The sequence below is a fragment of the Dryas octopetala genome, chromosome 6 (assembly GCF_963921425.1).
Source record: "Dryas octopetala chromosome 6, drDryOcto1.1, whole genome shotgun sequence".
Classification (NCBI taxonomy): Eukaryota; Viridiplantae; Streptophyta; class Magnoliopsida; order Rosales; family Rosaceae; genus Dryas; species Dryas octopetala.
In genome coordinates this window covers 12,953,882-13,025,248 of record NC_141371.1, presented here as the reverse complement: position 1 = coordinate 13,025,248, position 71,367 = coordinate 12,953,882, and the positions used below count along the sequence as shown (strand labels likewise).

The following is a 71,367-nucleotide window of genomic DNA, read 5'->3' as shown; positions in this document are numbered from 1 at the left end:
ACCTCTATGATGGTAGCAGTTTGCATAACTTGTTCATTATTCTAAGATATGGCTTTGACAACAACAAAAAACTATTGGATACAATCAATGTATTATGCATGTAACCATCTCTCGCATACCCCTAACGTAGCAGATCGACTAGCAGTCATGTGACTAGTTTTACGTAGGGACTAAGGATAAGGTTGGCTAGCCTATACTCCGGGCTGGGCCAACCATTTTTTTGTTTGGTATGTAAATTCGACAACCCAACAAGTTTTCACCCACTCTAGCTCCATTTTTTTTTTTTTTTTTGTTTGTGGGAAAACCCACACCAACCCAAACAAGCAATCACGGTTCGGCACGTGGCTGGTCAACACCTACCTCGGAGTTGACTCTCAGTGGTCAAACTTTGACCTCCACATCAGCACTCCCTTTGCCAGCTCGGACCGGTCTCCGTGCCGGGCCCTCCATGTTCGGTCCGAGCCGAACCGATGATCTTCCAAGGAATCGAGTGTCCATCTTCCCACGATCATTCCGGTTCGGCTCGGCTCGGCACAGGAGATGGTCTCCTTTCGAGTTCTGGCGTCGACCAGTTAGGGCTCTGAAAGACCCCCAATCTATGGGACCGGCTCGGCCTGGAATCCCATGTCCGATCCGACCACACATGGACTTCGTATCTCCGCATAAGAACATGTGTTCGTATCGGCTCGGCTCGGCTCTCCGCCGCCATTCCCGGGAAGGTTACACCAGGATGAACCGCCACACTTAAATGCACCTGACACATTCTTCTGACAGATAGAATATCAGGCCTGCATTCATGAATGTTGGAGCAGTTTGCCTGAACCTCCCAACCTTGCATTTAATGAAGCATTCAATGCAACATTAAATGCTGGGGAAGTAAGCAGCTGAGCATGCAACTAGGTCTGGCCAGGTGCGTGGATCTCTGGCAACCATTCATCCACATGCAGGTAACTTATTCATTAAGTCTTCCTTTCCCTATATAAGACACCACATATGCACAAAATGAGGCATCTAGCAATCTACCTACATACACGCAAAACACTTGCATTCCCTTCTAAAAAAGAGCCTACCCAACTTGCTGAGAATAACCCAGAACATTTGCCTTGTTCTTCCCATTCTCCCAAGTTCTTCCTTTGTTCTTCCTCACCCACCATCAAACACCACCACTGATTTCATCATTGGAGTGTGTTTGGCTGGTACCACACCGGTCCATCTCCTTTGATCTTGTTTTTGTCTACAGGAAGATCCCAACCAGCATCCACTTCATCATCCAGCAAAGCACCTGATCATCCAGATCAGCTTATCTAAGTTGTTGCATCCACCTTACGAGAATTTGCATCAACAGATTGGCGCCGTCTGTGGGAAGATCGACTTCAGCCGTTGTGCTCATCACTGCAAGCGCTAAGCTCTTCCTTCAAACAAGTCATCATGGCTACCGTCTATCGGGACAGCAGCTCTTCCTCAGGAGCATCTCAGAATAATGAACAACATCAGCCTGAGACGCCTGAGAAGACGAGGGGAGCACAACTCCCCAGGACATCAAAGTCCAAAGGTCCCTCAAAAATCCGAGCTGCTCACAAACTCCTTAAGGAGAGTCAGCGACACCTGGCCGCTGAAAATGCACTCCTGAAGCAGAATAATGAGCTGCTCGCAAAACAAGCCGAGCTGGCCGGGGAACTTGCACGCCATCGTGCTCAGCTCGAGAACAGTGGGGGATCGGGTTTCCGATCGCGCCGGACCCGAACCGAGCAGGAGGTCCTTTCACCGTCTCCTTCTCGGCAAAGCATTCCTGCCGAGCCGAACGACCAGACCGATCGGCAGGACTCTGATTACGTCTTCCTGGGCTTCGAGGACATGCCCCCGGCCGAACAAGCCGAATGCCTAAACGCCCACCGTCTCCTTCGGCAAAAGCAGGCGGCTTTCGGAAAACGTCTCCCCGGGAATTCGGGGGGAGACCGGGTCGATCCGAATGCAAACCAGCGACCGCCGGTCCGAACCAGATTGGGGGCCAACAGTCCAACCGGCTCGGCCGAAACCAGGGGCCCGATTCAGAATAGACTCGGCCCTGTCACCAGCCAGGATCCTTCCCTATCAGGAGCGCACTCGGGGAGACGATCAGTGGGCGACCGACTGGGATCTACCATGATCATGTCGGATCGACAACCGGCGAGCGAGAGGCTCACTCGTCAGCCGGTGAGTGAGAGACTCGGCAACCAGGCCGAGTGCTCAGGGGAAAACGTGGCCGAGCCGACCCCGCCCAATGTGGAAAATCTTGTTCGGACTTTGGTCATGGACCAAATCCGAAGCGTCCACGACCGGCTCGGCCATGTCGAAATCTCCAGGGGATACACTGGTAGGGCCGACCACGGAGAGGAACTCCCCCTCCCGTACACCAGCAGAATCATGGATGCTGAGGTCTCCCGCGACACCAAGCCCCCCAAGATGGATCAGTATGACGGGACCAAGGACCCCTACGACCATCTTGACAGCTTCAGATACGCCATGGAGGCCCGCCAGGCATCTGAAGCCACGAAGTGCAGAATCTTCCCTTCGACCTTGAAGGGCTCGGCTCGGGGTTGGTTCCGAACCCTCCAACCGAACTCCATCGACTCCTTCTCCGACCTCCGGAGGGCCTTCCTGGCGAGATATCGGGTTGTATCCGAACGACTCTACAACTTGAACGATATGTCGCTCATTAAGCAGCAGGAAGGGGAGAGCCTCAAGGCCTATCTGATCCGCTTCAACATCGAATATACGAAGTGCGACGATTGCGACGATAGGTCGGCTAAGAATGCCCTCATGCAAGGTCTGCACGCCGGGGGACTCCGCTCCCACCTAATGAGGAATCCTCCCTCCACTTACGATGAGCTTTCTGCCGAAGCCACTAAGTGGGCACGAGCTGAGGAGTGGGATGCTCAGGTGGAGGCCCTGAATCCCAGGCCGACCTCGACCAAGAGAAAGGAGGGAGAGGTTGCACCTCCCAAACCCCAGGTCCAATCCAAGAAGACCAGGACCGAGGAGCCGCGCCAACTTCTGGGCAAGGGACCCAAATTTGTCCAGTACACGGAGTACACTCCCCTCAACGCCGGTCTGGAGGCAATCTACTCCAAGGTCAAAGACCAACTCCCAGTTGCAAGGGAGATCAAGGGACCACCCCCAGACAAAATCAGGGAGGGCGTCTTCTGCAAATACCACTCCAATCACGGCCACGTCACGGGCGATTGCTACGCTCTCCGCGACGGGATTGAAACTCTTGCCCGGGCGGGTAAGATCAATCAATTCCTGGCCGGTGGGCCTAGGGTACCCAAGGCCGCGCCGAAGAAGCCCACCAATACCATCGACGTCCAAGATGCTGCCATCGGATCGATCGGGGGGGGACCAACCTTCGTGGGGAGCTCGAACCGATCCCAGAAGGAGTATGTTCGACAGGCGGCTCAAGCTCACGAGTCCCTGTCGATCCAGGCAGGTCAGCCCAGCACTTCCAAAAGACAGCGGAAGGACTGGGCACCGGTCACCTTTGAGCCGAACGAGGCAAACGAGATCATCTTCCCCCACTATGATCCGGTCGTCATAGTGGCTGAGGTGGCCGGGACAACCATCGCGCGCTCCTTCGTCGATGGAGGGAGCTCAGTCAATATCCTCTACCACTCTGCGTTCGCGCAGATGGGCATCGGCGAGGATAAGCTGGAGACCGATACACCTGCCTTGGTCGGGTTCGGGGGAGAAGTGGTTCAGCCCCTCGGACACATCTACCTTCCCCTCTCGCTCGGGAAGGGACCGATCAAGAAGACCTGCATGACGTACTTCATTGTCGTCAAGCGGCCGTCGGCCTACAACATCATTCTGGGCAGACCGGCTCTGGTCGACCTTGACTGCATCGTCCATTACGCCAACCTCCTCATCAAATGTCCGGTGGGCGACGACTGCATCGTCATTCAGGGAGACCAGTGCTCGGCTCGGTCTTGCTACGCCGCTTCGATCAAGCAGAAGGGTCAGCTGCCGAACTCACAGGAACTCGACTCCATCGCTGATTCGGGCAGGTGGCCGAGGGCGGAGACATTCGACTTCGCTTCCGAGCCGAGCTCAGATTCTCGACCCCTTCCCGCCGAGGCGTGGGAGGAAGTGCCGATCTCTGACGAGACACCGGATCGGCTCGTCCGAGTGGGGACTCAGATCAGCCCCGAACAACGTTCTGCCATCATTGACTTCCTCCGTGCCAATGCGGAAGTGTTCGCCTGGTCTTACGATGACATGCCAGGCATATCGTCTGACGTGATCACCCACAGGCTGAACACCGACCCGGGATGCAAACCGGTCCGTCAGAAGAGGAGGTCATACGATCCGGTCCGATACGCCGCCATGGCTGAAGAGGTAACCAAGTTGCAAAACAACGGGTTCATCCGGGAGGTCAATTATCCCGACTGGCTTGCCAACGTGGTCATGGTGAAGAAGAGCAACGGGAAGTGGAGGATGTGCGTGGACTTCACCGATCTGAACAGGGCCTGTCCCAAGGATAGCTTTCCCTTGCCCAGAATAGATCAGCTCGTCGATGCAACAGCAGGACATCAGCTCCTCAGCTTCATGGACGCATACTCTGGATACAACCAGATCCTGATGCACAAGTCCGACCAGGAAGGCACATCTTTCATAACGGATCGCGGCATGTACTGTTACAAGGTCATGCCCTTCGGCCTCAAGAATGCCGGAGCCACCTACCAAAGGTTGGTCAACCACATGTTCAGATCTTCCATAGGCAAATCCGTAGAGGTTTACGTGGATGACATGCTGGTCAAAAGCATCAAGGCGGATGATCACGTCAGGGACCTCTCAGACATGTTCGGAGTCCTAAAAGAATATCAGATGCGGCTGAACCCAGCCAAATGTGTCTTTGGGGTTCGGTCCGGCAAGTTCCTTGGCTACCTGGTCAGCCAACGGGGGATTGAGGCCAACCCAGAGAAAATCCAAGCCTTGATCAACATGAAGTTCCCAAGGACACGCAAGGAAATCCAGAGTCTGACTGGAAGAGTCGCCGCCCTGAACCGGTTCATCTCAAAATCCACCGACCGGTGCCTCCCTTTCTTCAAAGCCTTAAGGGGAGCAGGGAAGAGCATAGAATGGACCCCCCAATGCGAGCAGGCCTTTCAAGATCTGAAAAGGCACATGGGGGAACCTCCCATCTTATCCAAACCAGAGGAAGGTGAAGAACTTTTCCTCTACCTCTCTGTCTCTGACTCGGCTCTTAGCTCAGTTCTAGTGAGAGAGATCGGCGGTGTACAACACCCCGTCTTCTGTACGAGCCGAGCCCTCGCCGATGCCGAGACCAGGTATCCAAAATTCGAGAAGATCGCTCTCGCCCTGGTTAGCTCGGCTCGGAAATTGAGGCCCTACTTCCAGGCTCATTCCATCGTTGTCTTGACGGACCAGCCGCTCAGACAAATCCTGGCAAAACCAGAGACTTCGGGTCGGCTCATCAAGTGGTCAATCGAGCTCGGCGAGTTTGACATCATCTACCGTCCCAGGACGGCCATCAAAGGTCAGGCCATGTCGGACTTCATCTGTGAGTCGACCACCTCGACGGAAGATCCACCGCGCACCGACGCTATGCCAACGGCAGCCGATCCGAACACAATCGGCGAACGCGGCCAGGTTGACCTCCTCACCTGGACCCTCTATGTGGACGGATCTTCCAACGCCATGGGAAGCGGAGCCGGGCTTGTTCTGATCTCCCCAGAACAAGTTGTGATGGAGTATGCTCTTCGCTTCAGATTTCAAGCATCCAACAATGAAGCAGAGTATGAGGCACTCATCGCCGGGCTCAGATTGGCAAAAGAGCTCGGCGCGACCAAACTAAACATCTTCAGCGACTCCCAGCTAATCGTCAATCAGATCTTGGGAGAGTACGAGACTCGAGAGCCTAGCATGACTGCTTACCTCGAGAAGACTCGTCTGCTACTTGGGAACTTCCACGAATACAGAATATCCCAAATCCCGAGGGCAGAGAACTGCAGAGCCGATGCCTTGGCACGTCTGGCTTCGGCCACGGACACCGAATCCGCTAGGCACGTTCCAATTGAAATCCTGGACAGACCTAGCACCACCGAAAACGAGGTCACTGTCATACAGACCGAGGCCGAGCCGAACTGGATGACGCCGATCATCACCTACTTGGTCTCCGGAATCCTCCCCCCAGAGAGGGACAAGGCACGCCTCATCAAAACAAGGTCGGCTCGGTTCAGCATGATCGGTGGTCAGCTCTACAAGAGGAGTTTCTCCCTGCCTTACTTGCGGTGTGTCACTCCCCAGGAAGGTCAGGATGTGCTGAAAGAAATCCACGAGGGGATATGCGGAAACCACTCTGGAGGAAGAGCCCTCGCCTACAAGACGATCCGGCAGGGCTACTTCTGGCCGACGCTGAACAAAGACGCGGATCATCTCTCTCGCGCTTGTATCAAATGCCAGCAATTTGCCGCAGTCCCCCATCAACCTCCCCAGTTGCTGACCTCCATATCCAGTCCCTGGCCGTTCGCGCAGTGGGGACTCGATCTGATCGGCCCAATGCCGAAGGCGAAAGGGCAAGTCACCATGGCTGTGGTAGCAGTCGACTACTTCACCAAGTGGGCCGAGGCCGAGCCCCTGGCCACTACCACAGCCGAACGGATGGAGACCTTCGTCTGGAAGAACATCATTTGCCGGTTCGGCATGCCGCACACCATCATTGCGGACAATGGCAAACAGTTCGACTGCAAGAAGTTCAGGAGTTTTTGTTCACGTCTGAACATCAACTTGCGCTTCACCGCGCCTTACCATCCGCAGTCGAACGGACAGGTCGAGGCCATCAACAAGATCATCAAGAAGACCCTCAAGACTAAACTGGATAATGCTAAGGGGAATTGGCCTGAACTCTTGCCAGAGGTGCTTTGGTCTTACCGAACTTCCTATCGCAACTCGACGAAGGAAACACCCTATGCATTGGCATTCGGAACTGACGCCGTCGTCCCGGTCGAAATGGGGACTCCTTCATTCCGGACCGGCACGTACAAACCCGAGACCAATGACACCGGTCTTCGGCTCGGCCTGGACATAATCGAGGAGAGGCGAACCAACGCCAATCTCTGCCGAGCCGCTTACCAAAAGAGGGTAGCCAAATACTACAACCAGAGGGTCAGACCCAGGAGCTTCGGATTGGGCAGCCTCGTCATGAAAAAGAATCCCCTCGCTGTCAAGGAGAGCTCATTCGATCCGAACTGGACCGGACCATACAGAATCACAGGCATAGTCAAGCCTGGCACTTACAACTTGGCCACTCTGGCTGGTAAGCCTCTCAAGCATAGCTGGAACGCTGAACACTTGAAGACTTATTACCAGTAAAAATGTAGTTAGGATCGGGGACTGTCCGACCTAACACCCATTCCAATCAATGAAAAGATGAACACATTTCTACTCATTTTTCTTCTTATTTTTCGAAGCAAACACTGGGGACTCTACTCCTATACACTTCCAACAAAGAGGAAAGATCTAAGTGTTTCCTTCGAAAAAATAGTAAACCCATGTGCCGAGCCGAAGTGCCATTCTCGGCCCGACGCTCGGTGCATTACAGACTCATCAGGTCTATAAACTCATGTGTCGAGCTGGCGCGCCATTTCCGGCCCGATGCTCGGCATATTACAGACTCATCAGGTCTATAAACTCATGTGTCGAGCTGGCGCGCCATTTCCGGCCCGATGCTCGGCATATTACAGACTCATCAGGTCTATAAACTCATGTGTCGAGCTGGCGCGCCATTTCTGGCCCGATGCTCGACATATTACAGACTTATCAGGTCTATAAAAATCCCTGTCCGAGCCGAAGTGACTTCCTACAGTCCTAACGTTCAACAGGATATTTCTAAAAGAAAAATATACACTCCAACCAAAACTTTCATCGTGCATGCCGAGCCGATCTGAAAGTAGGTTTGAATATTTTTCTCAAAAAACCGCATTCCTAAATATCTCAATGGGTATGCCGAACCCATTCGGGATCACTAGGGTTGTTAAATTTTTACTTATCTTGGTTATGCTTATCAAGCTGATCCGAAGACAAGTTCTAATTTACCATTACCATTCATTTTCATTACGATCGGCATGCCGAGACGATCTCAAAATGCCTTGGTTTTTATTATGTCTTTCACTTTTATCATTTTCTTGTCCATGTGTTATTAGTTTTGTCTTTTAGCTTAATTTCCGAGCCGAACTGACAGCAACTTGTATCATATAAAGAAAATACTGATAAATAAATAATATAAAACCAAATACAAATTGTTCAAAAAACAATTAAACCCGAGCCACACTTCGGCTCGGGAACAAAAAAAACAAAAACAAGACAACATAAGAGTTAAACAAAATCAGCTATCATGCAGATCGCTCGGCAGGGCCCTCTTGGATCGGCTCGGTAGACTCCTCAGGCGTCTCCTCGCCGAGCTGCACCTCTTCAACCCCGCCGATCTGCATCTCATCATTAGGATCGGATTCGGGGACTGTGGGAATCGGGTTCGGCTCGTGTGCAGGCAGTGGAGGATCTTCCGGAGTCGGCTCGACTTCGGCGCAGACTTGGCGATCGGAAGGAGGAAGCTCATCCTGTTGACTTCCCTGGGTGTCTTCATCGTCATCGGACTCGCCAAGGAATGAGACATCCCAGTCCGGCCTCTTCGATTTGATCGCCTCCAAGAGCTCCTGATACCCATCAAAATGGGCATCAGCCAGTGCCTGGGCGCTCGGCACTTCAGCTCGACGTCGGAGTTCGGCATTTTCGACCCTCCGTTCGGCAGCCTCGACGTCTCGCTGGAGATCGCCGACATAGTGCCTCAAGTCAGCCACATTTTGCTCCGAGGATGCAAGCTCTTTGCCGAGCCGAGCGACCTCCTCCTCCTTCCTGGCCAGCCTGGACTGCAGACCCTTTGACCGTTCGCGCTCGGCATTGACCGTCCGCTCGGCCTCGGCCAGCTTCTCTTTTAGCTCCAGGATTCGTGCCCGAAACCTCTCCAGTTTCGCCTCGGCATCGACGGCGGCCTTAGCAGCTTCGAACTGCCTCATGGCGAGCTGCAAGAGAAACATATCTGTTACTAATCCGAACCGAGCGAATAGACGAAATCCGAAGTAAAAGAGACTTACCAACATGGCCTGGCGGGATGCGATCAGTGCCTGGTGGCTGAAGCCCGGCTCGCCATGATCGGCCCACAGCCCCTCCTGCACCCTCGCGGTCATCACGCGCTTAAAGCCCGTGACGAACGGCTCGAGGCCGGGGTCTACCTCCACCGCCTTCAGGGGCGCCGAACCAGATGCTCCGGCACCAGAACCGCCGGGTTCGGCCCGAGCCCTCTTCTCCACCGGGGCCTCGGTCTGGGGAGCTTTCCTCTTCTCTGCTTGCCGAACCGGTCTCGGCGCAGGAGATCTAGGCTGGGCTGCCGCTGGGGCAGGAGCCTGGACCGGCTCGGCAGGGGGCCGCCCCGCTGCTTTCTTCTGGACGCTCCGAGCCGCCCTCCTCCTAAGGCGAGTCTCCAGTTCGGTGGGCGCCATTCCCCTTTCGGCCCTAGGATTCCACCTGGGCACAAACCAGGAGATCCCGCTCGATCGGATCTGAGTCTCCCCGAGCAGAAACTTGGTTGACAAGTACTCTGCCGGTGAGTCCCTGATCGCGGCGATCTGGTCCTTGAGCTCGCCTCGGAGCTTGTACTTGCCCCAGCTGACTGCAAAGGCGAAACCAAAAAGGGTTAGACAGAGGAAAAATGCAATTGTTACAAGACATAAGCAAATTGTCCTCGGATCGGCCCCAAACTCCCAATGCCCACCTGGGATCCTAAAGGCTCTGGGAACCCGAGCCGAAGTCATTCTGTTCGGATCGACGAATTCCCAATCCCCAGAGACAAAGAAGTATCTTTTCTTCCATGTCTTCTGGGAAGAGGGATTCCCACCGAAGAGTGGCCCCGAGTACGCCTGGAGGTTGTAGAATCCGAGCTCGCTCTGCTTCGACCTCAGCGCGTAATTGCAAAACAGGATATCCTTGTGTGGCACACACTTGTGCACTTTGTGCCACAAGATATGCATGGACAGGATGATCCTGTATACATTCGGGTTCAGCTGGTGTGGCGCCGCGCCGATCGTCGCGAGCCAGTCCTGCAAGAAGGTATGCAGGGGAAGCCGAACCCCATTCTCAAACATCTCCGGGTACATGGTCACCCATCCTATCGGGGGTCGGCTCGGCTTCTCCCCCTCGGTCGGCAACCTCATCAGCACGGAGTCAGGGACTGAGTACCTATTCCTCAAGTCCCTGAGATGGTATTCGGTCATCTCGTTGGGGATCTGATCGGCCTTCCACGCCAGTTCCTCATAGAAGTCCGGGTCGACCGGACTCCCCGTCACTCCCTGAGCCGAGGTCGACGCCTCGTGACCCCTATCCCTTTCATCCGAGCCTGAAGTGAGTCTGCTCGGGATAATGGCGATCGGCTCGACGTCGAGAGGTTCTTCGTCGCCTCCTTCGGCCGTCCCTTGTTCCCAATCGGAACTCAATATCTCGGGGTTTTCTTGGTCCCCTCGGGCTCGGCGCTCTCCACCTGGATTGCGATTCAGTGCCGAGCCGGCCTCGTCCAATTCTTCGGACAAGCCGTCCCAACTCGCCTCACCCGCAGGTGGGCTTCGGCTCGGCTCGGCCTCTTCCGCAGGTGGGCTTCGGCTCATCTCGGCCTCACTGTCTCCTTCAAACGCCTCCCCAGAGCCGAGCCGATCACTCGAGTCGGATCCAGACATCACTAACAGTTTCTCTTTTTCTCTCTCTTGCTTTTTGGATCAAAAGATGTCCTTTTTCAAGAACACCAAGAACACACACCCAGAAAACCCGAAATGCAAAAAACTCAGAAAGGAGGAGAATCACTTACTGGTTTTCCTCCGCCCAAAGTTTCCGCCCCAAACACCCTCGGAACCACCTCGCCTACCGCCGTACGTGGTCGGATTCGAGATCGGACAACTTCGAAGACGATGGTGAGAGAAAGAGATTTGCGGTGAGAGAGAGAGAGTTTTCGCAGAAGAGAGAGAAGGTCTGAAGGTGAAAGTGAGGGAAGAGAGAGAAACCACCACTTTTATACCCCCATGCAAACCAATCTCAACCCTTCATTTCTGGCGCTTCACATGCCAGATCTTAACACCTGTCAAGCATTCAAAAATACCCATAACGAGGTGACCCTTACGTTCCCCCATGCAGAAAATCAAACGTCCCTTCACATGTCCCTGAGATATTTTGGCCAATCACAAGTCGTCATGTGTTCGGGTCTTCGGGAACATGGGCCTGTGGGGATCGGCTCGGATCAAGTAACGTGCTATCTTTGGAATTGTCCTTACACTTCAACTTCCAATCCACCACTGTCTGCTCGGATCGGAAGCTGGGGGACTCCTGTTTGTGGGAAAACCCACACCAACCCAAACAAGCAATCACGGTTCGGCACGTGGCTGGTCAACACCTACCTCGGAGTTGACTCTCAGTGGTCAAACTTTGACCTCCACATCAGCACTCCCTTTGCCAGCTCGGACCGGTCTCCGTGCCGGGCCCTCCATGTTCGGTCCGAGCCGAACCGATGATCTTCCAAGGAATCGAGTGTCCATCTTCCCACGATCATTCCGGTTCGGTTCGGCTCGGCTCGGCACAGGAGATGGTCTCCTTTCGAGTTCTGGCGTCGACCAGTTAGGGCTCTGAAAGACCCCCAATCTATGGGACCGGCTCGGCCTGGAATCCCATGTCCGATCCGACCACACATGGACTTCGTATCTCCGCATAAGAACATGTGTTCGTATCGGCTCGGCTCGGCTCTCCGCCGCCATTCCCGGGAAGGTTACACCAGGATGAACCGCCACACTTAAATGCACCTGACACATTCTTCTGACAGATAGAATATCAGGCCTGCATTCATGAATGTTGGAGCAGTTTGCCTGAACCTCCCAACCTTGCATTTAATGAAGCATTCAATGCAACATTAAATGCTGGGGAAGTAAGCAGCTGAGCATGCAACTAGGTCTGGCCAGGTGCGTGGATCTTTGGCAACCATTCATCCACATGCAGGTAACTTATTCATTAAGTCTTCCTTTCCCTATATAAGACACCACATATGCACAAAATGAGGCATCTAGCAATCTACCTACATACACGCAAAACACTTGCATTCCCTTCTAAAAAAGAGCCTACCCAACTTGCTGAGAATAACCCAGAACATTTGCCTTGTTCTTCCCATTCTCCCAAGTTCTTCCTTTGTTCTTCCTCACCCACCATCAAACACCACCACTGATTTCATCATCGGAGTGTGTTTGGCTGGTACCACACCGGTCCATCTCCTTTGATCTTGTTTTTGTCTACAGGAAGATCCCAACCAGCATCCACTTCATCATCCAGCAAAGCACCTGATCATCCAGATCAGCTTATCTAAGTTGTTGCATCCACCTTACGAGAATTTGCATCAACATTTTTCATAACTCATTCCAATCCGTCCACTTAGAAGTGTTTCGTAAGACATTGTTTCTTTTGTTCACGAATCTCACCGAAGGAAAATGAATCATTTAATAAATTATTTCATTTACTAAAACTCCTTATGAATTTTTGAAATGTAATAATTTGTATCCAACCCACCTAATTAAAACATTTAACCCATTCCACTAAGGCCCAACTCTCAACCCTCCATGTCCATTCTCATTTAGGCCCAATATTCCAGCTTAGCCTAATTTTTTTGGGCTCACTCCTGGTTTTACGAGAAGAGGAAGGTTGTATACGATTGTATGTATTTTGCACATGCAAGTATATCGATCAACAGTCTGTTTGTTGCTGCAAAACGAATTAAACTTTGGTTTTTCTCATATATCTTAAAGTAGACTTGTAGCAAACATAATGTCTGGTATTTAGTACCACATAAGACTACCAATCAAGTTCATACGATCACATTAAAACTGGACCACGTGGTTTATTTTTAAGTGGGTAGGGCCAATTTGGTCTCTTAGCGTTGTAATTTCTGTTTTTCTTTGTCCTGATTTGGTATTGGCCCTATTTATTAAACCATAGCCTTCATTATGGCCAAAAAAAAAAACCATAGCCTTCATTGGGTGGCAAAATACAGTTGATTTTTCTTTTTTTAGTGAAAATATTATAGTTTAGTTTCAAATCTTGAAAATAATCGAAATTTTATAAAGCTTGGGGTCGGGAAATTCAAAGAATAATATGTAAATAAAGTCGATCTCAAGTTTAACATGAAGATGGTCACTCACATGTCTTGCATGACATTTAATTATTTGAGTGAATGTCCATGATTTTATAACTTAAATAAGCTTAATTTTATATGAAACATGAATTTGTAAGTGACACTTTTGTTACAGAGAGACATTTTCAAATATGCTTATAGTTGATTGTAATCATAATAATTCAATGAGAAAATGCTATAAATATCTAGTAATGAAGATATTGGAGTAAACTAACAACATTGTGAAATTTTAATTACAAGATAATGTTAGGAAATGCAAATTTAAACTAACAAAATTAATAGGGCTGTTGATGTGGTCTCTAGGCTGCCAAATAAAAGATGTGTAATTTGGCGTTGGTCTCTGCACCCCATGGTCTATCCTGGTGTTTTGGTGAATGATGGGCTGCCTAGTGACTACATTTTTAATCTTATTGTGGTGGTTTACTATAGTGGTGTCTATTTGGTCCAAAACAACTGATTAAATTGCTTGAACCAAATCAAGTGACAGTCATCAACTGGGTGTTTTAATACATACTTGGGCCAAAACATCTAATTGATAGCTGTCATTTCATTTGGTCCAAGCAATTTAATCAGTTGTTTTGGGTCAAATTGCATTACTTTTTGTTTATAATTTTCTTTTGGTTTTGTTGTCGGCTGACAATGTTTTGTTTTAGTTGTTTGTAGTTGGTCTTTTTTTGGATTGGTGTTTTGTTCTTTAATAGAATCTTTAATTGGCCAAAAACAAAAAAAACTAACAAAATTAAACCAATTTACCTCAATAATTAAGGTAGTCCATGGCATTTGACCGGTCTCTTTGAGCCAATTGATCGACCTAAATAACCGATCACTATTTCTATGTGTTTTTTAGTGCCCCTTTCATATACCAACTTAATTATACTTTCAAAAGTACCTACAATCTAATTATCACTTTCTGTTGCTCTATGCACTAGGTTTGTCATATTGAAATGTTGCACTACATTTAACATTGATATTAACCCAAAACATTCTCCCTCCCCCGTTCCCTCTCTCTATGTGTTATTATTTTCTTTTTTTATTTATTAGATTGACATCTCGTATTATTTATGTAATGAGTTTAATTAATGTATTGTTAACTAAGGAACCCAATGATATTCACTGCTAGAACACCCAAGTCTGCCACGTGTTGCCACCACCTTTTATGCAAGTTTGGGGCAGATGGCGATCGAGCTTCAAGAAACACACACTGTCAGAAGATAATTTTACTCTCCCTCTCTCTCCTCCCTCCCCATTAGAGTTTGTTAACTAGCAATTCCTCAGTCACATGTGCGTATCAATAACATTTCCGAGCTGCCAGTCGAACCCAAGCATTGTTAACAAGCTACAAATGGACCGGTGTATGGACCATGTTTTTAGTCTAGCTGCCTAGCTAGCTATATGGTTGGTGTTAATTAGTTTAATGAGTAACATCATTGACACGCACTTTTAATTGCTGTTAATCTGATCTCCTCCATCCAAGATCATCAAATCAATATATAGTTTACGAAAAATGTGCATATTTCTTTTCGTTATTGTTCTCAATTCGTTTGAATGTGCATGATTAATGTATGCTATTAAATTCCACGAATTTTGTTAGCATATCTGAAAATTACTTGAGAAACTGTTATAATTAAAATTCCAGTCTTACCAAAATCATCACGCCTAAGAGTTCCATTTTACTTTATCGACTCAATGGCTCTACATTTTTTATTCTTTCATAAAAAAGAAAAAAAAATTCTATGAAGGTGGGGTGAGACAGTTTATCTGTGAAAGGAGGTCCAGTTGCGGTTGAGAGCCGGTTGCCTTTTGGTGGTGGTGGTGGTCTTGGCCTTTTTACCGGCCTTTTGGGTCTTCAATTTTCAGCTGGTATTATGAAATAGACCAATATTCCAATACAGCATGGCAGGATATCATTCAGGCCGTCTATTTCTTTCATTAGATATTAGATGGTGTTTTCAACAGCATAGATAACACTAATATAATAAAATATTAATTCATGAATAAGAAAATGAGACAGTTGAAGTTTAAAATTGATCGAAAATCATTTAATTTCACGCGCATGATAAGAATTCGACTCTTATTTTATTTATTCTCTAATTCTTATTTTGATCTTTAGAGAAAAATAACAAGAAAGTAAAAAGACACAATTGAAATTACTAACACTGCCTCTTGTAACTTTCTGTGTTGGAACTAGAAGTGAAACAATGCGTATATACATGCCGGAATGAATGGGTCTGAAAGAATCGGTTGGGTTTAGGTAGAATAAACATATATGCATGAGACTGAGAGCATACACCATGGGAGCTGTACGTACTGGTTCACTGTGCAGTTGGTAATTAATTGGTGTACCAACATATATATTCGATAGTACCTTAATTAGGAGCCATGGTGTACTGCCTGTACAAATCGGCCTTGTAAACGCTTACATGCCCTAACTATAGCTTTCCGAGATGGATATCGAATTTTTTTCTCAAGCCTGAAAATTAAAATGTATTTATGTGTTAGGCAATCCTTGAACCTCAAAATTAAACATGAGATGTTAGAAAATGTATCAAACTCGATCATTTAAACTCATAGATAGAACTTATCCTTACAAAACCAGCTAGCTCATAAGAAAACTGTTTTCATGTGCTTAAATAATATACATTTTTGGGGACTACGGATATATATTATATATTAACACTCTCCTTCAATGTCAAGATTGAAGTCATGCACTGAGCACTCCCTCTCCATTTATCCCTGTCATACACCTGCTTTGATATGCATGTCAGACAAGACCCAAAAGCTCAAGCAGCTAGGGATATATTGTGTCCATAATGTATATTAAACTTAGAGTGCTATTGCTATGAGAGAAACTTCCTTGCAACACATGGATATGGCTGATTTGATATACCAATTCAATAACATAATGTCACATATGCTTTTCTAATTTTGAGATGTCAAGTCAACTCCTATTTCAGTTATAGGTAAGTTTTGCTCGATCTATTGCTATATATATACATAAATTAATTTCTTTCTATTTGAGAGAGGAAGATGAAGACCTAGGGTGAATAGAGAGAGACTAATATCATCCCTATAATATGTACTTACAGTCGGGATTGCTTCTTCGCTTTGTCCCTCATCATGGCATTCACTCTGGCCCTTATACGACATGGAGAATATTCCAAGCTCTCTACAAGGTTTTGCACTTTTTTAGAGGCAGTACACGCACTGTCTTTGGCCCCTACTGAAGCATCCATGGAATTGGAGGAGGAGGAGGAGCATGGGTATGATCGCACGTGTTTATGATCATCGTCATCAAGCTGCCGCAGCGCTAAGATAGCTGCGGCAGCTTGATCATGATGATCGCCTCCAAAATCAGGGATTTTGAAATCATCATCGAATACAGATTCTTCACAAACCCCAAGGTCTTGTATATGTTGACCAGACCACAGCTGCAAATTAAAGAAGATTTTAGACATCATGGAATATCTAACATAATTTAGACTTTGATTTACAATACTACTATAAAAATATATACACATAACATAAGACTGCATTGTATAAAGACGTACATATATAGCATGAAAAATTGAAAACTCAGCGAAAGCAAAAAAGCTAAGTATAGGATGACCAAAGAATTTATTAAAATCCATTAATATGGAAGGGCATATGTACTGGTGTACGTTGTTGACTTTGAGAACTAATACAGAAAGTTCAAACTTGCATTGATATATATAATTCAAACTTAATTTTTCTTTCTCGTGGGGCTTAATTATTCTAAGTAGACAATGTTAAACAAAAATTAGAAAATAACAAGTGATTAATTTTGAACTACTGAGTTGAGTCCAGATGATGAATGACTTACATAGATAAGATCGATGATCATACCTGATTCTGAAATCTAGTACCAAGACTCGGTGAACATTGTTGTAAACGATGATGATGAAGATTATGTTGGACACTCCTTGAAGTGTGACGTAGGGAAGAAGATATGCGACTAATTTGTTGATCTTGGCCGCCACATAGCAGATTGAGCTGAAGCTTGTTCAAGTCAATTATCTGGTCCAGAATAAGACAATAAGAACTGCTGTTTTTCTGGTGATCTAGATCACCAAATTCATGAGATATCTGCAGGATAAAAGTCATTAATTAATAGTTAGATATATAATTATCAAAATTAATTATGAAAGGTGGATATATACTCTTAATTAAGTGATGGACCACGTACTAATTTGTGTCTAGCTAGCTAGGTACCTTATGATGAGTTAGAGTGCTTGATCCCAAGAGTGTCATTGGAAGGCCTTCTATCCCAGTATGCACCTCCATGATGTCCACCCCATCAGAACCACAACGACTACGATTAGTACTACTGGAGATGCGACTAGTAGTACTGGACATGTGATCCAATTTGAAACCCCAAAATGCCGCGAACTCCTCCGCAGAGGGGCAACCTGTGTAGCTGCATGAATCACATAATAAGATGGTACGCCGGATGTGCCGGTGAACGAGTGTATTGGCATTGTGGACCTTGGCATCACAGCAAAGGCAAAGATGTGCTGCATCAGCTTCACAGTGTACAACTGCCCTTACTGCCCGGCACAACTCACAAATTCTCTCATCCATTTTGAATTTTGCTCGATCTATATACTTCTTCGATCACAATGATTACTGGCAACTAGCTCCTCAGTAGATGCACCCTCGATTCATGTTTCCATTGTGTTATATATTTAACAATTTCAATATGCATCATGTAGTAGTCACTTTCAATATTTATTCATATTTGGTCCATCTGTACGTAATTGAATACACAATATCACATTTCTTTGATTTGATTTCAATTTCATCATTAATTTGATTTAATAGCTAGAGAATAAAGAAAAATTATCTAATGGGATTGAAACACAAATTAAGGCATATATTAGAGATGAATTAACGTACCTAGAGATCGAGATGTCAAAGAAAAATTCAGAACTGATTCCACTCAAAGCACTTGTAGATCGACCACCAGATCTGGAGATGCCAGATGTTGATTGAGGAGGGTACAGGTAGGCCATCCTAGAGCAAAATCTCCATTAGATGGGATATTTTACATCAAGGATTGGGGGGTTCCAAAACCCAAAACTGATTTACATAATTACATCAAGGAACGGATGCACACAAAACATGAAAGAATAGATAAAGACTTTTATTCATTATGTTTTTTTGGCATAGATCGAATAGAGAAGATCGACTATTGAATCATATTAACAAAATAGGGAAGAATTTTCGATTCTCCATTGATCATGCATAAATGGTGGTAGTGGAGATGCAACAGGAACACTGCATGAGTGGTGATAGTGTTAAGCCATAGAAAGTACACACACTTAAAAGTCATAAACCCGTACAATTAGTGTGTTTAGTTTTGATTCACACTCTTTTTTAATTGTTTATTTTTAAGCCACAAGTCAAATTCCGAAATAAGTGGGAATTGACTCTTTCTGATCTGAGTTTCTAAGAGTATCCTTAATTTATCTTTATTTGGTCTGACGTACTACGATTCTTTCGTCTTAGATTTTTTTTTTTGTACGATTCCTTCATCTTAATTAGATTTTTTTTTTTTTTTAGTTATAAAAATTAGCTTTGAATAAAATTTTCCAGTAATAGGGATTAGTGATGTAACATCACTAATAAAGATGATAAGTTTGGACTTAGGACCCACCAATTAGAATCAGTAAAGATAGGCCGATTATAAGACTTACCAATTACATAGCCACAATTAGAATTACTAAACATAGTCCAGACTTCCTTTGCTTCATCAAGTACAAGATCAATTTCTGACCTCTTAAGCCGCAACACCACAGTTTGTGCATCAGACTCAAGAGAAATAAAACTAAACCCAGGGAAATAATCGAAGAAATAAAACTAAACCCAGCACCGCAATACCACAGTTTGCCACGTGGCATTTTATGAGAAGGGTAACAACACTAAAAACCCAAAAGGTTGGGCATGTTAATGTCCATTAGGTTTAGCCGTTTAGGTTGAATTATTTTTTTGAACTGAGGGTTTTCGGCCGAATAATGCTATACTTACCACATTTCTTATACCACATTCTTATACCATCACACGTGTCATTACTTTATTGGACATAGTTTTTCTTTTTCTTTTTGGGTTTTTATTTTTATTTTTTAGTATCCAATGTATGAATGCCATGTAAGTTGCCACATAAGGTGGTATGAAATTATGGTATAAAAATGTGGTATATCTAGCACTACTGTTTTCGGCCTTTTGGGCCATTAATTTGCACACCCCCAGGCCCTACTCACTGGCATTTCAATAGAGACTCTTTAAGGTTGCCAAAAAAACAGTTGTCTATATATTATATTCAATAATGGCATGAGTGAATGACTTTAGCCGCACGCACAGTTGTTGAAGAATATTCAATAAAATCCTAATAAGACTAGGAAGAGTCAATGCCAAATTAATCTCTGACTTATGCCCCAAGTCCTTTACTACATATAAATATACACTAATAAACGAACTTTAAAGCACAAGTTTGGACATCAACCAAAACACACAGAGAGCTTAATTGTGACTGCATTTTAGACCTCCATGTCTGGCCTGCAATTCTACTTCTTCCCCACTGATTTCTTCTACCCCCGACCACCTCCACAACCTGTCAACCGCGACAGCAAGTCAGTTGCTCTACCAGCTGTTCATCAAAGGACTCAGAGAAAGAGTGGAGATGATCAAGATGTTCATGATCAACAGAGTAAAAGAGTTATGATTCATTATCATAATTACATAGGCAAGGACAAGGTTTTGAAAGCTTCTTCTTCATCAACTTTCAACAGTACTACTGTTACTACCTTCTCCATGCGCAATCAAGACCCAGATGCCTACGTAGCCAAATTAAGGTTGAACATATAAATTAATGATCATGCTCCAATTGGACGACACTTTTCTTTTTATAAAAAACATTCTGTAATTGTTTTTATTTCTTTTTGTACTACGCTCGGTTATTATTTTTTAATGGATTGTATTGCATGTAAATGCACATGGAGATGGGTACTACTTAATTACCAGAATATGGATCGTTGTATTTCTATAGAATTTTTCTTTACTTTTCAAGTTCGAGTTTTTTATAAAGAAACAAACACAAAAAGGTGAAGAGTCCAATTATGATTTGAAATCTTTCTTCTTGTGATTGAGAATATAAGAGCTTATCGCCTTCAAAACAACAATTTCAATTTCTTAAAATTTATGGTCTCATCATGAAATGTAAAATTAAGCCTAATGTTGAAGTCGGTGTCCTTTTTCTCCTAATGTTGAAGCGTGTTTGTAATTCTGGACTCCCCACAGATATAGCCCAATTTTCAATGCCTGCTAAGAAGATATATATAATCTCTTAGATATGTAGCTGGGTCTAGGAGTCGGAATTGTTTGTGTTGTAGAATCATTTATAATCATTAACAAAATTTGACATCTATAATCATTTATAGAAATGGTCAGGGCCACCCTTGTTGGGTTTAGGCCCCTTTACTAAAATAAATAAATAAAATTTAATATTCTTAACGACAAAAAAATTTCTCAAATTATTCAAAAAGAATGGTGAAAATGTTTGAGGACTATTAATATTGTTCCAATTAAGCCTTTATTGTTACATTGTTGGTAGCCAAATGAAGTTGAGACAAATTAAGACAATTATGGAGGATATGATGGATCACTCCTCATAAAGCATGACCTTGATGATGGCGATTACATTTTCGCATAACTGGCGTAAGAATTGGTTCTTGGGTGCCATGATGGTTTTATCTTCGTTGCTAACTAGTGAATGATCACAGGAGTTGGTATAAGCAATTGTCTCATTCATCCATTTGTTCACATTTTTGTATTCGAAGTATTCATTGGACACTATTGCAGCAGTCGAGGTTTCAATCTTCCTAATCGCGTCAATGCAATTATGCTAACATTTGGAAACCCCCCCTTTTGCTGGCGAGCCTGGACTATACATGTAGTTGGCATTCAATTCCCGTAGGGTTAAGTGGTTGTCCGATGCATTTTGTTTTGCAAGGCTAATTGCTACGTAGGCCAACCCCATAAGCTTGGTTTTTGGGTTATTGTTGAGGCTAGAGATGCACAAATCCTGAATTGTGAGGCAAATATTGGCATGCTCCTTCTAGCTTCGCAGAGGTGGCAACCTGGTTCCATCTATCAACTTGAGGATCTGCAACTACTTGTTGCTGTTGTTGTAGCACACACAAGGTTGACACAAGGAAGAAAAATATGGCAGCTACGTACAACGGCCTTCATTCTCTTTCTTTGATATATCTAGCTAGCTAGCTTGTTATTCTTTCAATTCTATTTCTAATGTCGGAATGGAATGGAAGCTAGATAGTCAATTCATGGACTGCATTGGCTAATCACAGACTATGAGGTATAAATAATATTAGGTTCATCAAACCATGGTTGAGTGACCCTTCCAAATTAAACCCGATTTGTTAAAGTACGTAGTACAATAAAAACGAATCCACCATCCATTAAGGATTTGAATTCTTCGAAGAAGATATTTTCAACCAACCCCTACGTGGCACCCTGTGTTCTTGCTTATATAGAAGATGTGCCCTGTTACATGCCTTCCATAAAATCATATTCATTAAAACAAAATCTAGTGGTTTCTTTCTTTCTTTCTTGTGAAAAGAGAAAAAAATATAGTGGTTAAAACATTATTTTGATCCTTTGTTAAAAGGTATGCCGTTATAAATGAGGCATGAGTGCATCAGCATATGAGATATGTGCATGTATGTATGTAGAATTACAGATTCAGAATCTCTGCTAATACTAATCTCATACTAATTAATTAAAACTACATTATTTTATAGTGTAGATTTATGATCAAAACCGTTCATTTTTTAGATCACTCTTTAAAGATCATCTCTGTAAAATATCAACCAATCATAAATTATGTAATTGTGTAACTGTTATCAACATCAAGATTTTCTACATTGTCCTCAAAATAAATTGTGAAAATGGTACACCTAGCATTTTCCTTAAGAAAGTGTAAAGACAACGAAATTATCAAAGAAAGCACACAGTAACTAAACTATCTTACAAAGGCCCACAGAAACTAAATAATCTGAAACAAAGGCCCACAAACAAGGCCCACAGTGTGATTTAAACTACTCCATTACCTTGCCCTTGTTTTCCCCAACAAACACCTTGAAAGTTGAAACTGCAGAGCAACTGCCACTATAAAACCCAAAGTATTAGGTGCACAACAAAGCATGTGATAAAATAGTCTTTGATCTCCAAAGTCCAAACCAACAAACACAAGTTTACATTTTACAGAGCTGGCTAAAGCTTCCTACTCTTCTTCCATGGCGGGCCTTCAATACAACTTCTTCCCCACTGATTTCTTCTACCCTCGCAAAGCAGAGGCCACTAACAAAGCAGCAGCAGCTGCTGTTCTTCCCCTCCAAACCACCAAAAGGTCAGAAGTAGCCGCAGATCTTCAGCAGCTCAAGGCTTTGGGTCATCAAAACCGTGGAGTTCAAGTCATCAAGATTTCCAAATCTCCTCCTATGCATGGTTGAAAAGGTAAGATTTGGGGAGAGAGGAGACCAAAGGGTCTTCTTGAATGCTATCATTCAATCTTGAGAGTTTTTGAAGGTTTATGAGGATCAACATCATGATTCATCAACTTTAGGGTATATTACTTAAAATGGTTATTTGAGAATTTAGAGGGGCTTTTTTCTCTTTATAGTTACTTTGCTTCTTCCTTAATCTCACCATGCAACAACAAGGTGGGTGTTGTTCTATGATATTAGCATCATCCAGAACACACACACATATATATATATATATATATATATATGTTTCTTGTTCAGATGATTATTTGAAATTAATGTAAGAATATATTGGTTTATATTCATGTATCTTCTCTTTCCCTAGCTTGTTGCCCAGCAATATAGTAACTAACAATTGATCCAAAATCCACTTTAGTATATAAGGCCCTGTTCCTAATATCATTATACTTCTGAATCAAGAAATCTGAGGGAGTAGGATTTGAAAGCCATATGATATGCACAGTTTATGTATTGGGTATGGCTGATTTCTTTTACTGTGAGAGGGATGTCAGAAAAATTACACTTAAAATAGACTACATTATAAAGGGTTTTACTTCTTAATTCACCCATTTTTTTACCACTATATATAAAATTAGTAGAAAAGTTACACCACTATACAATTTAATTTGTTGTGATATGGGGTTTTTCCGTTCAACTCCTTCAAACATTTTGTTAAAATTTGATTCACAATGCTCAATTTTGATATAAATGAATGTTGGACTTACAACAAAATCATAATTTAGAGAGTAATTAATGTGAGTCAATTTTTTCTTTAAAGACAAAGTGAGAGACCATCCAAATGCAGTTGGGGAGGGGTGGGCATGAGTGTATTTTCCCCAAATTAATTAAAATACAAAAATTGTTGCTCTCATTCGAACAAGCTAACCTCACCTAGCCACAACCATGTTGGTCCTGGAGCACAAAAATTAATTGCTGCCAAAAATTTGATTGTCTTTTTGGGTAATTCCTTAAATGCTTACAACGTACATTTTTTGTGATAAAAAATTGAGTCCATTATTTATAAGGTACTAACAAAGTAAAATATTAATCAAAACTACTCAATCTATTTTTATTAACTTGCGGACACTATCCACCAGCCCAAAATATAACATGCGGATACCTTCTAAAAGAAACGCATCACAACCAAACCAACTACACAAACAGCCCAAAACTGATCTTCTTCTTTTCTTTGCCAAATCGATCTCTTTCTTCAACTTTACTAAATCGACAATTGTTCATCTTCACTCACAAGCATCGTTCTGCAACTGCAAGCCTGCAACTCCAAAAAAACTGCAGTTTCAGTTCACAAATTGCAATTTCAGTTCACTTTGCAGTTTTAGAAACTGCAGTTTTACTTGCAGTTAGTAACTGCAACTGCAAGCCTGCAGCTCCAATAAACTGCAGTTTCAGAAACTGAAGTTTCACTTACACTACAACTGCAAGCTTGCAACGCAAATAAACTGCAGTTTCAGTTCATTTGCAGTTTCTGAAACTGCAGTTGCAACTCAAATAAACTACAGTTTCTGAAACTACAGTTGCAACTCAAATAAACTGCAGTTTCAGTTCATTTGCAGTTTCTGAAACTGCAGTTGCAACTCCAGTTGCAACTCAAATAAACTGCAGTTTTAGTTCATTTGCAATTTCTGAAACTGCAGTTAGTAACTGTAACTCCAATAAACTGCAGTTTCAGTTCACTTGCAATGTTCCAGAAATTGCAGTTTCATAAATTAAGCTTAATCAAAAACCTTTTACTGATAAGAAATCAAAGTAAGAGTCTACGTACCACAAGCTGTGATCATCCTCAATCAAGGAGAAGTCGGAGTGGTCAGAGCAGATCTAGAAGGCTTTGAGATCTAGAAGGCTTTGATCAAGCTCGGAGCAGATCCATTAGAATGCTTCGATCAGGCTTCGATCAAGCACATAAAGAGAGATCTGGAGCTTGTGAGATTTGGAAATATAGAGACTCTAAAAACAGAGCCAAATAACGTACAAACTATACTGGAAAAGAAAAAGATAAATATTAAATGTGGGTTAGTAAAGGACAGCTGGCCCCAAAATACGAAAAGTAGCTATTGTTAAGTTTAAACAATATGTATAGTTGAGGGTAAATATAAAAGTTGTCATGTAGTAGGAGATAATTAATTCTAAAAAATTTCATAAGAAAGTGTAAAACAAAGTGTATATGAATATGACACCTGAGGCAGAAATATAAACTAATGACTAGATTCTCAGAATCGCTCCAATTTTTGGACGATATATTTGAGAAAGACATCAAACAAAATTCATGTGGACATCAAAGAGCAGCCCAAAACTGGAGGACCATCACTGGACACAGCACACACATGCATCAAGAAAATATGGAAATAATTTAAAACATGGTGACTGATGGAAACTCATAGAATATTGGTTTATGGTGCTTTCATTTGCATAGCATGCATTTCTGTTTAAGTAATTAATTTTCAAAATTAATTTATGAGTTTCAAACTTTCAACTTTGACTTATATAGTTAGACAAGAGAATAGAATTGAGCATATGCCAATTTGCCATGGCGTGCAGGCCACGGTGGCTGCTTGCCATTGTGTGCGTAGCTGAATATGCTTGGAATATGCCTTGGAAGGGAACTTGAAAATTCTACGTACACAAGTCACAAGCATATGTAAACACTTTGGTACCAACTACCAACTACCAACTACCGAGTACTCGTGCTCATGCATGCCTTGAAATATAAAAGGAGTGCTCTAAAATTAACCAGTTAGCAAGTTAATACGAAGCTAATCATGTTTTTGGGGCCACCACATCACTAATCTCATAATCCGAACCATTAATTATTTAGCCCCTACTTCAAAGATCATCATTGCAAAAAATCAACTAAATCGAAAATCATGTAGTCATCTAATTGAGATCAAATAAATAGACGATCAGTATTTTCGATAAAAGTATAGAAATAGTTGTTATTATAATCAAATGACTAAATGACTTCCGATTTTGAAGATTTTTTACAGGAATGATTTTTGAAGTAGGGCCTAAAAAATAAACGGTTCAAATTTTTAAATTACATTGTACAATGGGCCCAACATAGTGGTTAGTTTTGTATTAACTTACTAACTAGTTAGTTTTAGAGCATTCTTGTATGTATATATATATTATTACTAAATAGAGTTGAAAATATATTGATTTATTTATGAATCCCATCACAAGATATTCCCACTTAGATGCTAGAACCTTTGCATATGTAAATTAGTTTGAAAGAAGTGTATAGGCTGTTGAATAAATGAACATGTGTCAATATACATGTCAAAATCTTAATTGTTACAAATATATAAAATTCAGAATAGACCAATTAAATTAATTTGAAAAACTGAAAAACCATTACATTATTTAAATAACTAAATAAATTCAGATTTAATTGACTTTTTATATAACGAAGAAGGATTGACTCGCATTGAGAGTTGGTTCCACACTAGATCCTTTTTTGTTCTTATAAAGTTATAAAAAGGATTTCGCCTAATAAGTTTTCTCTATATAGCTATCTTAAAGTAAGAACATCTAAGTCCTAACTTAAAAATTTTTGCGAGGGTGATCTTTGTATAATGTTTTAAAATATGAACATTTTGATCAATAAATTGTAGGTCCAAAGAAGAAGTTCTTATTTTTCTTAAAGTAAAGACATCGTTATTTGAAAAATTTCCCTATATATGTATGTATATATATGGAGAACTTATATTGAGAGATCCCTGAAATAACTTTATATAAGGAATACATTGTGGAGCATATTTTGTAGTACATAATTTAATAATCGGAACCGTTTATTTTTAAAGTCTCTATTTGATAATGATTCTAGCAAAAAATTAGATAAATAAAAAATGTTTAACCATTTGATTAAATGAAAATCATTTTAGTGCTTACGTGAAGTAATGTATTTGTCTATTTAGATATCTGCATAATTTTTTATTCATCTAATTTTTATAATAATTATATTCAAATCAAGCTATTTTATTTAAAACTAATGATTATTTGGTCTAATAAATAACCACTACTACAAAAAGGTGCATTCTTGGCGGACAATGCTGGCGGATTAGAGGTGTCCGCCACAAATGCTTAAGCATTCCTGGCGGACGATATTATCCGCCAGGATTAATCAATTATGGCGGTTTATTCCGCCAGTATTGATCAATACTGGCGGACTAATCCGCCAGGAGCAAGTCAAAAAAAATACTCCCGCGCCTCACTCATTCCTGGCGGATTGGACCGCCAGGATTGATTAATCCTGGCGGTCCAAACCGCCAGGAATGAGTGAGGCGCGGGGGTATTTTTTTTGACTTGCTTCTGGCGGATTGGTCCGCCAGGATTGATTAATCCTGGCGGTTTGGACCGCCAGGATTGAGTGCTTAACCTAATCCCTCTTTCTTCTTCTCTTTTCTTTTCTCTTCTTCCTCGCGCCGCATTTCCTCCTTCTTCCTCTTTTTCTCTTTCCCTTCTCTTCTTCCTAGCTCGCGCCGATTCCTTCATCTCCTCCATCTCCTCCATCTTTCTTCTTCCTTCATCTGCCACCACCGCGCTCAGCTGCAGCTCCACGTCCACGCTCCCCACCAAGCTTCGGTAATCTCTCTCTCTCTTTCTCTCTTATTTCTGATTTTATTTTCAGATTTTGTTAATTAAGTTTGTTTTATAATTTGTTAGGTTTATCCAAATCTTCTCAAATTTCTTGTCTCAGAGGCCAAGATCCACTTCATTCTTGAATTCTTTGGGGGTATGCCGAATTTGATAAGTGGTGATATATGTGATTTTTGTATATTTAATTTGATATGCCGAATTTGATAAGTGGTTATATTTAATTTAGGGTTTTGTATATCCATTTTCATTATTGTTATATATGTGATTTTTTGTGTTTTTTTTTTGCAGGCCAGATAAGTGGTGATTTTGGTACAGCAAGATTTAAGTGTTGATTTGGATTTTGCAACAAGGTTTTTCTATGACTAGCTTGGATGTTTTTTTTTTTATATGTTGATGTGTTGAAATATGTTAATATATGTTAGATATGTTAAAAATTATAGATGCTTGATTTAATTGATATATATATATATATATGTATATGTTAGATTTGTGTTCATTTTTTGCATTGTATGTTAGTGTCAATATATTATTAGGGTAGGGAGTATAATATTAATTATTTAGCTAACATACAATTATTAGGATAGTATATATAAAAAATGTTAGTATTATGTTAGTGTTCATGTATCAATGTTAAAAATAAAAATAATAGGAGAAATAAAAAAATTCAAATTTTTGGTTAAATAGATAAATAAAAATATAACATATTAGTGAACTTAATTTATTCATTTGTTCTATTTCAAATTAAAAATAAAATTGACTGAAAATTTGTAAAATTTGGGTTAATTAGATAAATAAGTATAGAACAACTTATTTGTAGATATAATTTATTTGTTACAGTTCAAATAAAAAAAAAGGTTAAGTAGATTAACAAACATACAACTTATTTGTGAATATTTTGTGAATTTAATTTATTTGTTTGACATATATAAATAATCATAAATTATTATTGAATATTTTTTGAATTTAATCTAATAGGTATGAATAGGTACGCCTACATGATAGGGATTGAAAGATTGTAGGCGTCAGGGTCTAGAGTTTTCATCTAAGAGGTAAAGCATGGATAGGACTTGGTTGACGATTCCGCGACAGTTAGAGGCATACGTAGATGGAATTAATTTGTTTTTGGATCAAGCAGCTGCGAATGGTGTTGGGCCAGATAAATTCAAATGTCCGTGTAAAAAATGTTGCAATAGATATATTTTTGGAAGACAAACTATTGTGGATCATCTTGTTTGGCATGATATGGATAAAGATTACAAAAAAGCTTGGTGGCGGCATCATGGGGAGCCTAATATTGGAGAGCCAAATTTAAGGGAGATAGAAGATGACGTAGGAGGAGAGATGGATGGTATGCATGATTTTCTTAATGACATATTTGTTCAACCAGTAACGGAAGAAGAGGTTGGGTTATCGACACAACCTACTATCGTGGATGGGCGTCCAGCAGAGGCCGAAAGTTTTTTCAAGTTGCTTGAAGAGGCAGATCAAGAGTTGTATCCTGGTTGTCAAGAGTTTAAGAAATTGGAGGCCGTTGTAAGATTGTACCAGATCAAGTGTTTAGGGAGTTTGCCGGACAGTTTATTCACTACATTACTAGAGTTGGTTAAAAGAATGTTGCCTGATGGAGATTGTTTGCCTGACTCGTGTTATAAGGCAAAGAAACTTATAAATGGGTTGGGTCTCACATATGAGAAGATTGATGCATGTCCCAATGATTGCATGATATATTGGAAAGACACCTCAAAATTGACTGCATGTTCGGTTTGTGGCAAATCAAGATATAAAGATAACAAAGGAGATGATACTTCTAGAAAGAAAGTCTCAGCTAAGGTTATGTGGTACTTCCCTTTAAAATCGAGATTGAAGAGGTTTTATATGTCGAAGCATATTGCTGAACATATGAGGTGGCATGCAACTGAATGTCCCAAGGATGGGTTTATGAGACATCCGTCAGATTCTCCAGCATGGAAGCATTTAGATAATTTGTACCCTGACTTTGCGTCAGAAATTCGAAATGTGCGTTTAGGGCTGGCAAGTGATGGATTCAATCCTTTTGGCCATATGAGCAATGCCCATAGCACATGGCCTGTGGTGCTTTCTGTTTACAATTTGCCTCCATGGATGTGTATGAAGCAACCAAATTTATTATTGTCCTTGTTGATTCCAGGACCGAGAAGTCCTGGAAATGACATTGATGTGTATTTGCGACCATTAATTGATGAGTTGAATGAGTTGTGGGAGGTTGGCACTACCACGTACGATGTATTTTCAAACCAAACTTTTACGATGAAGGCTGCTGTGTTATGGACCATTAGTGATTTTCCAGCTTATGGAATGTTGTCTGGATGGAGTACGAAGGGATATAAAGCATGTCCGCATTGCATGGATGATAATGTATCTGAACATTTGCCTGTGAGTCGTAAGATTTGTTATTTGGGGCATCGAAGATTTTTACCAATTGGGCATAGGTTTCGAAGGGAACAAGCAGCATTTAATGGTCATCGAGAAGATCGTCAGGCACCAAGACAGTTGAATGGGTTACAATGTCTTGAACAACTATCTAGTTTGAGGTTTACTTTTGGAAAGCATGACCAAAATGCTCCTGTTGGACAAAGAAGACGAAGGCCTTCAATTTCTAGAAGTAATAACGGTCAGTGGAGAAAGAAAAGCATATTTTTTGAACTACCCTATTGGAGGCATCTTTTGATCAGACACAATCTCGATGTCATGCATATTGAAAAGAATGTATGTGATAATGTGGTTGGAACATTGTTAGATATTGCGAAGAGGACAAAGGATGGATTGGCTGCACGTGCAGATCTTGAAGTTTTGAATATAAGACATAGTCAACACCCTCGTAGAGAAGGAGATAAAACATTTTTGCCCCCAGCAATATTCACATTGAGCAAAGAAGAAAAAACCTCATTTTGCAAAGTGTTGTCTACTATTCGGGTTCCTGATGGGTATTCAGCAAATTTGTCTCGATGTGTGAATGTGAATGAGAGGAAAATAAATGGGTTGAAAAGTCACGATTGTCATGTTCTAATGCAACAATTACTCCCGCTTGCGATACGTGGTGTGTTACCCAAATCTGTCACTATGGTTTTACTAGAGTTGAGTGCTATCTTTAGACAGTTGTGTAGCAAGAAGGAAACTGAGGCAGCATTCAATCAACTAAACTCTAGAATTGCATTGACCTTATGTCAGATGGAGAAGATTTTCCCTCCTTCATTTTTTGATGTCATGGTGCATCTCCCAATTCACTTGGCAAATGAAGCTGCTATTGCAGGACCAGTTCAATATAGATGGATGTATCCAATTGAACGGTAATGGTCATTTCCTTATGCTTAATTTGCATTAATTTTAGTTTTGATTTTTTAATATTTTTTTTTCATGTTGAATATTTAAGGTATTTGCAAACATTGAAGCGGTATGTGCGAAATAAGAGTCGTCCTGAAGGTTCTATTGCTGAAGGGTATTTGGTTGATGAGGGTTTATCTTTCTGTTCCATGTACCTTAGAGATGTTGATACTCGTCGTAATCGTAAAGGTCGAAATGCAGATGGTATTGGACGTGGAATATGTGGTGGGTTATCAATTTTTGACTCCACAGGCCAATATTTAGGTTCAGGTGAAAATGTGGAGCTTGATCTAAATGATAGGAATCGATGCCACAGATACATTCTTGATAATTGTGATGAAGTGATCCCTTTTAGAAGGCAACATGAGGACTTTTTGAGAGATAAACATCGAAGGGAAAGGTTCACTAGGCGACAAATCATGGAGATAAGCAAGAAGGAATTTCCTGAATGGTTCAAGAAACATGTAAGAATTCAATTACTAAGTTTCTGCATCATGTCGCTAATATTAGTTTTTACCTAATGTTTCTACATCATCTTTTTCACAGATTAATGCAAGGTTTTATGCTAATGATCCGTTAATATCCGACGACTTGCATTGGCTTGCTAATCCTCTGTTAATGCAAGATTATGTGAGTATAGTTAATTTTTTTTCATCTTATTGAGTTACAATTTTATTTAATTAGGGCACATAAATATATTCTAAATTTTTTTTTTTAATGGTTTAAATTTTTAGAAGAAGAAGAATGGAGTTGAACCCGATCCTGTTACTTTCTTTCGTGTCACCCACACGCGCAAAGACAATAGTTGGATTGATGTGCCATCGGAGGAGAGAGGGGTAAGTATTATACTAGTTTGTTTTTTTTTTTTTTTTTTCTATAATGTGTATTATATGTTCTTAAATTTTACTTACAAATTTATCTAAATATTTGTTTATTAGATGTCCATGGAGAATTCTGTTGAGTCACGGGTTAAGTCTGGAGCGGATGACACTTCTGATCTTCGCACAGAAGTGTATGTTGAGGAGATGGGTCCTGAGAGGAAAAATAGAGTTCGGCTCTATGGACATGGGGTGACACCTGAAATGGTGCCTTATGCTAGGGCTCAATCTAGTAGTTCTTCTCGGAGATCATCAAAGACAAGAGAAGCACTTTTGGAGGCACAGTGCCTCGAATATATGACGAAGCAGGAGGCTATGCAAGCTAAGCAGGATGCCCAAGCGGAGGCAATTGAGCTGTTAAAGACTCAGCTACAGCAGCAGCAGCAGCAACAGCAATTGCAGCAGCAACATATGATGATGTTTATGCAGCATCAACAGCAAGTGATGATGCAGCCACAGACACACCCGCAGAGCTCGCATCCACAGCCTTCTAGCCAGAGTCAGCCTCCACATTCCCCCTATGGAATGTTCTCGATGCATCCTATGTACCAGATGCCATTTATGCCTCAGTCACCTTTGCAGATGCCTATGTATCGGCCAGAGGTACCTTCTCAGCCATCTCCTGGTGGGTCACATCATTCTACGGGTGTTGGATTTTCCGGATTGCTTTCCGGCAATTTAGGTGATGATGAATTTATGAGACAGTTTGGTCCACAGGGAGGATCAGGGTCACATTCAGCTTCTGGTTCGGGTTCTGCTGCTGGACTTGAGTAGATTATTTTTGTTTGCCTACTTTATCATATCTCTATTGATAAAACAATATTATTTGACATGTATTGTTAGTTGAAAGATTTTATCTTTATTAGTATATAATTATTATTTGAAATGTTTTATATTAATTAATTTATTTTATATTTCAAATATAATTTTATTTTTTTTTATTTATATTCAGTAATCCTGGCGGTTGTATCCGCCAGGATAGAATTTTTTTAATATATTTTCTTATCAATGCCGACGGATATATCCGCCACAACTTAATTAATGCCGGCGGATATATCCGCCACGACTTAATTAATGCCGGCGGATATATCCGCCACGACTTAATTAATCCCGGCGGATATATCCGCCACGACTTAATTAATCCCGGCGGATATATCCGCCACGAATTAAGTAATGCCGGCGGATATATCCGCCAGGAAAAGTTGAATGCCTTGTCAGCGTTAAATGATATTCCTGGCGGATTTAGACATCTGTCCGCCAGGAAAAGTGTTTTGCCTGCGGTTTTAATCCTGGCGGATACCTTATCCGCCACTGTTATATAATCCTGGCGGATTTAGCTATTTGTCCGCCAGCAAATTGTTATTCCTGGCGATTTAGTTCCGCCAGGAATAAGTACTTTTGTAGTAGTGAACACACGATCTCCCTTTGTCAAAACAGGTTTTTAAGTTCGAATAAAAAATAAAAAGCAACAATCGGAGCTTGAAGAAGCGAGCCCCTATCAGAGAAAGCCATTGCGCGCTACCCCCTTGTATAAGGTTCCAAACCTGCGCACCCCTAAACTACAACAAGCTTTGAAGCCCCTACTTATTTATGAGATATTTAAAGAATCCTCTTTCAAAAAAAACAAAAAAAATCACATTATTTCTTAGATTCGTGTACCAAATTCAATAAACTGAAATAAACGACTCTAAAAGAAAGGAGAAAGAAAGAACAACTAACCAATTATATGAAACAATATCTTATTTAGTGGCAGACCAATTCTATGAAACAATATCTTATTTAGAGGAATATCTAAATAAGATATGGACATTTTGATCATTAAATAAAATATCTATAAAAAAAACCAATTTTATGAAACAATATCTTATTTAGTGGCAGACCTCCAAACTTTTATTTTTAGAGGAATTCAATGCAATGATTAATGATTTTGGCGATATTAAGTAGTTGCCAAAAATATTTTTCATGATATTATGCATGGATCAGCAAAGTGGGAGGTGACCTGACTCTAAAGAACGGAGCAGCGATCGCGCATGGACGTTGATTAATAAATAATAAATACCTCATTTAAAACATCACTCAATAAAAGCTTACTATATACATATATTTAGCATGCGCACATGAAACTCAATTTTCTTTTGGCTTCTTACAAGAAACACAAAGTCAAACATATATATAAAAAATAATCAAATACTATAATCTAATTTTTTTTTTTCATAAATAGTAGAATCTAATAATTAAGCAACCTAAGTACCTAACAAAACAAAAAAAACCAGAATCTTGGAGAGGTGATTACTTAATATAATAGTAGAGTGTAGACAAAAAGGCCAAGGGCATGACAATGGACTCCATTCAATATTGATGATTAAGAAATCAGTAGTGCTAGACATCCCACATTTTTATACCATAATTTCATACCACCTTATGTGGCAACTTACATGGTATTCATGCATTGGACACTAAAAAATAAAAACAAAAATCTAAAAAGAAAAAGAAAAACTTTGTCCAGTAAAATAATAACACGTAAGATGGTATAAAAATATGGTATAAGAATGTGGTAAATATAGCATTATTCTTAAGAAATGCTTCATCATCATTAGCTCACTCTCTTGTAATATTCTTTTTCTAATTTCATAATGAAAACTCGATCAGTGTCAAGTTGCATAATTTCAACCTTGACGTACTCAACAACCTTTCGTAAATATAATACATTTTCAATCACCTCTCATGCCATCTCAAGGGTACGATCCCTTTTTTAACGTTTTTGTCAAATGTTGATGTTTTGGATTTCATCGCTAAAGTTGCACCAAAACAACAGCTTTTTTGTTTTTGTATGAATTGCATTTTTGTACACGTAGTTTGGGCTGCTTTCTACTTTAGTTTCTGTAATTTAAAAAGTTCTAATCAAATCTTTGTAATATAATTTAAATTACCATTAAAGCCAAATTCGTAAAGTTTCTAATTTCTCGTAATGGCTCTAGATTAGTATGCATATGGTTATTTTGCTAAATTGCTAATTTTGCATAAAGGTTGAACCCATCATGTCATCAAATCGTAAAAAACAAAATTAAATAATTTTACGAATATGGACTCGACTGCAAACTATAGGGCCGGGATTTGATTGAAACTCTTTAAACCACATAGACCAAGCGAAAAGTGCCCCACAATAGGGACCAAAAGTATAATTTGGAATTTTTTTTATTATGTACATCGCCAAGATTAGGACTAAAACCTATATTTTGGTATACGGGTCACTCCTCTTAGTCAATCATTTTCTCTACTTTAGTTTATTAATATCAATTATGTTATTCAAATATTAAGTTATCTCCCAGATTGTAGTCCGTGAGTTTTTTAAAAAGTTTAATTGTGTTTTTACCACTCAAAATTTGACATAATTCTCATTTTGTCACCCAGATGTTTATTTGTCCCAATTTACCACCTACAACTATTTCTCGTGTCTCACTTTACCTTTTTTTGTCCATTCTGTCATTCAAACCATAAAAAATGCTGACATGACAGAGGCATATTTCTCTCTCTTCATTCAATTTCGTCTACTTGGACAAAAAAATCTATTAAGATTTCGTATATTTTATAAAATATTAAATTTAATTACAAAAATTAAAAATTAAAAATATGAGAATTTTTTTTGGGGCAAGGCAGGGGAGGGAGGAAGGAAGGAGATAGGTTTTGTTTTTTTTTTAGTTTTAGAATATTATATTTTTAATTAATTTTTTTACACATGACAACTTACATAAGGAAAAAAAAAGCCTACAATGGCCATGTAGGTGCCACATCACCAATCTTTAGAGTTTAGGACAATTTATTTATTTGTCCAAATGAACGAAATAACAAGAATCATCTTGCCACATCAGCATTTTTAACGGTTTGGAGAAAGGTAAAGTGGGACACAAGGCATAGTTATAACTGGTAAAGTGAGACAAATAAACATCTGGGTGGTAAAATGAAAATCAACACAAACTTTGGATGGTAAAAATTGTTATCAATGCCTGAAGTGCCGCACATCTGTGAAAAGAAGTGAAACTCCATACTTGTTACAGCAGTCTATAGCATCCCCATCTCTTCTGCTCCCACCGGGTTCTGCAATAACACCAACTCCACTCTCACATGCTTCTTCCACTGCGTCTTTCCAAGCTGCATGTAAAACAAGGATCATTTAACATTAATATAAAGGCTCTTTCATGCATTTCCAATTCAGCATAAGAGATTGCTCAAATTAAAGATTTTAGGACTGAGGGACTTCACGTTTGTATGTATTTTTGCATATTTCCATTTGAATTAGTAAACCTTTTAACTTGATCTAAACTATAATAATTATCACATAAGTACTCTTCCTCTTGCACTCCACTGTTAAATATATAAACAACAGTAACTGTAGGAGCTTCTAATTACCGAATGGAAAGAAGGCATCACTGGCCAAAGCTGCACCCTTGACGTCTTCTCCTGCTTTCCTCAAGGCTATTCTTAAACTCTCCAGACGGTTTGGCTGCCCACTTCCCATACCCAACATACAGTTATTCTGCCAAAATGTCAAGGATCAGATATTTGTCCAAAAGTACCAACCAGTTCAATCAAAGTAGAGCATATCAGAAGATAATAAAATGAAGGAGGGTTTTAAAGCAAAAATAAAGAAAGACAACCTTTGCTATTACAATTGCATTGCTTTTAACATGCTTGACGCACAACCATGCAAACTCTGCATCACTAAGCTCCTTTTCTTGGGGAGCCTTCTCAGAAACAACATTAAACTGGATATCTTGGGGGGTCAAATCATCTGAATCCTGAGCTAACCACCCACCACCGACCTGTCTAAGTGAAAGCTTTCCTTTCTCATTTTTTTTTGCCTCGAGGATCCTTAGAGTCTTTGATTTTCCACAGAGGATTTCAAGCCCTTTCTTTGTGTACTTGGGAGCAACCACAATCTCATAAAACATCCGAGTTTCACCATCTGTTGGGCTTCTGAACTCTCGGATTTCCTTAGCAAGAGCCTACAAACACAAAAAAACAGGACCTATATCGGTATAGAGAAATACAGCAAAACAGGCAAATATATTAACAAGTTGAACTTCAGTACTAGTTTTTTTTTTCTTGGTTTAACAGGGTGAGTGCTAGCTTTTCAGACTAAATCAGTTGGCATTCAAATTTTCCCATTTGCAAGTGCAGAAAGTGCTTCCGTCTTTTCATTGAAAAGAAAGTGGTTTAGCCCTTGGAGTCAGGGCTCAAGTGGTACAGGTTTGAGATGGGGCTCGGGTATATCTTAGGTGATTTTTTTCAATTTCGTTTAGTCAAAAGTAAGTAAAAATAACAAAATAATATAATAGTGATTCACTGATAACCCTTTTTTATTAAAAGACATCAGTGCCAGACTCTTACGCACTTCAACAAGCTTGCTGAACCAACAGCATTTTGGGAAGGCCATACAAAATTTGATAATTTTATTATTTAGATTCCAGGTCAGGCTGTGAAAACTCCAACTCACCTCATCAACCTCTGCGTTGAACGCTACAATGCCACCGAATGCACTCACTGGATCAGCTTTGACAGCAAGCCTGTATGCTTCAAGTATATCATCACGTGACGCTACACCACAGGGATTTGTATGCTTTACAACTACACATGTAGGACTCCTAAACTCTGACACACAATTCCAAGCCGCATCAGCATCTAAATAGTTATTGTATGACATCTCCTGCATGCAGAAAGTAAAAGGTTGAAAGGGTACAAGATATGATTAACATGTATAGCATCGGAAGTTTATTTATGAAGATGAATCCAAATATTTTCCCCCACACCAATTAACATTCTGAGTATCAAAGAATCCAAGTTAGGGTATGAGCAAACATAAATGTACTTGGTGTGACTATGCAATTGATGGACTCAATTACTGTTAATCTCATAAGTAAAATTAGTATACAGGATACAAAAAATATCAACACCATTTTAAATCAATTATTAACTTGATAATCAAGCTCCAACATATAAAGTGCATGCAAATACTTGCAGCAGTAATTTATTTTGGAATGCCAATATGGTAAATGGACTCACTCCCTTTTAACAACATGCTAGTACCAATGAATTGGATGTGCATAACAACAGAGATAACATGAGACTTAATAATTCAATTAGTGTGTTTTTTATTCCAATCTTGGCCAACATTTTCACAACAAAAATCAAGGTTTTCTCATCAATAAATTATATATATGCCAGCTAAATATTCAAAATAGATAAATAAATAAAGATGCTAGTTCATCCCTATCAAAGCTTTATTTTAAGTGAAATTCAATAGATAAAGGAAGATGTCTTTCTCACCTTCCCATGGTGTTGGATAGAAGTTGCAATACCACCAGCATTGACCTCAGAAAGACTCTTGTCAACATAAAATGCAGCTTTTTGATGAGGATTTTCACCATAACGAAGGGGACTTTTGAGCAAGATAGGTACCGTTAAGCTTTGAGGAAATTTATCTTCCAAAAAATTAAAAATGTTGTCAATCTATAGCCCATCGCAACAGAATCCACAAACAATTGAATAAAGTTTTCAGAGAAATTACTCTCCCTCCCTCCCTCACTCTCTCCCAGATCTTCTGATCCAAGGACATTTCTAGTTAACTCATTGTGTGTTATGAACATCAAATTGGTGATTCAAGAGATTATTTCAATCTACCTGATGAATATCCCTGTTCTCTCTTCAAGGTCAATTCCATAATTCTTTTATGAATATCAAATTGGCAATTCACAAGATTGTTGCAATCTACCTGATTTATTGGCACGTCAATTCTAATTCTAATGTCTACTTAAAAATTAAAATACAAATTTATAAAATATAATGTAAAGTTAGACTAAATAACTCACTCATAAGAGTCATAACGCTGGGCTTACTAATTATAGCTAAAAACAAGAAAATAAAAGTACCTTCTGTAGTCTGTTTCCACAGCCACTCTGAAACTGCAGAATCATAAGAAGCAACGTGTTGGAAAGCCTTCCATGCAAGCTTTCTTCGGAATTGTTGATCATCCTTGTCTCCCTTGAGAAATTCTAGCAGTGCCGGATAGTCTTCTGAATCAACAACCACCAGGACATCCTTGTGGTTCTGTTTAACAAGCATATTTCAGTTGGAACATCAGATAAAGATATTGAAGCAATTTTATGTAGTAACTATAAATGGTTGTATTAGGATTGTGCTAGAAAGCAGATTATGGGAACATCAGATTTCTTTTTATCCCTTTCAAGGCACTGCAGTTAGTGCACTGTGAGGAGGTTCTCTCAAAGTTATTGGACACTACAGTCCTATAAAATCTGTAAAAAAAAATAATCAAAATCAAATGGCACCACATTAAACCTATAAGCAGTGAGACATTAGACAAGCCATACTATCAAATGTTTTTAACATTCCTAGCTACACCAAATGCAGAATCAAGATAAATCTGGATCTGCTGCGTCATTGGTGCTGGTAATCAATCTGACATCATCTACAATGATCATCACCACTGGTTATATGCAACAATTAGAACCAGCATGTTGAAACAGACTCATTTTTCTGGGGAAAAAATAAAAAAGAATTATGAAATGATAAGTTCGATCAAAACATTTGGTTGATGGGCAAGGATTATCTAAAACCTAGTGCCTATGTGCCAAGTGGTCAGGAAACCCTAGTATGATTTATAAATTTAACCAACATTATGCTAGCATTTAAATTCAGGTAAACAACCTTTGCAGCTGCTCTAATCATGGCAGGACCACCAATATCTATATTCTCAATTCCATCCTCAAAATCTATTCCTCCAGTTGAAGTAACTTTATCATAAAAGGGGTATAGATTCACCACAACCACATCAAATGTACCTGTAGAAAAATGTTGTAGCAAAATTAATTGTTAACACATTTTACACTACCAGAGCAATAGAGGAGAGAGGGAGAGAGAGAAGGAGGAGAGGCAGAGGGTCATGCAGGCATGGTAAAAGAATTTACAGCACAACTCACCAATTCCATGTTTATTCAGTGCTTCCATGTGATGCTTTTGGTCTCTTCTAGCAAGGATTCCCCCATGTACATTAGGGTGTAAAGTTTTTACACGACCATCAAGCTGCATTACAAAACTAAAGTCATGGTTGTGATTCAAATAAAAGAGTTAATAAGCCAAATATCAAATATTTCATAATGTAATTTGTCAAGCTAAGAAAATCTCTGTCATGTAATTAACGGGGAAAAAGAAAAGAAAGAACTGACATACCATCTCCGGGAAACAAGTAAGTTGTTCCACTTTAGTGACAGACACCCCAGCACCTTCTAAAGCAGATGCTGTTCCTCCAGTCGAAACAATTTTATATCTACAGTTTACAAGAACAACCATCGTGACAATTGACAAACATATAACACTTACCATTTAAACTTGATAAAGGGTATTATTTATTATATTTGAAGAATGCAGTTGATATTTATATTTTCAAGCTGAATAATAAGAAAAAGGAATTTATGTAAAACAAGAGCTCCCATTGTTGCATAACACGGACAAATTATATAGTGATGAGCATTCGCAAATAAATGGAGCAAAAGTATCAATATTTTGGTGAAAAAAGAAATAAGGTTCTGAATTTACCCCAAGTCCTGAAGCCCATTCCCTAAGAAAGCAAGATCCTTCTTGTCTGACAGTGATATCAGAGCCTGCCTATTACCTGAAACAAAGAAGAAATTACATGAGTCATAACTTAGGCTTTAATCTAGTATTGGATAAATAAAAATAAAAAGAGGGATAAAGAATGAAAGCAAGAAAGAACAAACCCAGATAACACACATGCAAACAGAAGCATAGATATAAATATGAAACTCCCTTGAATTACAAGTGTCCAATCTCAGTTAGAGATCTTACAGAAAAAAAAAAAAATGTTAATCAAATTACAGGCTTGAGAACTGAAAAGCGAGCAGTTCAATGCCATAGCAAGAAAATAAAAATACGGTTTAACCCATTAAAGAATAATTTGCAAAAAAAAATTATTTTATGCGCTGGTGTGCAATTTGCACCCAAATAATGCCTTTTAAAAAAAAATATATTTAATATGAAAACACAATATTTAAGAAGGACAAACACAAAAGCATACCGGAGGCAGGGGATTGAGAGTCAGGGTTTGGCACTGTAAGGACCTCTTGAGCTGCCATGGCTTTAATTGGCCTACAACTTGAGTGTAGAATATATGAATTTCTGACTGAACAAGACTGTATGGCACAAAAAGCGAGAGGATTTAATGTTATATTCATGCATATATATACTTATATACAAAAAGAAATGGAGAAAATGAGGTCAATTGGAATTGGATTGACATACCGTGAACGAAGAAAAAGAAGAAGAATTGGGTCTTCCTTGGGTGGTGGAGGAGGACAGAAGGAGAAGATTGGTGTGGGGAATAATGCAAGACTGTGCGGTGTTGGGTGTCGTAGCCGCAGGAACAACAACAGCCAGACCAAGACCAAGCATCTCTCTTTGTAACAGCTCCTTACAAAAGCTATTCACAACCCATATGTTAACAGATACAGAGATGTCTGTAAGCTCTGTGTGTGTGTGTGCGTGTGTGTGTGTGTGAGAGAGAGAGAGAGAGAGAGACTCACAGTGACAGCGGGTGGGTGGCTTTCGGCGGCAAACGGCTATGTGAAAACTGGAAAGAGCAAAAGACAGTAAAGAACAATAGTAGAGTTGAGGGAGGCTTTGACTAGAAGGGTTTTCTTGTTTTTGATAAATAAAAAAAAAATATATATATATATATATAATATGGGATCCCATAAATAATTAGGACTCACTCTATAGAGTATTTCAACGATTCGAACCGTCTATTCTTTAGGTCTATATTTAAAAATTATCCTTGCAAAAATTTAGCCAAATTGGAAATCATTTGCATATCTAACTTTGATCAAATAAATAAACGAACCAAATATTTTTGATAAAACCGTATATTTGTTTTATCAAAGTTAGATAGACAAATAATTTCCGATTTGGCTAATTTTTTGCAAAAATTATCTATGAATAGAGGCCGAAAAAATAGATAATTCGGATTGTTGAAAAACTATATGGAGTGGGCTCATCCGCCCCATCCCATATTTAACACTAAATATGGGATCTCACACTTGAAGCTCCCTGTATATATACATGTCTCTTCTATTGATGGATCCCTTAAATAAGCTTATTTAAAGAATCTCTTGTGGGATTTACTCTACATTATATTTTGATGATCGAAACCGTCTATTTTTTTTTATCTTCTTTAAATGATCGTTCTTATAAAAATTTAGATTAATCGAAAATCATTTGACCGTTAATTAAACAGTCACCATTTTTAGTGTTTATCAAAAATATTATGTTCGTTTATTTATTTGATCAAGTTTGATAGCTTAATGGTTTCCTATATGTCTAATGTTTTGCAAAGATGATCTTTGAATATATACCTAAAAAATATATAATTTGGATCGTTGAAATACTATATGGAGTAGGCCCCATGAGAAATTCCTTAAATAAAATTATTTGATGAATCCTCAATGGAAGTGACCTGTTTTATGCTCTTAAAATATTCTAATCAAAATTGGTGGAAAAGACTTAAATACCCCACATAACACTTCATTTCTTAGGCCTGCCACCTATGAGAGTGATACTAAATTTTTAGACCGGGCGGCGGGGGGGGGGGGGGGGGGGTTATTCAGACCACCCAAATGTGCTGAGTTGACCACCCTTTTAAATTTTTATCCATTTTTGCCCATTTTACCCCTGCATAAAAAAAAAATTCACCCCTCCAATTTTGGCCGGCTACCACTCCCAGCCCTCCCCGCCGCCCGCGCGACCCATCCAGCCCTCCCCGCCGCCCGATCTCCCTTCTCTCTCTCTCTTCCCTCTCTCTGCCATCTTCTCTCTCTCCCCTCTGTCTGCCTCCCTCCCTCACCGGACCACCATGGGTGGCCGGCGTGACCCCCAATCTGGAGGTCTATGGGGTCGCGCTGGCCACCCATGGTGGTCCGGTGAGGGAGGGAGGCAGACAGAGGGGAGAGAGAGAAGATGGCAGAGAGAGGGAAGAGAGAGAGAGAGAAGGGAGATCGGGTGGCGGGGAGGGCTGGAAGTGGTGGCCGGCCAAAATTGGAGGGGTGAGTTTTTTTTTTTATGCAGGGGCAAAATGGACAAAAATAGGTAAAAATATAAGGGGGTGGTCAACTCAGCACATTTGGGTGGTCTGAATAGCCCCCCCCCCCCCTTCCCTTTCCCTTTCCCTTTCCCTTTCCCTTTCCCTTTCCCTTTTTAGACTAAAAAGATGGACTCAATACTCACAATGGCCGAAGGGAGTGAGTATGATTGTGCTTAAGCCCAATTCTTGATGTTCTTATATGGAAATCACCGAGAGTGATGTCAATAAGGAGCGGGCTCGGCCCACGTGGGAATCAGAGAGGAGAGAGAGAGAGAGAAGTTATGGTGGTCGACAAACCGCCTACATGCGGCCCTAGCTCTATCTGGCAGCCTTCCATGTTTGAACCGAACATGCGGCTTGGATTAAATGTTCGTTGGAAACCGAACAAGAATCAGGTACCTGAGGTCGTATCAGGCCGAGTCAGACCTGGGCCACATATTGTAGATCCAGACCTTTTACATAAGACGGCCCAATTTCGCCTTGGAGCTCTGGAGCTTGGCCTGGACTCAGAAACTGGTGGGATGAATTGATGGACTTTGATTTTTCCCGAAAAATAAACAGAAAAGTTAACAAAATTGATACCAAAGTGACACACGAACGACAATTTGAAGAACATTTTGATACATTATTAAATTTGAAGATTAAAGTAAGACACAAGTAATAATTCAGGGACCGTTACTGTAATTAATCTGACAATATACTAAAAGATGGTAAGGTGATGAGTTAATATTAATACAAGTTAAAGGTTTCATTCCTTCCGGTATAAGTTGTATAACAAAAGAAAGTAACACATACTTTACCATTGTTTCTTTGAGTTGTTCTGATTATTCAAATTGGATTGATCAGGGTAGGGCAAAGGCTCCACTCTAAAATCTTTTTGTAAAACTATGTTCAGTGAAGTTTTAGTTTGTTGGGCAGCTTGGGCTAATGATTTATGATGGATAAAGCCAAATGTGATACATTAGCATTATTTCAATCAAATTATATGTACACAAACTAAGGGGGTTCTAAGGGCATTTGGGGCCTCCTCTCTTGGTCTTCCAGTTATTGTAGCAAGGGCAGAACTGCTTGTTGCCATATGTGCCTGGAGGCACACACAAGCACTTGGCACAGCACTTTTGGCAGAAAAACAGGCACGGCTTCTTGTATTGTGTGTTTGAGCATCTTGTGGTGCAACGTGGACCACACTCTGCATGCATCAATTGCATGTGTATATATATCAAACTTTAGTCTGCATAAGAACTTGCCAATAACATAAATAAACTAGTGCTAAATATATATGTTCTGCACAACCAGAACATTTAACAGAATAATTAACATGCTTCAAAGGCTGTTTTATGTGCAATCAATTAATCTCCATACATGTCAAATTAATTAACATCGATCCTTACCATGAGGTTGAAGGCTGCCTTCAGTGGTTCCATGCTGAGATTCAAGAGAAACAAAGGGTTAACTTAATTGGGAGTTCAATAATATCACACACAAAATTAAGCAATCTGAAAACTAATTAAGCACCAAAATTCGATCAGTTTAGTTTAATTTAAAGAGTTGCGGTGTGGAATATTATAAATGTCACCATGGCATGGCTGTTACTGGTTTGGGGCTGTGGTGTTGGAGCTTCAATGGTAGTAGTAGTAGTAGTAGCCTGCAACAATATTTAGGAAAAAACTTGCAACTGAATAAATAAGATAGAGGGAGAATTTTAAAAATGCATTTATACATGCAATTTAAAAGTGTCAGCATATAATGTACATGCATAGATGGACTAGTACTCAATCATGTATATACATAATGTCAATTGATCATAACACAATGTATGCTTTAATATTTGTTCTTATTCCTACTGCAACTATCTTTGCTTCAACTGTTAGAATTTACGCCAAGGAATTGATCGAACTAAGGGGTTAATAGGTTATTCACTTGGTTCAATTTGAGTACAACATGAAATTAATTAAACACGTCTATAATTGACTTGAATTTTCATAGGGTGACTCCAACATGCATGCAAATCTTACTATAGTGGAAAGCAGGCATGTACACAAATGGAAAATGACCATATATTATATATATATATATATAATGTCTGCACTCTTTGATCCCCAACACAAATAAATGAAATGCATGTTATTGTAGAAATTCAAAAGAAACCATAGAGAGAGAGAGAGAGAGAGAGAGAGAGAGAGAGTAAATGTTGCTTACATGATTCTCAGCTATCGAAAAGAAAAGCATAACAAGGGAGAGCATCACAAGACTTGGTGTACTTGCCATTGCCTGCTGCATCAGAAAAGGAGATAAAACTACTCTAGCTATATATTATGACTCAAGAAGAGCCTAGAGAGATAGGGAGAGAAAGAGAGATCGGAAAGAGCTATATGTTTTACTGAGTGGTGGTGGAGATAGGTAGTCATGCATAGGGCTATTTATATACAAGCAAGTATGTACATATATCTCTCTGACTCACACATTTGGAGAATTCTATGGATGTCTTTATGCATACAAAGATATGTGGTGCCATACTGCCACGTGAGTTCTAGATATCAATAATTTTTAAACTTTGTTTGTTTTCAACATGCAAAGGAGCAGAGAGTAGGCCACTGATGGAAATGACCAACTACCTCTCTTGGCTCTTTTTGTACAGTGTGTTAATTACTAATTTACTTGAATTTGAGTATATATCAATTTACAGTATATATATAGTTAGTGTTAACAAATTAGAGTTTGATATGATTCAAACTTTATAAATGATCCACTCACAAAGAGTTTGATCTAGATGGTTCAATAGAATTGAGACAGAGCCATGTGATCATTATAAATAAAGGTGAGGGAAGGCTTCGAATTCACAAGTAATCTCTCAAGTTTAGACATTTCGTGCAAGAATAGTAAGCTAATCGATCTCTCTTTAGACACTCTTTAAAGATCATCTCTTCGGCTTCGGCTTTTGGGTGTGCGTGAAGCAAGTAGGAACAAGTTTTATAGCCAATCCTAGTGCTTCAGAGTGTAGAACGTGTATGACAGCCGGTATTAGCCTATTAGGTAAGTTCTAAATTCGGTTGCATACTTGCATACTTGCATACTTACATTTTCGCAAGGATAAACTTTGGTGGGATAAGTTAGAAGAAAAAAGTCCGTTCTTTTTTGTCAAATATAAAATTGCTTTTTAGGCATTCCATATTCAATTGCAGTTGATAAATGTGGCAGAGGTAGCAGCAATAAGAACAGGATTAAAGACAAAAAGAAAAAGTTGTCTTTTTATGATCTAGTCACATGTGATGAGAAGTTGAGAACTATATATGTAAGCAACAATTAATCTCTTAGGAGGAGGGTGGAAGTTTTTTTTGTTTTTTTGGTCTGAAGGGTGGGAGTTTTTTTTTAAGTATATACTAGTGTAACTGTGTAACTGATAAAGAAAGAGTAAAGTCTATATATTTCTTTAATTTTCTATTATGTTACAAGAATAAGCATAATTGATACATAAACTATTTGTATATATCACATTTACTTATTACATTATTAATCACATTTCTGTGATAGAAGAATCTATCTACGGGAGAGATATATGTAATCATATGAATATAATCTATGATAATTAAATTCATGTAACATTGCTTAATTTAATGAAGTGCTATAATTATACTCTTGATGATAGACTAGGTCTCCAAGTAATTCCCTATCCACATAATCAAATTAAGTATAGGATGGTAAGAATATTGCCATGCATGATTTGAAACAATAATATTGTAGTGGTTTTATATATATACATTCATTCCCTAATAATTAAGCTAGCTAGCTAGCTTGTTCTGATTGTCATGCATGTGAAATGGTATTATGAAAGTGATAGCATATATGCCACCTCACACATGCATGTGCACAAACAGTCACATGTCCTTGTTAGGTTTCTGTTAATGCCCAACATACAACTAAAAGCAACAGGGAATGAAACAAGCACACATGTATAGATAAACCATACACTCACCTCTCATACCCACTTCTCTGCTTGTCTTCATGGGGAAGGAGTGCAGTGCTGAAAAGAGGCCTTTCTTATACTCCAATTCAATACCCGTGACTACTTTTGTTTGCTGCTATCTTCTTCTTCTTCTTCTTTTTATTTATTCTTGGAAATGTGAGAGACAGAGAGAGAGATATGCTGTCTTTGCCGCTACATAAGCCATTTGGGTTTTGGGTTAGGTTCGTTTTCTCTCGTGAACTTAATGCCAGGCAGCATCCAAGACCAAGAAACAAGAAAATCAAAGAATTCTGCCAGGTGTTAGACTATGTAGGGGCTGGCTTAGCTTGTAGGTTTTTTCATCTACAATGCTTACAAAGGTATCCTAGGCACTTTCCATTAAAATTTTTTAAGAATAAAACCATTTTTATTAGTGGGACTTATAACTTTAGTGATTAAACTATTTATAATTCTTACACCTGCTTCGAGATTCCGAGTTTGAATCCCTAATCTTCCAATATATATCTTTCAATAAAAAAAACCATCCTTCCACGTCATTGATAGGATTTGTGTCAGATCACCTTATGTAAGGAAGAATCCAATTTGGGACGTCTTGAACTAAATTGCAGCTTATAATGAACCAAAATGAGCTATTAATAAATGGTGCATGGTTTTATGCTATAAGCTTATACAAACTCTGAGCTGAAAGATCAGGCACATAAATCATAACCACAGACACTTGTGAATATAATTGTTATTATTCATCATTGTGAAGAACCAATGTGCATTTCATAAGAACGCTCATCCTCTTATTTCTTTGAACAAAAATAAATTTCTTTGTTACCAAAAGACATTCCATATGAATATGCTCATTTCGAAGAACCAATATACATTTCATAAGAATGCTCATCCTTTTATTTTTTTGAACAAAAAAAAAATTAATTTCTTTGTTTACCAAAAGACATTCCATATAGATATGCTCATTTCATTCCAAGGTTTAATTATTACAACACTACCTAGGTATCATCTCTTTCTTTTTTTTTTTCTTTTTTTAAACAACAACTATCGTCTATGAGATTTCAATCCAGAACCTCCTCCCATAAAAGGGAGATTGGATGCCACCACTAGATCAAATGGTTATTGGTAGAAGGATAACTTTCTTTTTATAATTTTTGCCAGGACTTAAAAAGAATGAATGACAAATTAGAAGTTATATACCAATGGAAAGAAAAATAAGCATTTGGAGTATTGGAGTTCCACATTTGAAGCCTTATATCTGAGACGTTATTTCAAGATCTTGAATCCGGTGTTTATGGTACCATATCTAGGACTTCAAGCATGGAGTCGTGGATTTAGGATCAAAGGTCTCGAGTCGAGGGTCCCAATCTGCTGTCCGAATATCTCATGTCCCAAGGTCTCGAGGTGTCCAAGGTCGTAGGTTTAGAATCCTGAATTCTAGGTTCGATACTTGGTCCCGAGTCTAAAAGCCTGAGTTTCAGGTCCAAGGGCTAGGATCCCAAGCCCTAGATAGGCGTTCCAAGAGATACCAAGTTCCGGGTACTGGATCCAAAATCCAAAGTTTTGGGTGTAGGTCTGGAATCCCAAGTTTCGGGGCAGACATCCAAAATCTCGGAGTCTTGAGTCTCAAGTCTCAATCCTACGTTCTGGTTTTGAGTTCAGATCCTTAATCCAGAACTCATGTCCTCTTCGAGTTCAGATCCTTAATCCAGAACTCATGTCCAAGATCAGATGTTAACTCTAAGAGTCAAGTGGATTGTAACTGTGGAGTAGACATGCCAAACCTTAAATTTGGAAATGCCCCTTCCTTTATGCGTGTGAACCAAACATTTGAATGGGTTTTTATATAGAGGCATGATTTCACTCCATCCACCCAACCAAACGCCACATGTGTTCCTCACAAAAAGCAATGAAAGATAGAGAATACTTCCTATTTCTAGCGCCTATTTGCAACTACAAAGTACAAACCTACACCAAGAACACCTTTCCAATTTCATGATAAATAAATTGTTCATTTGAATTGCATAAACTTTAAGCAATTAGGCAGATATTTTACAGAACAAAAAAAAAAAAGCAGAGATTTTAGATATAACACAATAAATTAAATCTGACAAGTCTAAAAAGGAACCTACATTTTTATGTAAAAAAAAAAAAAAAAAATTAACATATTCAAAAAACAAAAAACCCTATATATTTCTTTACATAAAACTGATTCTACTACCTTCAAAACTGAATCAGGTGTGTAGCCTGAAAGGTCCTAAACACAATCAATGGGCAGCAAGAATGATTACATGGGGCAAAAATTTCAAGTTCAGTCAAATAAGTGCAATTAGTCATTGAAATAATAGTGTCAAGTTCTGTAGTATGCAAGAATTGAATCACGGCAGAGGCGCCAATACTCTTTGTAGGGGATTAGCATCCATGGAAACATTGGAAGATCAGTTCCAATTGTAGATGGTATCCTGGAACCAATGTTTAAAATTTCAAAATTTAAATAACAAAGCAATGAAAGATATTGAGCACAACAATGTCAACTCACCGTCTGCCAGTGAGGACTCCATAAGCTGCAGTAGCAACCAATGTCTGAGGTTTCCCAGAAAGAACCTTTTCGTAGTGAGGCATGACTATTTGTCCTGAGACATGTATATCCCATTAATACAATTAGGAGAAAGTACCAGATACTGAGGAACCATAAACTTAACTATAACTTACTTCAAGAGTAAGGAAGCATCTTTCAGCTCATTATAATGAAAGCATGTTATGCATACGTATCCATACATGTATACAAGGAATCTTAGAGCTTCTCAAAGAAAATCACATAAAGCTTGCATTCGGAGTTGGCTGGACAACTCCTTTAACCATTCAAACCTTTCAGATATGAGATGCAACCCTACCAAAACATAACTAATTTAATAGATAAAAGAATAAAGCTCTCACCTGCAGTCAAGAAGTTGCTATGAAGAAACGAAACTAGAACAGATGATTTTCCGCCAGTTATGTCTTTTTCACACTGCAACTTCTCTAATGGTGAATTAATATCCACAGGAGAACCAATGCCATCACTCCAAACAGATATGATTTCAAACCATATCCCAGAGGGAAATCTTCTTGGCCGGATCAACCAAAGGAAAATTTTCATATATGGTGTAGCATGAATAACAGATATAATGACTTCAATCAGTATACAGATGAGGCTGATGGTTGTGTTCATAATGGAAAAGAAGATATAGAAAACAGAAGTCGTTGGTAATAGAAGTAATAGTGGCGTGAACAGAAGAGATCCAACTATGTGTTGCTTGACAGTGTAGTCATAGCTATCTAATCTCTGACGAAGAGGATTCCACTTTCGACCCCTGGGACACATTAAACAACCCCATGAGCAACTAGATGTTATAAAACAGCAAAACAATCACTGATAAAGGACATATGTTACTTGGACACTTCTCCAACTATATATAATCTGAAATTCTGAATTTACCATTGAAGCAAAGAAAAAAGAAATGCCTTGAAATTATATTTAACAGGGTATTGAATTGTAGCAAGATGCACAAGCAAGGAGCTTTCCTCAGAAAATAGAAATTCACATCAACCAAATCATAAGAAAATTATCCTCATTAATCATTAACATATATACAAGCATGTCTTGCATGGGTGTGCAAGGCATGCATATATAGACACATAGGAAGGAAGTTATATATATATATATATATATATCTCTATATCTATATCTATATCTATTTGACCATAAATGTAGAATGCCTATTTGGAAAAACAAATACAATTATACAATCAAAATGCTTATATAAAAGCATACAGTCCCTCAAGTAGCTTGAGAAATAAAAAGGTCAGTGTCAAACCCAACCAACAGGTGCTGAACAGGTCGGCATTACAAAAATGATACTATCACATCTATAGAACTACCAGATAAAGTGAATAAGTTTGTTCTTGAGAAACAAAGTTTACTTACGGCAGTTGGCGTTACATTGAAGTTTTAAAACCAAACACTCACCAAAAGAAAAGACACAAAGTATTACCTGAAAAGGCGCCACAAAGCTGCTAATGCCTGTATCTGAGTTGAATATAGAAGTGATATCAACCAATGCAGAGTTGAAACATGTAGCGTTGCTAATACAATCAAGTCTATGATCAAAGCAGCAGGTATAGTCACCCCAAAAATGATCCCTGATATAGCAAGTCCTCTAATGAAATAAAGGAAGTGAAAACCCAAAAAGATCCAAATGGTAGACCAAATCTGGATAGCAGTTAGAGAAACCATCCCAAGAATTCCTGCCAATTCTGTGTTTAATTTGAAACCGGCAGGGACTCCCATCAACCACACACAACCTGAACGCAATAACTCATTTGTAATGTCACTGGAAAATTTCAGAACCCATGTGCAAGCAGATTCTGAATGATACAACAGTGCCAAACCAATCAAGTTTCCCAGAAGTACATCAACAGCTAAACTTGACCACATGGAATGCTTATGCAATGCAGCTTTCTCTGCATATTCGACACTTGATAGAGACCTTACAAATCCAAAAAGAAGAAAAGAAAATGAAGAGAACTTTATTCATGAAAGAAATAAGAGATACTTAAACAAAAAAAAAAACAATAGACCAAAATAAATGAGAATACACAAGGTGAAACACAATCATTAGTAACTCTCTAGTAGATATAAAAGATTAAATGTAAGTCAGGTAGAAGATGACAATGATAGGATCAATTGAGTAAAGTAGAGATGAAAGGGATCAGGTGAACGCCAATCATGGTACACAAGCAAACCTCTTTTTTATTAGAAATACTCAAGAATATAGATCAAAAAACCTTAACACTTTATTAATAAAAAAAATTATACAGGAAGATCTATGATAAACCAAAATGGTGTTGGATACTTAAATCTAATAACATGTTTGGATTTCTAAATTATAAAAAGAATTAGAATGCTAAATGAAATGGAATTTGAAACCCAACTTATCAGTCAGATAACTCCCCAGCATTCGACATGGATTTTCATATTTGGATTTCTAGATTTGATCAAAGATTGGAATGCTATTGGAAATGGCGGTTGAAACCCGCTTATCAATCAGGTAACTCCCCAGTATTCAACATAGATTTTGATATTTGGATTTATAAATTTTAGTAAAGATTAGAATGCTATATGAAATGGCAGTTGAAACCCAACTTATGAGTCAGATAACTCCCAAGCATTCAACATAGAATTTCATATTACCTCAATCCATTATCTTGAAGGAAGACTGGCCAATACAAGATCTGAGAGCAACGAATTCTGATATTTATCCTTGAATTTCTGAATACCTTTACTGATATAATGTATATCCATGAGTCTGATGCACAATTCAGAAACCTGTAAAGAAACTGAAGAACGACATAGAATAAAGTGGATAATGAAGCCACAGCCACAGCGAATAGCTGCCATGCGAAAGAAAGAAACCTGAAAAGTCACACAAAGACCATTTGAAAATTGCAGAGAAAAGCAAGACATGAAAAGGAAAAGTGGTGGAAAGGGTTATGTATCGAGAGAATACATGTAAAAGGTGGAAAAGTGGACAACAGATGCCTTGGGACCCATGCATCCTTTGAAAATTTTGTCAGCAGCAGCGGCACAATTAATTGCCAGAATGACTGTATCCTGTATTTATGAATATAAAGGGGATATTAAGATATTAACAACAAAGATAGGCCTTACTGCACAAAAGAAGCCTCACAAACTCTTACCAAGTTAAGGCTCGGCTGCTTTTGGTGAAGTTCATCAACCCACTTGGGTATTTTCAAGGGAGTCTTCACTTGTTCAAACGAATTCCAAAGACGCAATGAAAAATGGTGAGCACCATAGGTGGGAGTCTCATAGAATATTAGCTAAATTCGATGAAACAAAAGACAGGAAATTAATCACCAAAAACAAATACTATGCTCAAATACCAAAAATGAATTAAACCAACACATGCCATTGAGCATTCATGACTTACATACGTGGACATCACATTGAGACACTATCTGCGCATTCCAGTGAATGTGATGCAGTTTAGGAATCCAATTAATGTCTCTTCCAACGTGTTCCTGAGGATCACATAACATCTGAATCCAATAACTGCTTCCCGTAAAAGTCTGCCTACATTGTTCTAATGACCGATTAAGCTTGTGACACCCACAAGAAGACAACTGATATTGATCATCTTCTTTTGTTCCAACCCGACAAAATTTTGCCTTTTTACTACCAAAATCTGTAGCAAACTGACCCAGTAAACACAATACTGACTTATCCTGTAGTAACACAGGCATCCTTCCATTTGTGTCACGAAGGATTCCCTGAAAACAATATAATATAATTTCAATACAGCAATTTCCCAAAACCATACAAAATAAGCAACAAATGGTCACTTAAGTACAACACCAAATCACTTAATTACAGTAATAAGAACCAAATTGAAACCGACCCAATTCACTTGTAGTTAAAATGATTGAAATTTGATTGGCATTATTATCATTTCATCAAATTTGAATATAGAAATTTCCGAAAGAATACAAAATAAGCAACAAGTGGCCACTTAAATACAATACCAAAATCACTCAAATACAGTAATAAAGAACCAAATTGAAACCGACCCAATTGAATTGCAGTGGAAATGACTGAATCTGATTGGCATTATTATCATTTCATCAAATTTTATACCTGGAGGTTTGATTGGAGATCAGAAAGCACGAGTTCAGCGCAGGCAAAAGCTACGACGACGTCGAGGGAAGATGCAGAGGACGAAACAAACCAACCAAACAAGAAATTGGAGCATGACGATGGTTTGCTCAACGAGAGCTGCTTTGGCCACCAAACCCTACACCTCCTTCCCACCATCCTATATGAATATGATTTGGCAATTTCTTAGACAAGAAAAACAAAGATAGCGCCTGGAGCTATAACATTGAGAAAAGGGGCAATGGGAAAGTACACACCCTCTCTCTCTTTCTCTGCATGATCTCTCCTCGTCTATCAGTACAGGGAGAGTGTAAAATGTATCTGCTGATGGTATCTCCCATTTGGGTCATTCCCTGGAGCCGGGCCCAAGTGCATTGTACAAAGTCGAGGGTGATAGGATTGGCCTTTTGAGGCCCAAAATGGGTAGGCCTTAATTTGTTTGTTGTTTTACCCAAAAAAAAAAGGTTTTGTTTAGCCCAAAATAACACTCTCAAAAGAGAAAACGGTCCATAAAGGGAAGGGAATTCAAAGCCGGACCACTTTTAATGAACCAAGCACTCGTCCAAGAGGCCAAAACTGACATTACCATGCATATTCCAAAATAAACACTATCAAGCAAGCATATTTAGATTTGTACCTCATTTATCACTTAACGCTTGTCTAAGAGGGCTGAAACAAACACTACCATACATATTCTAATACCATCATATTTCAAAACATACACTACTAAAACATTGAGTTGAATGGTGAAAACGAAGTTGACGTTTTTTTTTTTTTTTTTTGACGTTTATAAAGTGGGTTTTGACATTCAACATTTTAGGTGGTTTATTCTATAATAGGGTCTCTAAAGTGGACTAAATTATCATTTAATGAAAAAAAAAATGTGGGTGAGACTTGGGAGACTGCCATACTTAGTTTGGGGCTAAAACAACATGTAATTCTTTTTGTTTTAGTTTAGATACTAAGGGGGTGTCCCTAACTTAGATTTTATTGAATTTTAAAAGTCCAATGAAATCTAAGTATCCTCAACTCATATTTTAATGGATTTTAAAGAAATTAAGGTGTCTCCAACTCATATTTTAATGGATTCTAATAAATTATAGGCGTTCTAAAAAAGTCATAAAGATTTCATTAAATGAAGAATTTTAATGGATTTAGATGAATTTAGATGCACTTTTTACACATAACAAATTTCATGAGAATTCTAACCAATTCTTTTAAATTTTGATAAATTTTATAAATTTTAAAATTCATTAAAATTTAAGTTGGAAACATCCCCTAAGTGAATGAGGTATAATTATTTTGGGGCTAAAAATGTTGTATGGAGCATAAATTTTGTTTTTTTGCCGACCAATTGGCTACTTTATCTACAATCACAATTATGACTATCATGATTGACTACATAGATTTTATTAAGGAGGGTGTACTCAATCCAGATTTTTAAAGACTTTTTTTAAGTGACAGACTTTCATAGACTTTCAGAATTATGATAGACTTTCAAAGAGTTTTATAGACTTTTATAGACTTTCATGAAATTTTATTAAAAAACTTTCATAGACATTGATAGATTTTCAATGACTTTTTGATACAAATATCATTGTGAAATATTGTAAGATAATAGCATCCGTATATCACAAAGGGCAATGAAAACGCAATGAAATCAAACAGAAAGGCAATAAAAAAGTAGTGAAATCAAACAAAAATTGACAAGCTGATGAAAGAATAATCTCCAAGAAATCAAGATTGTTAAGAAACCTACTAATATATTGAATGATCTAAAACTGGTCTTCAATATTTGTCAAAACTTACTATTCAATGTTACATGGATAATGTTAAATTCAGGTAACGTTGACGAAAACGAGCTTCCAAGTGTGAAGACAATTAAATTAAAAAATAAAATAATACATAATGAGAAATGCATATAAGTTTTAAAATTTGAAAGAAATAATGTTGTATTACTAATAATGTTGTATTACTACTTAACATATAAGTCAAAAATTTAAAAAATGTTGAACTAATCTTTTTATTTTTGTATCTAACAGATAAATCTAACTCAAGTCATCCTTGAAACTCTCAATGTAAACGTACAAAAAATAAAAGGGTGGAACAACATATTATAATTGACATGTTGTAAACCCATAAAACTAACTTCTGAAGCACTGAAGTCTGAAATTAGAACCATATATGACAGGTCTATTTATATGTAATGGCATAGTGATATGACAATATAAGGAATAGGTGTATCAATGTTGGAAGGGACATACACGCGCGCATGCAATGCTAAAGGAGGTGGAGAGAGAAAAGGGGAAGCCTTTTCTCAAAAGTCTTTCAAAGTCTTGAGGGGAAATGGAAGAGAAATAAGAAGATTGGGTATGTATACTTTAATGCCAAAAGTCTTTCAAAGTCTATGGATTTGAGAAATCTGTGAAAGTCATTGACATTTTGAGTACCGTATGACTTTCATAAATTTTTTAAAAGTATATAAAAGTTTTGATTGAGTACCTCCTGATTTTTTAATTGAACAAAAGTTTTTAAAAGTCTTGATTGAGTACACCCCCCTAAAGTTTAGAGTTTATAAAGATTTAAGACTTTATATTTAAGACTGAGGACGAAAGTTCTGAAGTTTAGAGACTAAATACTAAAGTCTAAACCTTAAATCATAATCAAAATACTAAAAAAAACAACAAATGAAATACAATTGTGACTTTGAGTCAGTCCTGCAATACTGCAATCACAATCGAGTTAATAAATAAATAAAATAAGAAAAGTTGTTTATCCAATTTATTGGTCAAAAAAGTTGTGAATTTGTGATTGCCCTGAAACCTCAATCTCTCTGTTTTTCTCTCCCTTTCTTTCTCTCGTCTCTCTACGCTTGCAACGGCAACAAAGGAGGCCGGTGACCTTCGCCACCGCTGCAAGTGAAAAAGGAGAGAACAGGACAAAGCATTAAGCATGCTCAAACAACAAAAAGTTTTATAAAAGTTATATTAATGAAAAGAAATGGTAAATTTTTGTTAATTCGTTAAAAACTGCTATATTTTTTTTAGCCATTACGCTTGTTGGTTGTTAGAGGCTTAGAGCATGCTGAACTTCCTTTTGTTATTTTAGGTACAAGAGGGGGAGCATGCTTAATGCTTCATTTTGGCGTTATCCCTGATTGGGCATATTGACTCCGATTTGTTTCTTTGTATATGCATGGGTTGTACCATATGCTTTTATTTATAAAAATTAAATTAAATTATAATCAACTCACAATAACAATCATGACCTAACTTACCACCTGAAAAATAAGTACTATTTAAGGCGTCATCTTAACTTTATAAAACAAGTACTAATTTTTTTACCGGATAAATAATAGTATCACTCAAACTCAATTAGTTTTGTTCATTAACTCTCTTTACTATACTTTCTTATTATGGTAAATTACAATTTAATACTTTAACTTTACCACCGTTTTCAAGTTAGTACCTTAAGTTTAAAAACTTACAAATCCATACCTCAACTTTCATTTTGTTTCAACTTGATACCTCTATCAGATTTTCTGTTAATTAACCGTTGTCTTTGATGACGTGGCAGAGATATATTTGTCTTTTCACCCTAATTTTGTCCACTTGAACTTTGATTAGTCACCTAAGCTGCCACATGTAAAAAAAATATTTTAATATTTCAAAAAAATTTAAATCATTTAAACAATTTTTTTTGGGTCCCCCCAACCCACCCGAGCCCCTCCCCTCTCTTCTGCAACACCACTCTCCTCTCCTCTCCTCTCTTCTGCAACACCACTCTCCTCTCATCTCCTATCCTCTCCTCTGCAACACCACTCCCCGCCCCTCCCCTTCATCTGCCACACCTTTCCCCCGCCCACCCCACCCCACCCCAACCCGACCAGACCCGACCCACCTCCCTCCTCTCACTTTCTCTTTCTCTCTGCTCCCCTCCCCTCCCCTCCGCAACACCTCCTTCTTCCACCAATCCTCACCCTTCCCTCTGCCACCCAGCTTCATCTCACCCCCTCACCCCCAACCCGCCCCTATCCTGCCTAACACATCCTCTTCCTCTTCCCCAACGCTCCTCACCCCCAACACCCCCCTCCCCCGACGCCCCCTCTCCCAGCAACACCCCTCCGCCCACCCCACCCAGACCCGACCCACCTCCCTCCTTTCACTTTCTCTTTCTCTATGCCTCCCCTCCCTTCTGCAACACCTCATTCTTCCACCAATCCTTGCCCCTCCCTCTACCAGACCTTCCCCTCGCCCACCCCACCCAACCCAACCCAAACCCAGACCCAGACCCGACCCACCTCCCTCCTCTCACTTTCTCTTTCTCTCTGCCTCTTTTCCCTCCCTCTCCAAAAACCCATGTCTCTCCTCCATCCTCCCTCCTTCCCTTAACCTACGTACCCCTCATCCCCCTCTCTCTCTCTCTCACTTTTAATTTCAAGATCCATATATATCTTCTAGTTTCCCAATTTATTGATGACAACAACCCCTGTAATTTAGAAGATCAAACAAAGGAGAAGACATAGCGACGGAGGGTAAATCTGTAAATGCTTAGACGGTGGAGGGCTTTCGATACCGATTCAGCGTCGTTTTCATTGGCGGTGAAGAGCGAGTCGAAGAACTCTTCGAGGAAGACGATCAGGGGAAGCTTGAGAGGGAAATCGCGCTTGGAGATTGAGGAGAGGGCTTGGTCGACGATGAGGATTGGGTGCGCAGAAAAGGCTAGTGGTACTGAATGGGGGGAGAGAGGTGAAGAAGATGGTGGTTTGGGTGGGGGTTGCTCGGGTGGGTGAGGGACATAGCTGAGGGTTGGGTTGGGTTGGGTGGGGGGGTTGCCGACAAGGGGAGGTGGAGGGTTTTGGGGCGAGGGAAGAAGGCAACTTGGGTTTTTTTTAATTCAATTTTTTATATTTTAATTAATTTTTAAATATTTTATTCTTTTATTATTATTATTATGCCACATGGCAATTATTAAAAATCAAGTCAACAGTTAGTGATTGGGTCCGCGTGCGCCACGTCAGCGCCACGTAGGCGGATAACGGACTTCCTAACGGTGGTAGTAACAGAGGTACCAAGTTGAAACAAAATGAAAGTTGAGGTATTGATTTGTAAGTTTTTGAATTTAAAGTACTAACTTAAACGGTGGTAAAGTTGATGTATTAAATTGTAATTTACCTTTCTTATTATTAACATGAGATACATTGCTGGCCTATTTTTAACAGCTTAAACTTTCAGGATACAATGATTGTCTAACATGATATCAGAGCCTTATTTGCAGGAGATCTTGAGTTTGAGTCCTTCATCCCCTAATTATGTATGTTTATGCCTATCAGTATATGTATGGTCTTCACGTGCATATTTTAGCTTTTGAGGCTTAAGTTTTTAGGACTTTTAAGACATAATGGTTGTATGACACTTAAATCTTATTAGAAATAAGCGAAATTCAAAATTTCACCTATGACGCATTTATATAAATGCAAATATTCATTTAAAGTTTGAGAAAAACGCATATGTATGAGAATTCGTCTTGTTAATAATTTAATTTTTACAATCTAGAGAGAAATTTGAATATAAAAAATCGTTAATATTATCTAGAGAGATATCATTAAATTAAGAAGTAAGTTTAATAAGTTAATCCAATGAATGCAATATATTTTTTATAATTTGTAAGGATAATAATGATATGATGGCAGGGTGGGAAATGATTAAGTTACATGCCTGCTTGGGAGGATATGTGTTGTGTCGTTCTCATTTCTCAAAACATATATCCATTTTCCACCTAATCGACCAACAAGCCCATGTGCGTTACGCAACTTACGCGCATTATCGGCAGCGGAGAAACAAGAACTACACCGGTCCCACCACGCAGTTACACATCACTAATTTCTTGGAAGAATCTTGGCGGTTGATAAAATAAGCATATCTCCTGGCCGTAGATTAGGTATTCTGCATTCAAAAAGTCTAACATGGCTCACATGGATGGGTCCCACTTCCACATTCTAAGTATTGATTAATGAAAGTCATTAACGAGTATGCGTCCAGTATTGCGTTGATTGCCACTCCAAAATACAAGTTTCTAGAATTTGATGATTACTGAGACTCTTCAATCTCAACCGTTTGATAAATAATCCAACGGCTGCGATTGAATAATCACAAGCAAATCACGATGGACCCTCGAGAGATGAGAAATGACCTCTTTTGTCTTTTTCCAAGAAAGGTGATTGCATTGTAGTATTGTGCCGACCAAGGAGCCAAAAAGCTATCAACATGATTGCATGAACTTCATACTTTCAATCCCTTTGCCACCTCATTAACGCACAATGAAAATCTGAAAAGAAAAAGCCAATGACAAAAAATGAAATTAAGACTCTTAATAGTTAATACAAATAATTTTACTTTTACTTTTAGATTTTTTTTCTTAGATGTAGCGTTGAGAGAATCCCCACATTTAAAATGTGTGGTATTACATGATAGTTTATAAAGGTATTTGATATCTTTTTGGGTTTTGTTATTTGAATCTAATTTTTTTATCAGTAGTCCAGTACATTTTTTACACTCAACTAAAAATTAAAAATTACAAAAATTTATTAGTATATTCAACAAGTTTTTCTAAATTAGCCTTATTAAAACTCAACACCACATCCAACCTATTTTACTCTCTATATTCAATATAAAAACTCAACTTCATCCCCACCACCACCACCACCTCCAAAACGTGAGATCCAATTACACCACCACTGAACACTACCAACGACCACGACCACGACCACCGAATCAATACAACACCCAGTCAAATCTTTTATGAATCAAATCTTAGATTTAGGGTTTTAAATGTAAGTTATTTGTTATATAATTTGTGTTTGAGATGAAATAATTTGAATTATAACTGTTTAATATCGAATTTGAACAAAAGGGAGAAGGGTTTGAAAAAAAAAAAATTTGGGTTATGTTCAGTCTTGGTTCACCGAATATGTATAAGAAGGTTCGGTGCAACAACGCCGAACATTATTTTTTAAAAATTGTCTAGAACCGTTCATTAGCTGACTACTAAACACATTGTTCAACGTAGAACATGTTCATTACACAAATGCTGAACATGTCGTGATTCCAAATTTTAAAAATAAGCATTTTTTTAAAATCGAAGAAATTATGAAAATAACTCATTTGAAGACGCTCAAATCACGACTTTAATCAATATTATGCTTGTTTGCCATGATATAGAGAATGTTAGTGTAGTAGGGTTTAGGGTTTTGTTAAAGAGAATAAGTGTGTAGAAATGTTGAAGAGATGAGTGGAGATGTTGGGTATACTAATGGTGTTGGGTATAGTTTAAGTTAATTATTTTTTAAAATTTTAAATTAAATGTTTGCCTTTAACATTCAACTTACATTCTGATAAAATTGAAAATTAAATTTCATTAAATTATTTGGGGTACTAATAAAAAATTAAAATTGGGGCCGAATAACAGCACCCTATCTCTTTTGCCAATTAATTTTGAGTTGAATGTTATAATTTTTTCTCTCTCGTATCATAGCAGGTTATCTAAGTGTGGGGCCCAATCCAACGGCGATACGTGTTCCTACATCACTTAAAATTATTTGTCTTTTCTTTTATCATGTTCATTCTACATAGCCATTCATTTTCTAAATCACACTTTAAAGGTTATCTTTATCAAAAAATTAACCAAATCGAAAATCGGTTAGACATATAATTGTTCTCAAATAAATAAATAATAAACTAAAAGTCTCGATTTGACTTATTTTTTGCATAGACGATGTTTAAAGAGCGATCTTCTTCGAAATGAATGCTTATGATTAACATATTGCACTGTAGAATTAACAAGATAAGAGAGAAAGCCTAAAGATAAGACAACTAGCATTCGTCATCCGATATTTGTCTCCATAATGTTGAATATGTTTCAAATTCAAACATCTCAACTCATATAAAACAAATGTGATAGAATGTTTATGTTAATTGATAATTTTTTATATTAAATGCTAATTGATAGTTATAAATTAGAAATAAATATATTTTTTCAATTAATGGTTCTATTTAGGATCCTATATTAACTATACCAATAGTCATGTATTAGTCAAACATGTCAATTATATGGAGGGATCAGGAAAAAGACTTTTATTGTTATTTTCTTTATGGACTTCTATTGTTAAACACTAGATTTAATCATTTAATTGAGGTGTATAGGTATTGCCCAAGAAAATTAGGTATATTTTTCATATTTTTTAGGTCATTTAAATAAAATAAAAAATGTTCATTGCATATGTACATTAAAGTGAAATTTCGAGTAAATTATATGACCAAAGTAGAACTTTGACCAAACTACAAATACTAAAGTAAAATTTCAAGCAAACTACAAGTACTACAAGCGAAATTTGACCAAATTTAAGACCCTATATTGGATTAAGAGTATTTTTTATTTATTTTTAACTTAAGATGTCTTAATTTTTAATTATCCTCCCCCATTTTAAAAAGTAAAAATGTAACTATTAAATATGTACAAACAATTCATGCACAATTTTTTTTTTTGTACAATCCTTAGATTCCTTACCCAACTTGTTCTAGTAAAAAAAATTCTTACCCAACTTGATGTGTACATATCATCCAAAGTTAGGTACGTAAAATTTCTACATTACCCATAAATATACATTAATAAATTAAACATTAGAATTAACATATTAATAAAAAAATATTGTGAGTGACTAGTGACTACCATCCTAATATTCTAATTTTATTAAATTATAAAGATCTTTTGGTTTTTGGTATGATAAGAAAGAAAAAGAAAGACCTTTTTTTTTTTTTCGAGGAGAAAAAGAGAGTTTTGAAAATTTGAATAAAAGACTTGGGTTAGATTCTTTTTTTGGGAGTGAGACTTGGGTTAGATTTTCTAAGATAGGAGACTAGGATTTTACTTGTGGCAACGCGGCAGGCTCTCATTCGTTTCAACCAAATGAAATAGCAGCAGTCAAAGGTCAATAAACAGCAGCATGGTTACCGCGTGAAACCCATCAACGGCTGATAGCTGTTGTAGACTTGTAGACAGCTCAAAATCCAGCAGTCCGTACAGTACAAATCAGTGGGTTGGCTCGTCATTGAAGAACCTCAGGTTCGTAACGCCCAACTGCCGAGGCTCGTATTACCACGAACCTCAGGTTCGTAACTCCCAACCACCGAGGCTCGTGTTTCTCTCCCTATATAAACCCCGTCCCCTCTCTCTCCCTCTCTCAGACTCGCACACGTATTTTTCGTCCTCTGGTCCAATCCGTTTACCACTTTACCTCATCATCGGTCGCTCTCTCTCAGATATTTTCTTCGCTCAAAGCCTCGGAGGTAATGAATTTGAATTCGGCGATTGATTAATTTTTTCATTTTTTCGGTGCGATTATTGGTTCTGGTGAAATATGCAACTGTTTTGACCGTCTGCTTGGTTGCTGAGAAAGCGGAGGAAAATGAAATTTTGAATTGTAGAAAATTTGTTTTTAAAGTGTCCGAACGAAAGTTAAGACCAAAAGCTTCAGGTGACTGTAAAATATGTCGTTGAGCGAATGATTTTAGCTGTATAAGGATTGGATTTGTTTTTACCTTTTCCGATTGGTAGATCTGGTTCTGTTTGGTTGCTCGGAAAGCGGAGGAAGAGGGAAATGAAATAGAAAAAGAGACAGAAATGAAATTTTGAAAAATCGGAATTGTTTGTTTGATTGTATATGTGGCTTTCGGTGACGATTATGATTTTGAAGAATTATTTTCCGATTTAATTATAAAGACTATTGATTTTCTTTCTTGTGCAATTTGATGAACCTATGTAACCATTCACAATCTATTTCAAGATTATGCATTCTTTGTGATTTTGATTCAATTTTTCAAGATAATCAAGATTCCTTTATTGAGCTTGTTTTCGTTTTCAGTGCTCGTTGATCGAAATTTCTGGTAATGTAATCTGAGAGTATTACTGTATTATGAAGATGTCCAATTTTCTGCGCTGTTGAGAATCCTTGCTGATAATTGTTAATGAATTGGGGTCCATTAATGATTTGTAGAAGTTCAGGTTCCTGGTCATGTGTTTATAGATTTTCATAATTGATTTGCGCTGAAGTGTTTTTATAGATTTCCATAAAATCAGAAAATGATCATTTGAATAAAGGTCTTCATAGATTTCCATAACCTCAGAAGTGTGTTTATATATTTCCATAAGACATCAGCTACCCCAGGTTGGCCTGGATTCAAACAACGGTGGTGTTGGTGTTCTTTATAATTTAATTATTGAATAAAAGGTCTTCTATGGCTTTGGTGCATTGGTAATTATAAATGGTTTGATCTTGCTGTGTGTATTGGTCTTAGGAATTGCATAGGCCGACTTCTATAGTTTAATTATTTGACATTTACTTGTATGGAATATGGAAATGACAAACCCAAGATCTCATGTTTATGTTTTTCGTTTTGCAGTTGACTTGCGCTGTGGCCAAAGATGGCACTGGTTTCAGGAGGATCGACATTGAACCCGAATGCCCCTCTCTTCATCCCTGCTGCTCTCCGACAAGTGGAGGATTTTTCCCCTGAATGGTGGCAACTAGTCACAACCTCCACATGGTACCGGGATTACTGGCTTAGTCAGAATCAGGATCAGGATGGCTTCTATGATAATGCCGCTGATGACTTTGACAATGTTGTCGATTTGCTGCCAGATACCTTTGATCTCGATTTTGATGCTCAGTTTGAAGAGTTCGTTCAGTCGTCTCAAGCTGAAGGTAAAAATCTTATATGAATGAATACTCTTCCAAATGATTGTAGATTATTGGAAATTGGGATGACTAAACTTTCATGCAGTTTCCAAATATGCTGTTGGATTGTTAGACTAAAATTTTTCTTTTGAAAAAACAGCAGGGCTAGAAACAAGTGCTGCGGTCCTGAAGAATTTGAAATCGTTGGAGGAGAGACGTCCCAAGACTCCGGTGGAGCCAAGGAAGTATGCGGAGAAGCCAGTCAAGTTCGTGAGCCCGAAATGCTGCAGCCCCCGTTTCATCCAGCAGCCTCGTTGAATGCAGCTAGCTAGCTTGCCGTGACATCTTTCATTGTGTAGTTTAGCCAATGGCAAACCGAGTAATTTGTAGTTTTTCGCGCTCTGTAATTTCTGTAGAGAGCAATGTTGAAACTCTTGCTTCCATCCTCGTTCATTCTGATGCCCATTTTGTTCAGTTTACTAAAAATACCTCCGGGTAAAAAAGTTGTAAAAAAAATTGTAAAATTTTAACAAAAGAAGAAAAAGTTTCTAGTTACTCAGGTGTATGAGTGTATCAATTTCTTTTGTTTTTGTTTTGTTGATTTCTTGCGAGAAATGTTGCTTTGTGGTGCAGGAGATCTTTCTCAGAAATTGGTACGTAGAACAAAAGCTGTGGGGGTTTGTGCAAGTCGGTGGACTGTAATGATAAGAACGTTAGGTCCACACGGTCCCAAGTAGGGGTGTGTTTCGGCCGGATCGGATCGGAAATAGGGTGTTCCAATTCCAATCCAAAAAATTTTGGAATGGAATTTATGTTCCAATTTCCATTCCAAAAAATCGGAATTTCAACATCTCATTCCGATTCGGAATTTTCGGATTTTTCGGAATATAACATTTTCGGAATTTTCGGATAAACATTTGAAATTTTCGAATAAAAAATCAGAATTTTTCACATTTTTATAATATTTTTTAGAACATGTTCGGATTTTTTTTTAGAATAATGATGAAATTAACAAAAAAAAAAATATTAAAAGATAATAGATTATGATGCATTTCAATATTTATATTAAAATGTAATTAAAATATATGTCCAATTTAAAAAGAAAATTCAAAATATTAATTTAAATAATATTTATAACCATATCATCCCATACCATTACCATAAAAAAAAATCTAGAAAAGAAGGGAAAAAAAAAAGATGCAATCTAGCAAGGTTTTCATTGCTAGATTATGTATGTTATAAGAGAAATAAATTATGTATGATATATATATTGTGTATATTTAATGGTATATATTATATATTATAACATACATAATATATAAGAGAAATAAATGTCACTATGAATGTATAATAGGCTTAATAGCACATATCTTAGAGGTGGGGGATTAATCTTTAGAACTCATCCAACATTGTTAGAATAAATGTCACTAGTAGATACATGTTACTCACACACACACATATATATATGTGTATATAAATACATGTTACTCATATATATATATGTGTATATAAATACATGTTACTCAAATAATATATATATATCATGTTTGAAATTTTGAATATAATAAGCTTAAATATTTAGTAATTAGTAATTACAATTGGTGGGATATTCCAGTTGGAACAACTGTAGAATTGCCTCATATCTTCAATTCCCCTCCCTAATAAAATAATAATAATAATTACATGTACGGAAAAATGTGGGTGTTTGTGTTACCAACTTACCATTTTTATGTTATTATGATACACATATATTTATAATGTACATATGTTTATATTAATATATAGTATTAGTCATCTTTTTAAAAATATATGTTATATGTATCATACTAAATAAATGATAAAATATATAATATGGAATAAATTGGCATAATTTCGGAAATATCGGATCGGAATGCCTTCGGAACATTTCGGAATTTTTTGGATCGGAATCGGAATTTACATAAACATTCTAATTCCAATCCAATTTTTTTCGGAATTTTCGGATTTCGGCATTTTCGGATTCGGTATTTTCGGATTCGGAATAAAAATGGAAATTTTCGGATAGGAATCGGTCGGATTCGGATTTTCCAATCCAAATCACACCCCTAGTTCCAAGTCTACAATGAATGATAATTATGTGCGCTTATAACTTTAGGGAGTCGCTATTATTACTCTTAAAAAGTAATTCTTTACTCCTCTATTATATTATATTATTTTAATTTTATTTAATAAATTTAATTACCAAAATTACTTTTATTTGCATTTTAGGTTCTCCAATACTCATCTCAACCCCACAATTCATGTTTGTCGAGCTCAACTGTTGCTTTGATATACTGAAACGAAAAAAAAAAAAAAATTACAATAGAAGATAGATAGGATGAGTCTGATGAGATATGGTTCTTCTTTTCCTCAAAATAAATTATTTCTTGTGCTCCATAGATATTCCCCCACCCAACTTACTGTAATGGCCGTTTTTTTGGTCAAAGGACAACAAACAATAAATCAGTAATAGGTGCTAAAATTGTGTAATCACCTTCTCATCTGTTTCCAAATTATCACAATGAACCTTCACCAAATTAAAATCTACTTACAAACCACAATCACTCTTTCTGGAGCAGTACTTCTGAGTGAGTTGCCAAGAACCCATCATACTTATTGTTACCTAGCTAATTGTTTTGGGATCTTTGGAACATATATGTATATATATATCGATCTATACATGATTAAACAGGACTAATGGAGGTTGAGAGGTGGGCTTTGGTAGGTGACTGCAAGTGCAGTTTGTTATAGAAACTTTAAGATCTTCCTCCTCAGTTTTCAGTCTCTCTCCATTAGTTAATTAGTTTGATTTTCAGTTTAATTGTTCTTGAAGATTCTGTAATATATAATTCCTATGGAGTACTGGTATTGGTAGGAGATGGGTAGTGATCGAGAATACAAACGTTTCTAAGGACTTTAGGATGGTGAAAGACTGAAAGAGTAAGATGAGTAATGGAATGGTGGTAGCCGGAAGAACAAATGGATGATCGAAGCAATCAATTGGGGACAATTTTGGTAAGGAAATGATTTTGGGCCTCAATTTTATATCTCAATCTGATGTGGCAAATTTAAGTAATACATATCATTATTTATTGCCAAATCATATCATCATTTATCAAAGAAAATGAAGATATATATATTATTATTTATGACAAATTTATGCTAATATAAAACAAGAAAAAGGAAAACAAAAAAGGAAAATGAGAGGGGATCAAATATCCTCGTTTTAAAGGGTGGAGTTGGACTCCAAAAGACTCCAAGGCTTGGCATCTAATGGGATTAGAGTGGGAGGCCAGGAGGCCAGGTAAGAATGTGATTGGGGGGCAAAGTGCCCTATTTGACGATTCCTATGGTGATACTCTCAGCCATTTTGCCTTTTCTTTATGTACGTCTCTGTGGGGATTGGTGGGTATCGGATGACTATTATCACAAGCAGTGACGGATCCAGGATCTTTAACATGGGGGTCATAGTGTTAAAGTTTAAAAAAAAAATTTGAACGATAATAACAAAGAAAATAATATTACACGACGATGTTTCATATTTTGAAAACATAGCATTGTAGCTTCATTATCAATATAAGAAAAAACTAAAAAATAATAATAATTCTTGTTTAGTTTTGAGCAGGGAGACTTAAAAAAAAAAAATTAAACACGTCTAGCTAAAAATTGAAAAAAAAAAAAAGTAAAAAAAGAAGGCTGCTCTGCTTCTGCTGGAACAGTTGAATCCAGGGCCGTCCCTGACATTTGGGGGGCTCTGTACAAAAAAAAATGTGGGCCCTTTTCTTTATGTTAATAAGTAATTTATTGTAAAAATTATTTTCAACCGATTATTTTGATTAAGTATTATAAACTAATTGAAGTATATTGCATTTTTCTTTGAAGAAGAGATTTCATAAAGGGTAATTTGGAGGCCCAAAGACAGATTCATCACAAATTAGAACTATTCAAGTATACAAGGGCCCATAACCAAGTCTCAACCAATTAAATAGAGAACAGTAAAACCAAAAGTGAAGACTAAAATCACTGCAAACATCTCGAAGCTCCTACAAGCTACAACGAAGAGGAGGAACAAATGGATTTACTAGAGGATAGACCCTGGTGCTTGTTTCTTTTGACTTTCATGGACCAGGAAAACTAGAAGAAGAAGATGAGTAGGAGCTGCAGCTCAATCAGGACTTTCATTGAGCAGTTGCTCGGCGTGGGAGGTCGATATTCTTCTCTTCGGGGGGTCGCCGGTGTCGCTGTCCAGAGGTCAGGGGCTTCATACTCCGCTGTTCGGGAGGTCGTCCGACCCCCCAACCTATAACGTGTGTCTGCCCCTGATCACAAGTTATCCTCTATTATAAAATTTTAAACTTGTTAGTTCCGCCGTTATTTACTTTATGTATGTGGCATTAGTGGTCCTCACATATTTGATGACAAATATATATGCCACGTGGAAAAAAAAAAGTAATGTGACATGGATCCAAAAGTAATACATATATTAAAAGAACCCATCAAATAAAAAAGAAGAAAAAGTATAAAGTGTTCCATTCTACAATATTAAATTTAAAACAATGAAATGAAAAGATTAAAAAAAAAAGATTAATGGGTTTACAATCTCTAATTTCATTTGCTTAAGGGTTTACAAAAAAATTAATGTGCTGCAAGAACTACATAAGTTTGAGTTAAATGAGAAGTCCCACCTGAATCTTATATTGTAAAACCAGATACCAAAATTTTTCAGTGAATAAAAGACGAAAATGAAAGAAAGGGTAGCTCGGAGATCAGAAGAAGTTATGGGTAGAGAGTAAAGGGTAGAGGATAGAGAGAAGAGGGTACAGAGGTAGAGACTTGGTAAAGAGTAGAGGGTAGAGACTTGGTAGAGGGTAGAGGGATGAGGGATGAGGGATGAAGGATGAAGAATGAGGGTAGAAGGTAAATGGTACATGGTAAACGGTAGATGGTTGAAGGTTAGGGTGTTTAGGGTTTTGGTTTAATCGTGGCTAATATTTAAAGGTGAATTGGTCAGTTGATAGAATTTGATGCATACACCTTCATTCCGATGAAGATTTTTGAATTCTAGTTAGGGAGGGCCACCTTTGGCCGACAAATTAGCAACGTATTTATAGTTCCCCATAGAGCCATGTAAACACCCACCAATACCATGAGTGTTGATCATTACGAGTTTCTTGGTTTCCTCCATCATCCTTTCATTCTTCGAGTATTCTTTATACTACAGAAACTCTAGACCATTTGGATATATATATTTGGTGGGAGAGAAGAATGTAACATAAAAAAAATAGAGAGAAGTAAGACATACAAGCCTTAATCTAAACTACAAGTCTAATAAATCAAATTCATAAAAGTCTTAATTAATGACAACCCCTTTCCAATCAAATTGACAAATAATTCATTAAATCACATGAAACTAATGACCAATCACACAACTCAATTATTCTAAAGTATATTCCATAATCATCATCACATTTAACTCAACTGAATTTGCATAATGACAAATCATGAAATTCATTTACGTATGGGTCATTCATAATGAATGAAAAGTTAGTAAATGGGTGCATGGGAAATATGTGATTTTACATATGGGTCATGATATTCATCCTCTTATTGTTATATTCTTGGCCATTCATCTTTAGTTGGAAAACCAACTATCTGCACATTTGCTCCAAACTATTTGATACCACATGCTTTTGTTCTCATGTCTTTGAAATTTAACAAGTCCAACTTTGACTTGGTCAACTTACGACTCTAATCCTTTAATTAATCTCCTTGATTAGAGTCTAGATTAGGAATAATGATTACAAATAAATAATCCATTTCCTTAATCAATTTATCACAAAATGAAAAAAATGCAGCTACACGTTAATTTTAAATCTTATTATTTTGAAAATGAATTGAAATCATTGAGCAACTATCTCTAATTTGTTTAAAGAAATTATTTTTTATTATAAAGCTAAAATTATTTCTAAAATAGCAAATTACATTTAAATCAATAAAACATTTCAACATTACATAATGGTCAATGTAAATTTTCTTTTCCCATAAAGGTCAATGAGTTTTGAAATTATATTCTACTTTAGTTACTAAGCCCAATGCAATTGATGATGTCATGTATTTTGATGCATTGAAAAATACCAATTTGCTCATCTATTTTTTTCATTAATTATAAGCGTGAAATTACGACGTTGCCCTTAATTTAGTTTAAGGTATAAAAATGAGGCGCAGAGTATATAAAATGAGATTTAGGGTTTAGAGTTTAGAATTAATGTTATGGAGCTTATAAATTAGGATTTAGGTCTTGAGTTTTGGGCAGAACCCAAAACCCAGGAGCTAAACCCTAAGTTATTTTGCTGCGTAACAGTCAAACACAAAACTAATACAAATATAAATCTGCATAGTAATGTATATTTATTAATCTATTGTAATTAATTTTTTTTCATTTTGGTCAATAATGATTAAAATGAAATTATAAAAAAGTGCATTGATTAAAATGTAATTGTGAAAAGTTTTATTGATTTATTTATAATTAATCTTTTTAAAGATAATTCATTCTAGCACTGAATTTATCTATATATTTATTTTAAAAAAAGAAAACTACACCAAAAGATTCCCACCCGCCCCTACACAAATCTTTTGGTTTTATGATCAATCCTAACTAATTAATGATTATTTCTTCAATCGGTCCTCTTCAATTTGAACTCACCTAATTAACTATACTCACCTAAAAAATTTGTTTGGATCTAAATTTTACTTTGAATCGATATAGAGCCAAGTTTCACTTTCGTCTCTTATCTTTAATTTTTTTTATTTTGATTTTGTATATTACCAGCCGTTGCAATTTAATGATACACTAGCAATATCTTTTGATTAAGTAGTTAATCAAATTTGTCTTTGAATTGTTAAAGTATATGACTAAAAATTACAACGATTAATTTGTAAAGTACATAAACAAAGTTGCAACAAATTTGATGACTTAATAGACAAAAAGGCTTAACGTGTCATTGAATTACAACGATTTGAAATATATATAGCCGAATCAGAACAATTAAAAGTATAATAAGGAAAGTAAAACTTGAGTCAAAC

General features: G+C 38.2%; 6 protein-coding genes across 7 annotated transcripts; 2 read left to right on the top strand and 4 right to left on the bottom strand.

Moving 5' to 3' along the window:
* Window positions 1–16,344: 16,344 nt before the first annotated feature.
* On the bottom strand, window positions 16,345–17,863 carry LOC147282522 (putative zinc finger protein At1g68190). The gene is made up of 3 exons (XM_086248226.1): window positions 17,495–17,863; window positions 17,129–17,368; window positions 16,345–16,692 (listed from the first exon to the last, which is right to left on the bottom strand). The coding sequence occupies exons 1-3, from the start codon at window positions 17,861–17,863 to the stop codon at window positions 16,345–16,347; spliced, it is 957 nt and encodes a 318-aa protein (XP_086104352.1).
* Window positions 17,864–28,496: 10,633 nt separating this feature from the next.
* Window positions 28,497–32,468, top strand: LOC147282521 (uncharacterized). The gene is made up of 5 exons (XM_086248225.1): window positions 28,497–30,782; window positions 30,866–31,280; window positions 31,363–31,446; window positions 31,551–31,652; window positions 31,755–32,468. Exons 1-5 carry the CDS (start codon window positions 28,513–28,515, stop codon window positions 32,466–32,468), a joined length of 3,585 nt encoding a protein of 1,194 aa, XP_086104351.1. The 5' UTR covers window positions 28,497–28,512.
* Window positions 32,469–35,499: 3,031 nt separating this feature from the next.
* LOC147282520 (AICARFT/IMPCHase bienzyme family protein) lies at window positions 35,500–41,392 on the bottom strand. Its single transcript, XM_086247376.1, has 13 exons — window positions 41,309–41,392; window positions 41,028–41,205; window positions 40,804–40,918; window positions 40,305–40,380; window positions 39,939–40,035; window positions 39,689–39,791; window positions 39,417–39,550; window positions 38,621–38,798; window positions 38,019–38,173; window positions 37,189–37,398; window positions 36,350–36,697; window positions 36,102–36,228; window positions 35,500–35,843 (listed from the first exon to the last, which is right to left on the bottom strand). The coding sequence occupies exons 2-13, from the start codon at window positions 41,175–41,177 to the stop codon at window positions 35,692–35,694; spliced, it is 1,845 nt and encodes a 614-aa protein (XP_086103502.1). The 5' UTR covers window positions 41,178–41,205; window positions 41,309–41,392; the 3' UTR covers window positions 35,500–35,691.
* A 2,384-nt stretch (window positions 41,393–43,776) lies between these two features.
* On the bottom strand, window positions 43,777–45,234 carry LOC147282519 (Gibberellin-regulated family protein). Its single transcript, XM_086247435.1, has 4 exons — window positions 45,061–45,234; window positions 44,438–44,506; window positions 44,253–44,286; window positions 43,777–44,050 (listed from the first exon to the last, which is right to left on the bottom strand). The coding sequence occupies exons 1-4, from the start codon at window positions 45,139–45,141 to the stop codon at window positions 43,869–43,871; spliced, it is 366 nt and encodes a 121-aa protein (XP_086103561.1). The 5' UTR covers window positions 45,142–45,234; the 3' UTR covers window positions 43,777–43,868.
* Window positions 45,235–48,916: 3,682 nt separating this feature from the next.
* Window positions 48,917–53,804, bottom strand: LOC147282518 (N-acetylglucosaminyl transferase component family protein / Gpi1 family protein). The gene is made up of 9 exons (XM_086248519.1): window positions 53,517–53,804; window positions 52,817–53,152; window positions 52,562–52,702; window positions 52,372–52,475; window positions 52,056–52,277; window positions 50,857–51,351; window positions 49,760–50,175; window positions 49,362–49,455; window positions 48,917–49,284 (listed from the first exon to the last, which is right to left on the bottom strand). Exons 1-9 carry the CDS (start codon window positions 53,691–53,693, stop codon window positions 49,173–49,175), a joined length of 2,097 nt encoding a protein of 698 aa, XP_086104645.1. The 5' UTR covers window positions 53,694–53,804; the 3' UTR covers window positions 48,917–49,172.
* An 8,930-nt stretch (window positions 53,805–62,734) lies between these two features.
* Window positions 62,735–64,821, top strand: ERD15 (dehydration-induced protein (ERD15)). 2 transcript variants are annotated; one of them, XM_086249002.1, is made up of 3 exons: window positions 62,735–62,878; window positions 63,992–64,293; window positions 64,430–64,821. In XM_086249002.1, the coding sequence occupies exons 2-3, from the start codon at window positions 64,014–64,016 to the stop codon at window positions 64,582–64,584; spliced, it is 435 nt and encodes a 144-aa protein (XP_086105128.1). In that variant the 5' UTR covers window positions 62,735–62,878; window positions 63,992–64,013; the 3' UTR covers window positions 64,585–64,821. The 2 variants fall into 2 exon arrangements, with proteins under 2 accessions (XP_086105128.1, XP_086105127.1); XM_086249001.1 differs by having other exon boundaries at window positions 64,427–64,821.
* Window positions 64,822–71,367: the final 6,546 nt, after the last annotated feature.

Coding starts and splice junctions, on each gene's coding strand:
- LOC147282520 (XM_086247376.1), bottom strand. CDS start 41,177: ATGCTTGGTCTTGGTCTGGCTGTTGTTGTTCCTGCGGCTACGACACCC. Junction 38,799..39,416: donor TGATTAGAGCAGCTGCAAAG/GTTGTTTACCTG, acceptor CTTGTTAAACAG/AACCACAAGGATGTCCTGGT. Junction 36,229..36,349: donor ATGCAATTGTAATAGCAAAG/GTTGTCTTTCTT, acceptor ACATTTTGGCAG/AATAACTGTATGTTGGGTAT.
- ERD15 (XM_086249001.1), top strand. CDS start 64,014: ATGGCACTGGTTTCAGGAGGATCGACATTGAACCCGAATGCCCCTCTC. Junction 64,294..64,426: donor TCAGTCGTCTCAAGCTGAAG/GTAAAAATCTTA, acceptor TTGAAAAAACAG/CAGGGCTAGAAACAAGTGCT.
- LOC147282518 (XM_086248519.1), bottom strand. CDS start 53,693: ATGGTGGGAAGGAGGTGTAGGGTTTGGTGGCCAAAGCAGCTCTCGTTG. Junction 52,703..52,816: donor TGTCTCAATGTGATGTCCAC/GTATGTAAGTCA, acceptor CATCGAATTTAG/CTAATATTCTATGAGACTCC. Junction 50,176..50,856: donor GCTTTGTGGCGCCTTTTCAG/GTAATACTTTGT, acceptor AATGTGTCCCAG/GGGTCGAAAGTGGAATCCTC.
- LOC147282519 (XM_086247435.1), bottom strand. CDS start 45,141: ATGCAGCAGGCAATGGCAAGTACACCAAGTCTTGTGATGCTCTCCCTT. Junction 44,507..45,060: donor TTTCGATAGCTGAGAATCAT/GTAAGCAACATT, acceptor ATATTGTTGCAG/GCTACTACTACTACTACTAC. Junction 44,287..44,437: donor CCAGTAACAGCCATGCCATG/GTGACATTTATA, acceptor CTTGAATCTCAG/CATGGAACCACTGAAGGCAG.
- LOC147282522 (XM_086248226.1), bottom strand. CDS start 17,863: ATGGATGAGAGAATTTGTGAGTTGTGCCGGGCAGTAAGGGCAGTTGTA. Junction 17,369..17,494: donor GCACTCTAACTCATCATAAG/GTACCTAGCTAG, acceptor TTTATCCTGCAG/ATATCTCATGAATTTGGTGA. Junction 16,693..17,128: donor GTACTAGATTTCAGAATCAG/GTATGATCATCG, acceptor TTTAATTTGCAG/CTGTGGTCTGGTCAACATAT.
- LOC147282521 (XM_086248225.1), top strand. CDS start 28,513: ATGGATAGGACTTGGTTGACGATTCCGCGACAGTTAGAGGCATACGTA. Junction 31,447..31,550: donor CTCTGTTAATGCAAGATTAT/GTGAGTATAGTT, acceptor TTAAATTTTTAG/AAGAAGAAGAATGGAGTTGA. Junction 31,653..31,754: donor TGCCATCGGAGGAGAGAGGG/GTAAGTATTATA, acceptor TTTGTTTATTAG/ATGTCCATGGAGAATTCTGT.